A 72,089-nucleotide genomic window follows, 5' to 3' on the forward strand; every position below is an offset into this window, starting at 1 on the left:
ACAACTTTGTTATGCTTTTGCAATGGTGAGTGACCAATCTTATTCGAGAAAAAATTAGCTTAATTTTCAGTCAAATGATATCATCAAATTTCACTTCCAATTTAACTTGCAATAAACACAAAGAAATATAACGTTAGGGTGCAATTTTCTCAGTTACAATCCAGCTCGTGACTACCACTAATTACGAAGCAATCAAATGGCCGAGACCATTTTTTTCTCAATTGCATCTCACAGGTAGCATGAATCAGGACGCAATCCAATGGTTCGTAAGTTTAGTAGGAAAGTCTACATTGAATTAGCAAAACCGTTTGTAGTATATTCCTTATTTATTTCTAATCTTGATTGACGATGGTTGTTGCTCTCGTATGTCTCGTTTGAGTGCTTGTAATCTCCGCTTTTGTTACTTTTACATTTCATTTTACTTTTGTTGAGAATCATGAATAGATTGCTGGACTTTTCGCAAAAAATACCCTAACAAATTATTAGAGAGTATATAATCGAGTCTTTGTCAAACGTGCACACACATAATCTTACATTGCAAGGGACAGATCAATCGATCACGGATATGGATCGACCATCTCATTTATTACCTTGTGCTTACACATTTGCACGTCACACAACAACTATACATCATATAAAAACAATATACAAGCAAAGATACTCAATCACACGCACTCTTGAGCAGGCATTGGGAACACACATACGACCCGGCCCCTATTGTTTCTGCAGCGCGCAAAAACTATAGATGCAGACAGACGCACCATACGCATGTAGTGAACTAGTGATAGGAGCGCATGATATGTCGGTACGAAACCAGGATTAATGCAAACAAAACGTATCTAGGCTACGTCGACGACGGGGACGAAGGGCGTGGCGAGGAGCATCAGCGGCGTGCTGCGGCGCACGCCCAGGCCGGGCGCCTCCTCCATGTCCACCTCAACAACGCCCTCGGGAAGCGACCAGTTGAAGTGGTAGAGCAAGGCAACGAGGGCGAGCTCCATGCTGGCCAGCCCGTAGTTGAACCCGGGGCACATCCTGCGGCCGGCGCCAAACGGAAGAAACTCGTAGCTGCTGCCCGTGAAGTCCATGGCGCCGTCCTCAAACCGCTCTGGCCGGAACTCCTCGGCGGCGTCCCAGTACCTGTGGTCCCGCCCGATGGCCCATGCGTTGATCACCACGCGCGACTTGGCCGGGATCGTGAACCCTTCAAGCTCGCACACATCGATGCTCTCCCTAGGCACCAGCAGAGGTGCTGGCGGGTGCAGCCGGAGCGCCTCCTTGATCACCAGCTTAAGATACCGGAGGTCGCTAGCTTGCAGGTCGGCCTCGGTCACCATGGACTTACCCTTGAACGCCTCGCGGATCTGCCCCTGCAGTTTCGCCATTACCGCCGGGTTCCGCATCAGCTCAGACATACCCCACTCCATTGCCGACGCCGACGTCCCCGTCCCACCGGCGAACATGTCCAAGATGATGGCCTTGATCTTGCTATTGTCTAGGTGGAACCCGAAGCCGCCTTTCCCCTGCAGGCCGATGAGCACATCCGTGAGGTTCTCGTCGACATTCTCGGTGGCGCCGGCCTTGATTTTATTGGCACGGGCGATGTTCCTCTCATCGATGATCTCCTCCAGGATGGCGTCCACCGTCTTGTGGATGCCCTGGAGGCTGCGTCTCATGCCAGTGACGGCGGCTAGCACTGTTGTCCATGTCGGGAAGAGGTCGGGGATGTTAAAGCCGCTCGCTAGGCTCACACCGGACTTGATGGCTGACATGAACTCCCCCGCGTTCTTCCTCTTCTTCCCGAATGCCGCCCGCGCAACGATGTTGTTGGTAGTGCTATGGAACATCACGCTCAGGTTCACCGGCATCGATAGCCCCGTCGCGTGGATCTGCTCCACCAGCATCCCCACCTGCATGCATGCACGATCCATTGTCAGAGATTAAAACATGCCTTACTACATATTTCATGTACATCTGCATTCTTGTCAACTGTTGCCAGATACGGACATGACTATGCCTTAGTTAGTTCACGTACGTGACCGTTATATGGTAAATTACTTGTCTTTTCACTCCCGTTACAATCGGGTAACCATGTAGTACTTGTAGTACTGTAAGTTCAGTAATTAATCTGGCATCTTTAGCTGCCACCTTCAACGAATAATTAGATAATACCAGGTTGGATGTTCGTATATATACCTCGTCCTCCCTGATGTGGCGGAAGGAGAGCACGCGCTTGGGGCTGAGGATCTCGGCTGCGCAGAGCTGGCGGAGCTTGCGCCAGTAGTCTCCGGAGGGGGAGAAGAGGATGTCAGCCCACTCGTAGCCGACGATCTCGCCAGCGAGGAGCTTGGGACGCGTGGCGAAGTTGGTGTCGTGGGTCTTAAGCACCAGCCGCGCCGTCTCCTTGGACGACGCCACCACCAGCGGCGTCTGCCCCAGCTGCAACATCATGAGTGGGCCGTACGCATCGGCGAGGTCTTTCAGTGCCCGGTGCGGCAGCACGTTCACCAGGTGGTGCATGCTGCCGATCACCGGCAGCTTCCATGGCCCCGGCGGCGCCCTCTCGCTGATTGGGTTCAGCGCCACCTTCAGTACCTGCAACAGCGCCACCGCTCCGGCGGCCAGCAGCACCGAGAGGAGAAACAGCTCGTCCATGGCTGTAACAAGCCAAGTCAGCTAGCTAGCAATAGTGAGTAGTGACTAGGAGCTTGTGAGACAAGTGTGAGTTGATCTGCTTGTGGTGGCGGGGTATATATAGCTCAGGGTGGAGGAGGGACGCAACACCTAACCAATTGTTTAGTTCAGAGCGACCTGTGAACTCGTGAATATTGCGTGTGGTGTGGTTACTGGTTAGCACATGTCCTTTCTCTAAGCTCGATCAGCAATAATTAAGATCGAATACATGCATGGGTGGACGACCTTTCCTGCTGTGTTAGTCCAGCCAAAAATATCCATATATGGCCATATATGCACACATCAAATCAGGCGATTTTTTTAAATAATATTATCCTCCATCCCAAATTAGTTGTCTCAAGTTTGTTAAAATATGGATGCATCAAGATACTAAAACATGTCTAGATACATCCATATTTAAAAAAAATTGGGACAACTAATTTGGGACGGAGGGAGTACATTTTTTGTTATTTTCAGAAATAATACTCGGTTTCAATCCTTGTCACGAATAATACACTATTGGGGACACGTACCCCGATTAGAAGGAATCGGGAACAGCAAATCCGATTAGAGGTAGTCGGGATAGGCTACCCCAAATTCTTCTAATTCTCTGCGCCGCGTGAGGCTGCCCTCAGCTTTTTGCACTAATTCGGGTAGAGGAACCCGATTTCTTCCAATTGGGAAAGAGAAACCCGATTTCTTCCAATTGAGATAGAGGAACCCGATTTCTTCCCACTACTCGGGGTAGAGAAACCCGATTACTTTCAATTGGGCTAGAGGAACCCAACTATTTTCAATTGGGCTAGAGGAACCCAACTATTTCCAATTAGGGTAGAGGAACCCAATTATTTTTAATTGGGGTGGGCTCCACGCAGTTTCCCTACTACTCGGGTGTGTTACCACGATACATTTTAATCAGGGTACTAGTCCCCGACGGTGTATTATTTGTGGAAAATTTTGAAATCGAGTATTATTTCTGGACATAAAGAAAAAAACGTATTATTTTTAAAAAAATGGCCATCAAATCACATACTTATTGGTGAAAAATAATTTGTTGAGAACATTTACGTATAATATCATATTTTGAAACTTACCGATAGCTCGTATGTATTCTCAGGCAGTTAATTGTAGATAATCATATACTGAAGTATTTGGGTCAATATATTAATATTATAGTATATCAAATAATATATACAAGCTAGGAACCAAGTAACCATATATCTTAGCTATCGTACTAAGGAGGTGATGCCCAGAAGCAGTTGAATTATACATACAACATGTGCACGCACGTACCGCGGCGCCTGTTCAATCGTGATCCACATTGTGTGTTTGATCCGGTGATTGGGTTGGGATTGGGAGAAGATTTTTTTGTCTGGTTAGAGATATTGTGCTTTCTTATCGTCTGTTAGACGAGGACGATACTGATCGCATGCATTAGTTTAAATAAACAGAGATAAGTGTACTACTGCAATTAACATGTGTTGAAGTTTCTCGGAAAATACACAAACACTACCACTACAGGAATGCACCTCTATGCCGACGGCCGGCTGCCCTCGGCGTAGCCACGCCTGGCCCTCGGCGTAGGCTACGCCGACGGCAGCCCTCGGCATACCTCGTTGGCGTCCAGGTCCCTCGGCGTAGCTCGGCTGGCCCTCGGCGTAGCAGTAGCCGTCGGCGTCCTCGCTCTATGCCGACGGTGAAGAATACCCTCGGCGTTGATGCCGTCGGCGTAGCGTGGCGGCGCGCCGTCGACGTTAACGGAGCGGCTGGAGACGCCGACGGCCCATCCCCTCGGCGTAGAGAGACGGGAGAGGCGACGTGGCGCACGGAGGTGCACCGTAGCCATAGGCTATGCCGAGGGCAACCCCCTCGGCGTATGGATGATCATGCATGGACACGGAGGCGACGTGGCGCACGGAGGCGATCCGCAGCGACAGGCTATGCCGAGGGCAACCCCCTCGGCGTATGCATGATCATGCATGGACACGTGCCGCCACCACGGAGCATCGGTCTACGCCGAGGGCAACCCCCTCGGCATAGACCTGACCATATGGTCTATGCCAGGGTCTATGCCGACGGCATTGCCCTCGGCGTAGGCCTGCCATATTTTTTTTTCCTGTTTCAGCCAATTCAATTGCAATGCAGTTCCAATTCAATTGCAATGCAGTTCAGCAGGTCCAATTCATCCAAATTCATCCAAAATCGACCAAATTCGCCATAATTCACCAAAATAGCATATAATTCACATAGTAGCATACATGGTGCACATAGTAGCATACAAGAGGAGAGCGGAGAGTGCCATGTCATCCAAATACATAGTAGTAGCAAGCAAACCCTAGTTCTAAGCTGACTAGCGGAGGAAGGACCCGGGCGGGGTGTGTCCGCCCACATCGTTGGCGAAACGAGCAGCCCGGGGTTGCGCTCCGGTAGAAGCTGCAGAAGAACCACCTGGAGAAGGACCGGTGCTACGCCCAGGAGAAGTCGACGGAGAGGCACCGGGAGTAGTCCCAGGAGTAGTCGACGGAGAGGCACCAGCAGAACGCCCAGGAGACCGACCACCTTCATGAACCGGTGTGACCTCGCGCCCACCCGGCGATGCCTGGTTCCCGGACCATCCCGTTCCCTACGTGTTCCCTACATGTTAGCAACTTGCGAGGCAAAGGAAAGTGGTAACTACCGGTTTGGCAAAGAACTTAACTCCGGTGTGGATCCGTAGTAAGTCGCAGCGAAAGCTGCCTTCGATGGCATGATAGGCATGTCCCCCGCCACGGTAACTCGAGCCGGTGGCGGTGTACCAGTAGACATAGAGATCATCATTTCCTGCAAGATAGGTTACAACTTAGGCTTTTTGCAGAAATAAAGCATCAAACTGAGACTTGTCATCTACTTGCGAGAAGAAAGATTCAGACTTACTCCTATGTACGCCATGTAGGCCGTATTCTGCCTATTCCACTGCGCAGCGGCCTGCTGATACGCTTCATTGCAGGCTTCGAAGGCCGCCTCGAACTCAGGCTACAATTTCAGAAACAATGAATCTCGTAAACACTTAGCCATGTAGGAAGGAAAACCGGAAAGAGGATGAAAATGAGGAAAACTTACATCGTAGGCGGGTGGACGAGCAGGCCGTGGACGAGGCTGGGGGCTGTCGGCGGTGAGGGTATGCTTGAGACGCGTGTAGCTCGTGGCTGGGGTAGGCTTGACCGCCTTATTCAGAAAGGGGTAACGGCCATGCGGACGCCCGCGCCCCGACAGGACCAACGACTCCTCGTCGACCGGAATGCTCAAGGGGTCATCCACCTCGGGGTGACGAGACTTGACCATGTCGCAGTAGTCCTCCTTGGCGGCCTTGGCATTGCCGTAGTACTGTGGCTGAGGCAATGCGGGATTGGGCTTCTTCTTCGTCCGCATCATGTCATATATCTGGGCATCATGAAGCACCACCCCAGGTGCTGCCTCGGCCACCTGCATCGCGAAAAGAAAAGTTATGCGTACCACAAATGTAACATGACGGGAAATGAAAGAAGGTCGTTCCATGTATATACATACCATTTTCCCCTTGTAGCGGGTGTAGTCGCGGTTTCCCGCGTAGTGTGTGCCACCGGTGCCTCGGTTCTCCATGTTCCGCCTCGACACGGCTGCAAACTCCTCATCCTCCCTGAGCCACCTCGCCCTAATCAGCTCCTCCCATGCCTCCCTATGCTGCTCGGCCCACTCGGGACAAACCTGAAAACGCAATACTCAACTCAAGATAATCCAATGAAAACTTAGCAGCAATGTAGAATCTCATTGACATTTTACTCACCGACATGTACTCCTCAATGGTCATTGCCCATTCATCTGTAGGCTGGTTACCAACATAGTACTCCTTCTTGACCCTCTTACCCTTGTTAGCCCAGAAGGCACTAAGTATTTGGTGAACTTGTGGTTGTACCACTGCTGCGGTGTCAACCTCTCGCAAGCGCCACGCAAAGTGAGACGCGCCTGCGTGTCATGCTCCGGGTCCACACGGTAGAAGCACTTCAATCATGCATAAATGAGTTGTGAAAGTCATGAGTTAGCACATTAGGGTCATTAACTATGAACGGTGCTCGAGAAATATATGCCTTACCCAGAACTTGGTGGTCACAGCCTCGGCGGTGTCGCGAAGCCTACGGCAGGGGGCATCCTCATAGTCCGCCCAAGTAGTGGCTAGCTTCGTCGCGCCACCGGGGACCGTGCTAAGGGGAGTGTATCTGCGGGCCGAACTTCTTAATCGAGCCCCAAGCAAGCTGTTAGGCATGCGGGGGGCTTGGCATCCCATGTCCGATTCTTTGCAAATAAATCACACATTAGTACACATGCCAAATTGTTTATTATGCCCAAGATGAAAATACATGTTCGAAATTTCTGAAGTAGTACACTTACTCATCGCTCGAAGGAATGATAAGGGCCTTGTCATCATGGGTCTTCGGCTCCTTCCTCGCATCGGGGACTCTAGCTTCTCCACGAAGCTTCAAGGGCTTCGGCGCACCCCCATCCTCCATCACCTCCAACTCAGCCCTAGAGTCCGACTCGTGTGTAGACTCTGCCTCCATCTCCACCTCCCCACTAGACGGACCCTCTAGGAACAACTCAGGAGCCACGTCGCCGAGAGCGGAGGGTGGCTCGTCAAAGTCCATGTGTACCCCGGCGCCACCTCGTCCTCCACCTCGTCCTCCTCGTCCTCCTCGTCCTCCACCTCGTCCTCCTCGTCCTCCTCGTCCTCGTCCTCCATCGGTACCATCGTCGTAACGCGGATTGCGCACCGGGGCTCGATCACTCCGTCTAGTGGGTGGTCTAGGAATATTCCTCTTCACTGCGAGAGCGTCTTAAGCAAGCTCTCGGAGTGCCTTGCCGCTGCTCATATTGTTCAGTCACCTGCATTGAGAAGAATAAAACAGTTAAGCACAAAGACATATTATATGAAGATACTAAGAATAAAAGGCACAATGCAATTAAGAAGCAGGTTGACATAATAAAATGTAGATACTAAGAATAAAAGGCACAATGCAATTAAGAAGCATGTTGACAAATAAATACTAAGAATAAAATGCACAATGCAATTAAGAAGCATGTTGACAAATAAATACTAAAAATAAAAGACCCTCACCAGCCATCATCGCTCTCACGCTCACTCTCATACTCCGTCTCTTTCTCTTTCTCTTTCTCTGGATCACTATCACTATCACTATCTTGTGAGTACAAAGTTGAAGGGTCGACGGGTGGAGGCTCATCATAATTGTCATTCGCCTCAAGTAACTTCTCCAGCATAGATATGTCCTTTAGATCCACCACTGACTCACCACGAGTTTCTGCATCGTTCCCGAGGTCCTCTTGAACAAACGGTTCTAAAATATATTCCCCGAAGTCCTGTTCCTCTTGATAGAAAATCCCCTCGTATGTCACGGGGTCAATGTTGTTGTAATCATCCTCAGAGGGAATCGGTAGGTTACCATGTGGCGATACCTGGAAGACGACTTCCCAACCCTTGAGTTCCGCTTTCTGGCATGGGTAGGGCAAATAATAAACTTGCTTGGCTTGGTGAGCCACAACAAAGACATCGGCTCCGCTATAGGTGGTTGAAGGCTTAACTTCAACTAACCCAATGGACTTATCACTTCTCTGTCCACCTATTGGGTCGAACCAATGACACTTGAACACGACGATATTGAGTTGCACGTTCGTACGATTGAATGTCAACTCGTATACACTTTGTAACCTTCCGTAGTAATCAAAGTTGTTGGCTCCTTTGGTGAAGACCCCAGTATTTATCGTTTTGGGATTCGCCGGCCCTTCTGGTGCGTCTCTGTGTGGAAGCGAAACCCATTCACATCGTACTTCTCATACTTGGTCACCTCACGGCTACAACCTTGGGAAACACATTTCAACTCATCTATCATATCAACGTTTCTCTCACGGCCCTACAAGAACATTTCAAATTTGTTGTGTGCATTAGTTACGTGTAATAAGAGGGACAAGTCACATGTTGCAATGTAAGAGGAAAGGTTAGAAATTACTTTTTCCATGAACCATGTCACAAAGTTTTTATTAATTCCGGGAGCACCCTCTTTCAGTAGAGTGTCCATCTCCGAGGGGTCGGGCAATTCATCATACGGCCACATTTCATCCGTGAATTTGCTGAAAGGAGTAAATAAGCATTAGACCGAGACGAGGTTACTAGCTGCAAAGTAATTTGTTCACCTGAAAGGAGTAAATAAGCATTAGGTCGAGCAATAACCATCCGGGAACATCACGACGTATTTGAGCCACCTGAATGCCTCCTTCTTTTGGATGGAATCAAGGCAGAAGTTGGCATGCAGCTTGAACCAATTCTTTTGACGGCCAATAGGACGCTTCATGTGTAATTTTTCCCTATCACAGAGGATCTCAATATCGACTCTAGCCTTGACATTATCCTTTGACTTCCCGGGAATGTTCAGGCATGTGTGAAAGACGGACTCCGCGACATTCTTTACAGTGTGCATCACATCGATGTTATGGGGAAGTTCGAGGTGCTTGTAATACTCGAGCTTCGTTAAAGCCGCCTCGTGAGTCCAGTTGTGCGTTACACCATATCCCTCAAATTGATGGCCAGTTGGCGTCGCTGCCGGCACGAGAGCACGTAGCTCGGCTTCAACAAGTGTACCATCAAACTTCGGCACATCTTTTTTTTCATGCACAACTTTGCCCTTCTTGAAGTTCTTTTTGTCTTCTCTAAACGGATGCCTCCTTTTGAGGAACTGTCGATTCGTGTCAAACGCAACATACTTGCGACCCTTCTGTAGCCAAAGGAACTCAAGCCGATGCTCGCACACTTGGGCATGGCCACTTACCAGCTGTACACCATCCACATGTTAGGGCGTACCCGGGCATGTCATGCATGGTATACTGCAACCAAACTCTCATGCAGAAGTTTGTCTTCGATGCTCGGTCGTACGTCAATGTCCCGTGGTGCCAAGAGTGGTTCAAATCTTCCACAATCGGCTGCATGTAGACACTCAAATTCTTCCCCGGGTAATGAGGGCCTGGAATGATCAGCGAAAGAAACATGGTCTTCCTCGTCATTAGGACTCCGGGAGGGAGATTGAGCGGAATAACAAACACGGGCCAGCAAGCTGTAATTGGCGGTCGACATACCATATGGATTGAAACCATCCGTTGCTATCGCAATTCGACATTCCGAGCCTCGGCTGCCTTAAGCGGGTGTTTTGTATCGAAGTTCTTCCATGCCGTACCATCGGATGGATGTCCCATCTTCAACTTCTTGTTTTCGTCCACGAATCTCTTCCCATACTTGTGCCACGTCATACATTTGGCTGTCTCCTCGTGCATGTAAAGCCGCTGGATTCTTTTTATGAATGGGAGATATCGAAGAATCGACTTTGCGGTGCTTGACGCCTCACGACCATCCTTTCCCGTTACCTCTTCATACCTAGATCGCTTACAGATGGGACGGTACTTGTCCTCCGCATCTTGTCTCCAAAATAGAACGCAGCCTTTGGGACAACGAGTCTATCCTTTGATAATCCATGTTGAGGTCCTTCATCATTCTCCTCGTCGCGTGCGAGCTTTGAGGCGAGACAATGATCTTTGGGCAACATGTTACCAGTTGTTTTCAGACTTGCTTCAAAGCCCTCACGGGTGGTGTTGTACCGGGTCTTGTCGGCTAGACATTGGGAGATGGCATCGAGCCGAGAAATCGCGAGCGCCCTCGTACAGAGGCCTCTTAGCCGCGGCAATCATATCATAGAAGGCCTTCGCGGTTGGCTCACGGTTCCTCCGGGTTCTGGCGGCGCCTCCGGTTCTGGCGGCGCCTCCGGTTCTGGAGGTGGCGAATCCGGGACATCGGCATGGACGAGATCATCTAGAAAGTCTCTAATTCCATCGTACTCATTGCCATTGAGCCGCTGCCGCATCACCTCACCTCTGTCACGTTCGCGCTCATCAAAGTCGATTTCCGTGACGTACCCATGCATATACCCATATTGCAGAAGGTGTCTATACATTTCATCCTTCCCACGACGTTGACGCTTCACGCAGCGAACACAGGGGCAAAGTGCCCGAGCCAGCCCCTTTGTACCACGCGCTAACTCATTCACTAGAAAATGGGTCTTCCTTGTCCACTCATCTGTTTTCTCAGTCGCACTAACACGCTCATTGTACATCCATCCATTATCAGCCATCCTCTGCTTTATTGGGAGCCAAACCACAGACATAGCATTTATATCAAATAGGAAATTAAATGCATCATATTTTTATTTATTTTACCGGGCGAAACGCATGCATCAACCTACATCTCTACTAGGTGGGCTCCTAGCAGCTGCCGGATCCGTAGTTGGCTACGTTCTCCATGCTCTACCCTGGTCCAAGTCAGAATTTCGGCAGCACCTCCCCGCTGCTCTCCCGATACACGTCTCGGCAAAAAGCCGAGAGGATGTGCATCCGGAGAACAACGGGGAGGCGCCGCCGAAATCCTGACTCGGACCGGAGTAGAACATGGAAAACGTAGACAACTACGCATCCGCCGACTGTCCCGTAAATGCCGCAAGCGTTACGGTTCAAAATATGCGGACCACTAATGCATATTTATCCGCGTAACGCTCGCGGACGGGAAGTGACACCTAGGTTACGCAACTGGACTTGGAAAATGAATCTAGTGACATAAGAAAATGCGGAGAAGGGGAGGCGACGTTTTAGCTCACCCTAGGTGGTAGAGGCCGTAGTCGACGAGGCGGTCACGACGGTGTGGACACGACGGTCATGACGGCGTGGACTTGACGACACGGCGGTCACGACGGCGAACACGATGACGCGGACACGATAGGGCAGTCACGATGTCGGCGGTCACGACGGCGCCTATTTCCATTGAATAAAACATCAAATTATTAAACCATTTCACATTTCCATGTTTATTTACATTTTCAATTTCATTCCTATGAACAAATTCTAATATTTATATTTGTATTTCTACATACTCTACATTAATAGAAATAAAAGTTCAAAAACATGGAAATTACCGGAGAGGCAGGGCGGCGCAGATGGGGGAGGCTGCTGCAGGGGCCAACCGGCGAGCGGCGGGTCGGGGGAGGCTGCTGCGGGGGGCGGAGGAGGCTGCTGCGGGGGGCGGCTGCTGCGGGGAGGCAGGGGCGGCGCGGTGGGGGGAGGAGGCTCGGGCGCGGGTGGGGGGAGGAGGCGCAGCAGGGAGGCCGGCGGCGCGTGGCGAGAGGCCGGCGGCGCGCAGCGAGGCCGGGGCGGCGCGCGCAGGGAGGTGGCGGCGCGCAGCAGAGGAGGCCGGGGCGGCGCGAGCAAGGACGGCGGCGCGTGGGCTGGGGGAGGGCGCGTGGGCTGGGGGAAGGCAGGCGGGAGGCGGCGGCGGGCAGACGGCGGCGGGCGGCGAGGACGGCGCGTGGGGCGAGGGGAGGCGCGTGGGTGGGCGCGTGGTTAGGGTTTGGTGCCGGTGCGGCTCGACCAAAGACAAAATAACCCGGCCGACCGTGCCGCCCCTATGCCGAGGGCCAGGCATACGCCGAGGGCAGCCCTCGGCATAGCCCGTTTTTTCATTTTTTTTATTTAAATTTTATTAATGTCAATTATATTTTTTAAATTATATATTTATTTTCTGTTTTAATCTTCTACATTCTTAAGCCCTCGGCATAGCCCCGTTTTTTCAAATTTTTTTGTATTTAAATTTTATTAATGTCAATTATATTTTTTAAATTATATATGTCCATGCAAATTATATATTTATTTTCTGTTTTAATCTTCTACATTCTTAAGCCCTCGGCATAGCCCCGTTTTTTCAATTTTTTTTGTATTTAAATTTTATTAATGTCAATTATATTTTTTAAATTATATATGTCCATGCAAATTATATATTTATTTTCTGTTTTAATCTTCTACATTCTTAAGCCCTAGGCATAGCCCCTTTTTTCAAATTTTTTTGTATTTAAATTTTATTAATGTCAATTATATTTATTAAATTATATATGTCCATGCAAATTATATATTTATTTTCTGTTTTAATCTTCTACATTCTTAAGCTATGCGCATAAATAATTTTACCATATCTTAACTTAATATTCCTCCCTGTGAGATCTAAACCCTAATCCAGGAGCCCATGCAGATCTACCCCTTTGACCGGCCTCCGATAACAGTTGAACTATGGACTCTTCTCTTACTTTGTGTTGTGTTAGGTCATCGGAACATGTAGTACCAATAATTACCCTATCTTACATCACTATTCCCTCCGGTAGACGAAACCCTAATCCGGTAGCCCCGCAGATCTACCCCTTTGACCAACCTCCGATGACAGCTGACCCATGGACTTTTCTCTTCCTTTGTATTGTGTTAGGTCATCGGAACATGTAGTATAAATAATTACCCTATCTTACATCAATATTCCCTCCAGTAGAAAAAACCCTAGTTCTGTTGACCGCGCGGTCTACCCCTTTGACTGCATCCCATCGGGGGTCCCCCGGTGGGCATATGCCTCCATTTGAGCTTGGTTAGGTCATAGGTACATGTGAAAACAAAAATCATCCCATATGATATCAAGTTTCTCTCCGGTTCACGTACGAGGGAGTTCCCCCCTATACATGCAGAATCTGCCCAAGTGTAGGAACCCCCTGTCCGCGGAAGCGGACACACAGGGGGTAGCCTTGGATATAAAACCATCTCAAATCACTTTTGTGCATGCCATGTGGACACACACAAGTTTTGGGGCCATTCCCTTGATCCGATGCTCGATTTCCGATGAAACCCTAGTTCTGTTGACCGCGCGGTCTACCCCTTTGACTGCATCCCATCGGGGGTCCCCCGGTGGGCATATGCCTCCATTTGAGCTTGGTTAGGTCATAGGTACATGTGCAAACAAAAATCATCCCATATGATATCAAGTTTCTCTCCGGTTCACGTACGAGGGAGTTCCCCCCTATACATGCAGAATCTGCCCAAGTGTAGGAACCCCCTGTCCGAGAAGCCGGACACACCTGGGGGGTAGCCTTGGATATAAAACCATCTCAAATCACTTTTGTGCATTCCATGTGGACACACACAAGTTTTGGGGCCATTCCCTTGATCCAATGCTCGATTTCCGATGAAACCCTAGTTCTGTTGACCGCGCGGTCTACCCCTTTGACTGCATCCCATCGGGGGTCCCCCGGTGGGCATATGCCTCCATTTGAGCTTGGTTAGGTCATAGGTACATGTGGAAACAAAAATCATCCCATATGATATCAAGTTTCTCTCTGGTTCACGTACGAGGGAGTTCCCCCCTATACATGCAGAATCTGCCCAAGTGTAGTAACCCCCTGTCCGAGAAGCCGGACACACCTGGGGGGGTAGCCTTGGATATAGAACCATCTCAAATCACTTTTGTGCATTCCATGTGGACACACACAAGTTTTGGGGCCATTCCCTAGATCTGATGCTCGATTTCCGATGAAACCCTAGTTCTGTTGACCGCGCGGTCTACCCCTTTGACTGCATCCCATCGGGTCCCCGGTGGGCATATGCCTCCATTTGAGCTTGGTTAGGTCATAGGTACATGTGAAAACAAAAATCATCCCATATGATATCAAGTTTCTCTCGGTTCACGTACGAGGGAGTTCCCCCTATACATGCGAGACCGCCCAAGTGTAGGAACCCCCTGTCCGAGAAGCCGGACACAAGCTGGGGTATCCTTGGATATAGAACCATCTCAAATCACTTTTGTGCATGCCATGTGGACACACACAAGTTTTGGGGCCATTCCCTAGATCCAGACGCTCGATTTCTAACGAAACCCTAGTTACGTTGACCGCGCGGTCTACCCTTTGATCGCATCCCATCGGGGTCCCCGGTGGGCATATGCCTCCATTTGAGCTTGGTTAGGTCATAGGTACATGTGGAAACAAAAATCATCCCATATGATATCAAGTTTCTCTCAGGTTCACGTACGAGGGAGTTCCCCCTATACATGCATAATACGCCCAAGTGTAGGAACCCCTGTCCGAGAAGCCAGACACACCTGGGGGTAGCCTTGGATATAGAACCATCTCAAATCACTTTTGTGCATGCCATGTGGACACACACAAGTTTTGGGGCCATTCCCTAGATCCGACGCTCGATTTCTGACGAAACCCTAGTTCTGTTGACCGCGCGGTCTACCCCTTTGACTGCATCCCATCGGGGGTCCCCCGGTGGGCATATGCCTCCATTTGAGCTTGGTTAGGTCATAGGTACATGTGAAAACAAAAATCATCCCATATGATATCAAGTTTCTCTCCGGTTCACGTACGAGGGAGTTCCCCCCTATACATGCAGACCGCCCAAGTGTAGGAACCCCCGTCCCGAGAAGCCGGACACACCTGGGGGGTAGCCTTGGATATAAAACCATCTCAAATCACTTTTGTGCATGCCATGTGGACACACACAAGTTTTGGGGCCATTCCCTTGATCCGATGCTCGATTTCCGATGAAACCCTAGTTCTGTTGACCGCGCGGTCTACCCCTTTGACTGCATCCCATCGGGGGTCCCCCGGTGGGCATATGCCTCCATTTGAGCTTGGTTAGGTCATAGGTACATGTGCAAACAAAAATCATCCCATATGATATCAAGTTTCTCTCCGGTTCACGTACGCGGGAGTTCCCCCTATACATGCAGAATCGCCCAAGTGTAGGAACCCCCGTCCGAGAAGCCGACACACTGGGGGTAGCCTTGGATATAAAACCATCTCAAATCACTTTTGTGCATTCCATGTGGACACACACAAGTTTTGGGGCCATTCCCTTGATCCAATGCTCGATTTCCGATGAAACCCTAGTTCTGTTGACCGCGCGGTCTACCCCTTTGACTGCATCCCATCGGGGGTCCTCCGGTGGGCATATGCCTCCATTTGAGCTTGGTTAGGTCATAGGTACATGTGGAAACAAAAATCATCCCATATGATATCAAGTTTCTCTACGGTTCACGTACGAGGGAGTTCCCCCTATACATGCGAGAATCTGCCCAAGTGTAGTAACCCCTCTGTCCGAGAAGCGGGACACACAGGGGGTAGCCTTGGATATAGAACCATCTCCAATCACTTTTGTGCATTCCATGTGGACACACACAAGTTTTGGGGCCATTCCCTAGATACGATGCTCGATTTCCGATGAAACCCTAGTTCTGTTGACCGCGCGGTCTACCCCTTTGACTGCATCCCATCGGGGGTCCCCCGGTGGGCATATGCCTCCATTTGAGCTTGGTTAGGTCATAGGTACATGTGGAAACAAAAATCATCCCATATGATATCAAGTTTCTCTCCGGTTCACGTACGAGGGAGTTCCCCCCTATACATGCAGAATCTGCCCAAGTGTAGGAACCCCCTGTCCGAGAAGCCGGACACAACTGGGGGTAGCCTTGGATATAGAACCATCTCAAATCACTTTTGTGCATGCCATGTGGACACACACAAGTTTTGGGGCCATTCCCTAGATCCGACGCTCGATTTCTAACGAAACCCTAGTTCTGTTGACCGCGCGGTCTACCCCTTTGATCGCATCCCATCGGGGTCCCCGGTGGGCATATGCCTCCATTTGAGCTTGGTTAGGTCATAGGTACATGTGGAAACAAAAATCATCCCATATGATATCAAGTTTCTCTCCGGTTCACGTACGAGGAGTTCCCCCCTATACATGCAGAATCTGCCCAAGTGTAGGAACCCCCTGTCCGAGAAGCCGGACACACCTGGGGGGTAGCCTTGGATATAGAACCATCTCAAATCACTTTTGTGCATGCCATGTGGACACACACAAGTTTTGGGGCCATTCCCTAGATCCGACGCTCGATTTCTGACGAAACCCTAGTTCTATTGACCGCGCGGTCTACCCCTTTGACTGCATCCCATCGGGGGTCCCCCGGTGGGCATATGCCTCCATTTGAGCTTGGTTAGGTCATAGGTACATGTGAAAACAAAAATCATCCCATATGATATCAAGTTTCTCTCCGGTTCACGTACGAGGGAGTTCCCTATACATGCGGGAATACCGCCCAAGTGTAGGAACCCCCTGTCCCAGAAGCCGGACACACCTGGGGGGTAGCCTTGGATATAAAACCATCTCAAATCACTTTTGTGCATGCCATGTGGACACACACAAGTTTTGGGGCCATTCCCTTGATCCGATGCTCGATTTCCGATGAAACCCTAGTTCTGTTGACCGCGCGGTCTACCCCTTTGACTGCATCCCATCGGGGGTCCCCCGGTGGGCATATGCCTCCATTTGAGCTTGGTTAGGTCATAGGTACATGTGCAAACAAAAATCATCCCATATGATATCAAGTTTCTCTCCGGTTCACGTACGAGGGAGTTCCCCCCTATACATGCAGAATCTGCCCAAGTGTAGGAACCCCTGTCCGAGAAGCCGGACACACCTGGGGGGGTAGCCTTGGATATAAAACCATCTCAAATCACTTTTGTGCATTCCATGTGGACACACACAAGTTTTGGGGCCATTCCCTTGATCCAATGCTCGATTTCCGATGAAACCCTAGTTCTGTTGACCGCGCGGTCTACCCCTTTGACTGCATCCCATCGGGGTCCCCCAGTGGGCATATGCCTCCATTTGAGCTTGGTTAGGTCATAGGTACATGTGGAAACAAAAATCATCCCATATGATATCAAGTTTCTCTCCGGTTCACGTACGAGGAGTTCCCCTATACATGCAGAATGCGCCCAAGTGTAGAAACCCCTGTCCGAGAAGCCGGACACACAGGGGGTATCCTTTGATATAGAACCATCTCAAATCACTTTTGTGCATTCCATGTGGACACACACAAGTTTTGGGGCCATTCCCTAGATCCGATGCTCGATTTTCGATGAAACCCTAGTTCTGTTGACCGCGCGGTCTACCCCTTTGACTGCATCCCATCGGGGGTCCCCCGGTGGGCATATGCCTCCATTTGAGCTTGGTTAGGTCATAGGTACATGTGGAAACAAAAATCATCCCATATGATATCAAGTTTCTCTCCGGTTCACGTACGAGGGAGTTCCCCCTATACATGCGAGACCCGCCCAAGTGTAGGAACCCCTGTCCGAGAAGCCGACACACCTGGGGGTAGCCTTGGATATAGAACCATCTCAAATCACTTTTGTGCATGCCATGTGGACACACACAAGTTTTGGGGCCATTCCCTAGATCCGACGCTCGATTTCGACGAAACCCTAGTTACGTTGACCGCGCGGTCTACCCCTTTGATCGCATCCCATCGGGGTCCCCGGTGGGCATATGCCTCCATTTGAGCTTGGTTAGGTCATAGGTACATGTGGAAACAAAAATCATCCCATATGATATCAAGTTTCTCTCGGTTCACGTACGAGGGAGTTCCCACTATACATGCGAGACCGCCCAAGTGTAGGAACCCCCTGTCCGAGAAGCCGGACACACCTGGGGGGGGGTAGCCTTGGATATAAAACCATCTCAAATCAATTTTGTGCATATCATGTGGACACACACAAGTTTTGGGGCCATTCCCTAGATCCGACGCTCGATTTCCGAAGAAACCCTAGTTCTGTTGACCGCGCGGTCTACCCCTTTGATCGCATCCCATCGGGGTCCCCGGTGGGCATATGCCTCCATTTGAGCTTGGTTAGGTCATAGGTACATGTGGAAACAAAAATCATCCCATATGATATCAAGTTTCTCTCGGTTCACGTACGAGGGAGTTCCCCCTATACATGCGAGAATACGCCCAAGTGTAGGAACCCCCTGTCCCGGAAGCGGACACACTGGGGGTAGCCTTGGATATAAAACCATCTCAAATCACTTTTGTGCATGCCATGTGGACACACACAAGTTTTGGGGCCATTCCCTAGATCCAGACGCTCGATTTACGACGAAACCCTAGTTCTGTTGACCGCGCGGTCTACCCCTTTGACTGCATCCCATCGGGGGTCCCCCGGTGGGCATATGCCTCCATTTGAGCTTGGTTAGGTCATAGGTACATGTGAAAACAAAAATCATCCCATATGATATCAAGTTTCTCTCCGGTTCACGTACGAGGGAGTTCCCCCCTATACATGCAGAATCTGCCCAAGTGTAGGAACCCCTGTCCCGAGAAGCGGACACACCTGGGGGTAGCCTTGGATATAAAACCATCTCAAATCACTTTTGTGCATGACATGTGGACACACACAAGTTTTGGGGCCATTCCCTTGATCCGATGCTCGATTTCCGATGAAACCCTAGTTCTGTTGACCGCGCGGTCTACCCCTTTGACTGCATCCCATCGGGGGTCCCCCGGTGGGCATATGCCTCCATTTGAGCTTGGTTAGGTCATAGGTACATGTGCAAACAAAAAACATCCCATATGATATCAAGTTTCTCTCCGGTTCACGTACGAGGGAGTTCCCCCTATACATGCGGAGATACGCCCAAGTTTAGGAACCCCTGTCCGAGAAGCCGGACACACCTGGGGGGGTAGCCTTGGATATAAAACCATCTCAAATCACTTTTGTGCATTCCATGTGGACACACACAAGTTTTGGGGCCATTCCCTTGATCCAATGCTCGATTTCCGATGAAACCCTAGTTCTGTTGACCGCGCGGTCTACCCCTTTGATCGCATCCCATCGGGGTCCCCGGTGGGCATATGCCTCCATTTGAGCTTGGTTAGCTCATAGGTACATGTGGAAACAAAAATCATCCCATATGATATCAAGTTTCTCTACGGTTCACGTACGAGGGAGTTCCCCCTATACATGCGAGAATCCGCCCAAGTGTAGTAACCCCCTGTCCGAGAAGCCGGACACACTGGGGTAGCCTTGGATATAGAACCATCTCAAATCACTTTTGTGCATTCCATGTGGACACACACAAGTTTTGGGGCCATTCCCTAGATACGATGCTCGATTTGGATGAAACCCTAGTTCTGTTGACCGCGCGGTCTACCCCTTTGACTGCATCCCATCGGGGGTCCCCCGGTGGGCATATGCCTCCATTTGAGCTTGGTTAGGTCATAGGTACATGTGGAAACAAAAATCATCCCATATGATATCAAGTTTCTCTCCGGTTCACGTACGAGGGAGTTCCCCCTATACATGCGAGACCGCCCAAGTGTAGGAACCCCCGTCCGAGAAGCCAGGACACACTGGGGGAAGCCTTGGATATAGAACCATCTCAAATCACTTTTGTGCATGCCATGTGGACACACACAAGTTTTGGGGCCATTCCCTAGATCCGACGCTCGATTTCTCTGACGAAACCCTAGTTACGTTGACCGCGCGGTCTACCCCTTTGATTGCATCCCATCGGGGTCCCCGGTGGGCATATGCCTCCATTTGAGCTTGGTTAGGTCATAGGTACATGTGGAAACAAAAATCATCCCATATGATATCAAGTTTCTCTCCGGTTCACGTACGAGGGAGTTCCCTATACATGCGAGAATCCGCCCAAGTGTAGGAACCCCACTGTCCGAGAAGCCAGGACACACGGGGGGTAGCCTTGGATATAGAACCATCTCAAATCACTTTTGTGCATTCCATGTGGACACACACAAGTTTTGGGGCCATTCCCTAGATCCAGACGCTCGATTTCCGAAGAAACCCTAGTTACGGTGACCGCGCGGTCTACCCCTTTGATCGCATCCCATCGGGGTCCCCGGTGGGCATATGCCTCCATTTGAGCTTGGTTAGGTCATAGGTACATGTGGAAACAAAAATCATCCCATATGATATCAAGTTTCTCTCCGGTTCACGTACGAGGGAGTTCCCCCTATACATGCAGACCGCCCAAGTGTAGGAACCCCCTGTCCCGTGCTTCGGACACACACAGGGGGTAGCCTTGGATATAAAACCATCTCAAATCACTTTTGTGCATGCCATGTGGACACACACAAGTTTTGGGGCCATTCCCTAGATCCGACGCTCGATTTACGACGAAACCCTAGTTCTCATTGACCGCGCGGTCTACCCTTTTGATCGCATCCCATCTGGGGTCCCCGGTGGGCATATGCCTCCATTTGAGCTTGGTTAGGTCATAGGTACATGTGAAAACAAAAATCATCCCATATGATATCAAGTTTCTCTCCGGTTCACGTACGAGGGAGTTCCCCCTATACATGCGAATACGCCCAAGTGTAGGAACCCCCTGTCCCGAAGCCGGACACACACGGGGGTAGCCTTGGATATAAAACCATCTCAAATCACTTTTGTGCATGCCATGTGGACACACACAAGTTTTGGGGCCATTCCCTTGATCCGATGCTCGATTTCCGATGAAACCCTAGTTACGTTGACCGCGCGGTCTACCCCTTTGATCGCATCCCATCGGGGTCCCCGGTGGGCATATGCCTCCATTTGAGCTTGGTTAGGTCATAGGTACATGTGCAAACAAAAATCATCCCATATGATATCAAGTTTCTCTCCGGTTCACGTACGAGGGAGTTCCCCCTATACATGCGTAATCCGCCCAAGTGTAGGAACCCCTGTCCGAGAAGCCAGGACACACTGGGGGTAGCCTTGGATATAAAACCATCTCAAATCACTTTTGTGCATGCCATGTGGACACACACAAGTTTTGGGGCCATTCCCTTGATCCAATGCTCGATTTCCGATGAAACCCTAGTTGTTGACCGCGCGGTCTACCCTTTGATCGCATCCCATCGGGGGTCCCCCGGTGGGCATATGCCTCCATTTGAGCTTGGTTAGCTCATAGGTACATGTGGAAACAAAAATCATACCATATGATATCAAGTTTCTCTCTTGTTCACGTACGAGGGAGTTCACCCCTATACATGCGAGAATGCGCCCAAGTGTAGTAACCCCCTGTCAGAGAAGCGGACACACACAGGGGAGTAGCCTTGGATATAGAACCATCTCAAATCACTTTTGTGCATTCCATGTGGACACACACAAGTTTTGGGGCCATTCCCTAGATACGATGCTCGATTTCCGATGAAACGCTAGTTCTGTTGACTGCGCGGGCTACCCCTTTGACTGCATCCCATCGGGGTCCCCCATGGGCATATGCCTCCATTTGAGCGTGGTTAGGTCATAGGTACATGTGGAAACAAAAATCATCCCATATGATATCAAGTTTCTCTCGGTTCACGTACGAGGGAGTTCCCCCTATACATGCGAGAATGCCCAAGTGTAGGAACCCCCTGTCCGAGAAGCCGACACACTGGGGGAAGCCTTGGATATAGAACCATCTCAAATCACTTTTGTGCATGCCATGTGGACACACACAAGTTTTGGGGCCATTCCCTAGATCCGACGCTCGATTTACGACGAAACCCTAGTTCGTTGACCGCGCGGTCTACCCTTTGATCGCATCCCATCGGGGTCCCCGGTGGGCATATGCCTCCATTTGAGCTTGGTTAGGTCATAGGTACATGTGGAAACAAAAATCATCCCATATGATATCAAGTTTCTCTCCGGTTCCACGTACGAGGGAGTTCCTCCCTATACATGCAGAATACGCCCAAGTGTAGGAACCCCACTGTCAGGAAGCCGACACACTGGGGGTAGCCTTGGATATAGAACCATCTCAAATCACTTTTGTGCATTCCATGTGGACACACACAAGTTTTGGGGCCATTCCCTAGATCCGACGCTCGAGTTCCGAAGAAACCCTAGTTACATTGACCGCGCGGTCTACCCCTTTGATCGCATCCCATCGGGGTCCCCGGTGGGCATATGCCTCCATTTGAGCTTGGTTAGGTCATAGGTACATGTGGAAACAAAAATCATCCCATATGATATCAAGTTTCTCTCCGGTTCACGTACGAGGGAGTTCCCCCTATACATGCGAGAATCCGCCCAAGTGTAGGAACCCCTGTCCCAGAAGCCGGACACACAGGGGGTAGCCTTGGATATAAAACCATCTCAAATCACTTTTGTGCATGCCATGTGGACACACACAAGTTTTGGGGCCATTCCCTAGATCCGACGCTCGATTTGACGAAACCCTAGATTACGTTGACCGCGCGGTCTACCCTTTGATCGCATCCCATCTGGGGTCCCCGGTGGGCATATGCCTCCATTTGAGCTTGGTTAGGTCATAGGTACATGTGGAAACAAAAATCATCCCATCTGATATCAAGTTTCTCTCCGGTTCACGTACGAGGAGTTCCCCCTATACATGCGAAGATGCCCCAAGTGTAGTAACCCCCTGTCCGAGAAGCCGACACACACTGGGGGTAGCCTTGGATATAGAACCATCTCAAATCACTTTTGTGCATTCCATGTGGACACACACAAGTTTTGGGGCCATTCCCTAGATCTGATGCTCGATTTCCGATGAAACCCTAGTTCTGTTGACCGCGCGGTCTACCCCTTTGACTGCATCCCATCGGGGGTCCCCCGGTGGGCATATGCCTCCATTTGAGCTTGGTTAGGTCATAGGTACATGTGGAAACAAAAATCATCACATGTGATATCAAGTTTCTCTCCGGTTCACGTACGAGGGAGTTCCCCCCTATACATGCAGAATCTGCCCAAGTGTAGGAACCCCCTGTCCGAGAAGCCAGACACACCTGGGGGTAGCCATGCATATAGAACCATCACAAATCACTTTTGTGCATGCCATGTGGACACACACAAGTTTTGGGGCCATTCCCTAGATCCGACGCTCGATTTCGACGAAACCCTAGTTACGTTGACCGCGCGGTCTACCCTTTGATCGCATCCCATCGGGGGTCCTCCCGGTGGGCATATGCCTCCATTTGAGCTTGGTTAGGTCATAGGTACATGTGGAAACAAAAATCATCCCATATGATATCAAGTTTCTCTCCGGTTCACGTACGAGGGAGTTCCCCCTATACATGCAGAATCTGCCCAAGTGTAGTAACCCCCTGTCCGAGAAGCCGGACACACCTGGGGGGTAGCCTTGGATATAGAACCATCTCAAATCACTTTTGTGCATTCCATGTGGACACACACAAGTTCTGGGGCCATTCCCTAGATCCGATGCTCGATTTCCGACGAAACCCTAGTTACGTTGACCGCGCGGTCTACCCCTTTGATCGCATCCCATCGGGGGTCCCCGGTGGGCATATGCCTCCATTTGAGCTTGGTTATGTCATAGGTACATGTGGAAACAAAAATCATCCCATATGATATCAAGTTTCTCTCAGGTTCACGTACGAGGGAGTTCCCCTATACATGCGAGAATCCGCCCAAGTGTAGGAACCCCCTGTCCGAGAAGCCGGACACACCTGGGGGGTAGCCTTGGATATAGAACCATCTCAAATCACTTTTGTGCATTCCATGTGGACACACACAAGTTTTGGGGCCATTCCCTAGATCCGACGCTCGATTTCCGAAGAAACCCTAGTTCTGTTGACCGCGCGGTCTACCCCTTTGACTGCATCCCATCGGGGGTCCCCCGGTGGGCATATGCCTCCATTTGAGCTTGGTTAGGTCATAGGTACATGTGGAAACAAAAATCATCCCATATGATATCAAGTTTCTCTCCGGTTCACGTACGAGGGAGTTCCCTATACATGCGAGTAACCGCCCAAGTGTAGGAACCCCCTGTCCCAGAAGCCGGACACACCTGGGGGGTAGCCTTGGATATAAAACCATCTCAAATCACTTTTGTGCATGCCATGTGGACACACACAAGTTTTGGGGCCATTCCCTTGATCCGATGCTCGATTTCCGATGAAACCCTAGTTCTGTTGACCGCGCGGTCTACCCCTTTGACTGCATCCCATCGGGGGTCCCCCGGTGGGCATATGCCTCCATTTGAGCTTGGTTAGGTCATAGGTACATGTGCAAACAAAAATCATCCCATATGATATCAAGTTTCTCTCCGGTTCACGTACGAGGGAGTTCCCCCCTATACATGCAGAATCTGCCCAAGTGTAGGAACCCCCTGTCCGAGAAGCCGGACACACCTGGGGGGTAGCCTTGGATATAAAACCATCTCAAATCACTTTTGTGCATTCCATGTGGACACACACAAGTTTTGGGGCCATTCCCTTGATCCAATGCTCGATTTCCGATGAAACCCTAGTTCTATTGACCGCGCGGTCTACCCCTTTGACTGCATCCCATCGGGGGTCCCCCGGTGGGCATATGCCTCCATTTGATCTTGGTTAGGTCATAGGTACATGGTAAAACAAGGATCATCACATGTGATCTCAAGTTTCTCTCCGGTTCAACTCCGAGGGAGTTCCCCCCTATACATGCAGAATCTGCCTAAGTGTAGGAACCCCCTGTCCGAGAAGCCGGACACACCTGGGGGGGTAGCCTTGGATATAGAACCATCTCAAATCACTTTTGTGCATTCCATGTGGACACACACAAGTTTTGGGGCCATTCCCTTGATCCGAAGCTCGATTTCCGATGAAACCCTAGTTCTGTTGTCCGCGCGGTCTACCCCTTTGACTGCATCCCATCGGGGGTCCCCCGGTGGGCATATGCCTCCATTTGAGCTTGGTTAGGTCATAGGTACATGTGGAAACATTTAGGATCATCACATATGATCCCAAGTTTCTCTCCGGTTCAACTCCGAGGGAGTTCCCCCTATACACGCAGAATCTGCCTAAGTGTAGGAACCCCCTGTCCGAGAAGCCGGACACACCTGGGGGGGTAGCCTTGAATATAGAACCATCTCAAATCACTTTTGTGCATTCCATGTGGACACACACAAGTTTTCCAGCGATTCCGACGCTCCGGTGGTCTGTATCTTGGAAAACCCTAGGGCGGGGACCCCGCAGATCTACCCCTATAGCTTTCTCCGTGCGAGGGTTTACCAATGGACTTTTTTACTTGTTTTGCTTTGTTTAGGACATATGTACATGGAAACCATAGGTTGGGCATACTTTACCATAAAATAGGCTCCGTTTGAGCCGTGCCGGGAGTTTGCACATACAGATCCTGGATTTTACCAAGTGCTAGCCCATGTATGTGGAAATCGTCAACGCCGGGCACATGCAAGGTTAGCCAAACCCTAGGGAGGGGACCCCGCAGATCTACCCCCTAGGGTTAGGGTTAGGGATAGGATCCGGGTGAGGTTTAGGGTTACCAAAATGTTCGCAAAATAGAAAGTTGGCTCGCAGAAGCGGGAAACCCTAGGGCGGGAATGGCCTCGGTTAAGGTTAGGGTTGGAGTTAGGGTTAGCAATGGAATTTTTCATAAATGTTTAAGGACATATGTACATCGATAGCAGAAGTTGGGCCTAGTGGCTCCGGTTGACCCGTATGCGAAGAGCGTCACCCGTGGGACCTACATATATACCATCTACGAATTCTTAAAAAATAGAACCTTTTTTTACATAATTCATACTAGTAAATAAATAATAGAAACATAATATAAAGTAATATGAGAGAGAGAAAAAAGAAAAAAAAATAAAAAAAATCTATATGCCGAGGGTGGCCGTCGGCATAGGGGGACCATGCCCTATGCCGAGGGTAGCCCTCGGCGTCTGTGTGACGCCGTGAGCGGGAAGTGACGGCGCGGGCGCGAGGGCAGGCGACGCCGGTGCTACGCCGAGGGCCTGGTTGACGCCGACGGCTGCCCTCGGCTTAGCCACCTCTACGCCGACGGCAAGTACACGCCGACGGTCTTCTTCCGGCGGTGCCCTGGCGAGGAGGTACGCCGACGGCCCCGATAAAAAACCGTCGGCGTAGTGTCTGGCCGTCGGCGTCTACCTCCATTCCTGTAGTGTACCTGCGTTGCGAGTCAAAATCTTTTTTAGAAATATGGTGTCCTAATTGAAATAGTGCACCTCCCTGTTTTTTTCTTTTAAGCTGATGCTTGCGATCATTAACATGCCTCCCTCTAACCAACGGAAAAAGAGAGTAAATGACAAAAAAAAACTACCACAATTATGCCACACATGTCACGGAACTACCAAATGTGCTCGTTTTGTCACATGACTACCACTATTGGGGCATATCTGCGACGCGGAGCACTGATTTTCCAATTTGCGAGTACTAACCCAATTTCTGGCAGCTGGGACCTACTGTCAGGTCTGACGTGGCACAAAACTGACGGACGCCACAACAGTTAGGGCGCCTGCAAAAGTTGCAGGGTCTTTTTGCAAAACTCCATTTGTCTGATGGGATTCGTAGCATAGAAAACAAAAAATTTCCTACCGCAAGAACGAAAACCAAGCCAAGATCTAATCTAGTAGACGGTAGCAACGAGGAGATGATGAGACTAACCCTCGAAGATTCGCAAAGCTTAACGAGATTAGATCTCGGGGTGGATGTAGACGATCACTTGCCGCTTGCAAAAGCGCGTAGAAGATCTTGATCTCGACGGTGCCACAATCGGGCAGCACCTCCGTACTCGGTCACACGTTCGGTGTTGATGAAGACGACGTCCTTCTCCCCGTTCCAGCAGGCAGCGGAAGTAGTAGATCCTCCTCGGAATCCCGGCAACACGACGGCGTGGTGGCGGTGGTGGTGGAGAACTCCGGCAGGGCTTCGCCTAAGCGTATGCGGAGTTACGGTGGAGGAGGAGGCGGCTAGGGTTTGGGGAGAGGGTCTAGGGCGCCGGCCACTTGGGGGCTTTGGCCTAGATGGCTTGGGTGTGGCCGGCCCCCTCCCCTTGGCCCTCATTATATAGGTGGAAGCCCCAAAGAGTTGGATCCCAAGTCTTCGAATAAGACCCCAAAAGCAAACCTACCTTTGGTGGGAAACCTACCCAAGGAGGGAGTCCCACTTGAGGTGGGGGGTGGCCGGCCACCATAGGTGGAGCCCACCTGGGACTCCCCCTCTAGGGTTTGGCCGGCCATGGATGTGGAGTCCCTCCGGGACTCCACCTTCCATAGTGCCTTTCTTCCGGACTTTTCTAGAACCTTCCATAAATGCACCGGATCATTTCCAAACTTGGAATATGACTTCCTATATATGAATCTTATTCTCCGGACCATTCCGGAACTCCTCGTGATGTCCTGGATCCCATCCGAGACTCCGAACAAAACTTCGAACTCCATTTCTAAATTCCATATCTACTCAAACGACATCAAACCTTAAGTGTGTCACCCTACGATTCGCGAACTATGCAGACATGGTTGAGACTTCTCTCCGACCAATAACCAATAGCGGGATCTGGAGATCCATAATGGCTCCCACATATTCAACGATGACTTAGTGATCGAATGAACCATTTACATACGATACCGATTCCCTTTGTCTCGCGATATATTACTTGTCCGAGGTTTGATCATCGGTATCACGATACCTTGTTCAACCTCGTCTCTTGACAAATACTCTTTACTCGTACCGTGGTATGTGGTCTCTTATGAACCATTCATATGCTTGCAAACTAATTAGACGACATTCCACCGAGAGGGCCCAGAGTATATCTATCCGTCATCGGGATGGACAAGTCCCACTGTTGATCCATATGCCTCAAGCTCATACTTTCCGGATACATAATCCCACCTTTATAACCACCCATTTACGCAGTGGGGTTTGATGTAATCAAAGTACCCTTCTGGCATAAGTGATTTATATGATCTCATGGTCGAAAGGACTTGGTAACTATGTATCGAAAGCTTATAGCAAATGAACTTAATGACGTGATCTTATGCTACGCTTAATTGGGTGTGTCCATTACATCATTCACATAATGATATAACCTTGTCATTAATAACATCCAATGTTCATGATCACGAAACGATGATCATCTATTAATCAACAAGCTAGTTATACAAGAGGCTTACTAGGGACTTCTTGTTGTTTACATAACACACATGTATCAATGTTTCGGTTAATACAATTATAGCATGGTATATAAACATTTATCATAAACACAAAGATATATAATAACCAATTTATTATTGCCTCTTGGGCATATCTCCAACATTGTCTTCTTCCGCTTCTTCTTCCCCGTCAGATTGAAGCAGCTCGGTGGCTGCCCCGACGCTGTTCGCCGACGTTGCGCTCCAAGCTGTGCTCCGCTGCCTACTGCTAGCTATAAGAGCCCCTCCGCCACCGCGAGGAGCCCTAGCGCACCGCGTCTTCCTCTCCCTGGCTATGTGCTCACGCGCGCCGAAACCCTAGGCCTGGCCGCCGAAGCTCCATGCCTCTCTGAGCCTCCCGAGCCCAGATGAGCGTCGACGAAGCTCTGCCTCGCCGCTATGTGTGTTCTCTCCGACGCGCGCAAGCCAGGAGGCCGGGAATCAACCGCCCCGACCCCTTCTTCTCCGCAGTGACCGAAGCTTTTCGTCGTCGATTCCGTCGATGCGCACCCCCCTTCGAGCTCGCCGTCGCCTCAATCCGCTACAGGGTGAGCAGACGGTCCTCCCGGACCCCTCCATCCCCTCGCTCTCGCCCTGCAGCGCGCCCGCGTCGTGCACCACCGAGCGCCACCGCGGTTGCACGTCGCCGGTCACGCTCCAACATGGATGGCCACGGACTCGACGCACGTGGGAGTCCTCCTGGTGCACCGCGCGGTAGCCTCTTGGCGCATCAGCGGCAGCCTAGTGCGTTTGGGCGGCGCACCGGCGGCCTAGCTCCGATTGTATGGGGCGTGCAGAGGAAGGAGAAGACCCTCTCCGTTTGTTTTAATGGGATTTCTATTTTTTATTTTTGTGTGGGGAAATTGGATCCGTGTGTGACACCAAAATATATTACCAGGTTATATTTGCAAAATAAAACTAGCGGTTAGGTTTTCAACTGCCACGTGGTCCTGACAGGTGGGCCGAATAGTCAGAAAACTGTTTAAGAGGTCTAAATAACGAAATAAGTGCTCCGCGTCGCAGACATGCCCCAATAGTGGTAGTCATGTGACAAAACGAGCACATTTGGTAGTTCTGTGACATGTGTGGCACAATTGTGATAGTTTTTTTTGTCATTTACTCGGAAAAAGAAGCACATGCTCTAACTTTACGAAAAAGGTTACATAGCTCATTGGTCATAGGACCAAACACAATAGGTATCAAGAGCAGCCAGACATGGATCGCTGGTACGTGTGTCATTCGGGGCAATTTTTGTCTCGTTTGGACATGTCCGAGAGGAGCGCTCAAATCAGCCATATCTATTGGGCCAGGCCGCTTTGGAGTAGCTTCCGCTCACTCTTCCTTAAACTACTCCAGGCATCCTCTTTCCTAATGAATATAACCATACTCTGAATCAAAATAAGTTGTATATGAAAAAGATGTGTGTCGATGACTCGATGCTATGAATCAACTCTGGCAATTGATTTCGAGTTTCGTCGGTCGTAAATCATAAATTTCGTGTATGCAATTTTAAGCGAATTTTGCCAAATTTATCGCACACGCTCAATCGTTTGAAATTTTCTTTGAGGAGTAGGTTCACCTCAACATATCACATGACTCTCATGGTGTAAGGGTTTGTTTCGGTGGATATACATGGATAAATAAATGACCCGCTAGTATACTGTAATTCACACGTATGTATGTGTATATTTTGGAGTACTCTTGCTCAACTTCTTACGAGTTTTGCCAAATTTATCGCACACGCTCAACCGTTTGAAATTTTCTTTGAGGAGTAGGTTCACCTCACCATTTCGCATGACTCTCGTGTTGTAAGGGTTTGTTTTGGTGGGCATACATGGATAGATAAATGACCCTCTAGTATACTGTAATTCAGTACTCTTGCTCAACTTCTCACTTGCCATCTTCATGAACGGCAATGTGGTGATGATAGGTGAGAACTGAGAGGTGATAATCCATGGTGGTGGTCATCCTGGTCGTTGGTGGCGGCTGGTGTTATTTCCGCGCACCGTCCTGATATACCGGCGTGACCGCATTGGCAAGGTGTTGCCCGGCTAACGTAAATGACGACATGAACGGCGGCGTCGTGGATGGTGACGCGTCACTGTGTTTTTTTTTCACGCCGTCGTGACATGCCGGCGTGGACGACATCGGCATGGTGGCGTCATGCTTTGTGAAGGGCGACATGGCGTAAGGCTTTGTGCTCGGCGACGTGGTGCTTTTACCAGCGTAACATTGGTGTCAAGGTGATGTTCCTTTCGTGATCGGCGACGTTGTGATGCTTGTGACCGGTGGTGTCATGGTGGTCGCCAGCAACATGGTGATGCTTGTGACCGGCATGAGCGGCGCGTAGTGTCATGGTGGTGTACAGTGACATCGTGATGCTTAATTGTGAACGGCGGTTCCATGATGGTGTTTGGCTTCGTGATCGCCGACGTGGCGATGCTTTGATGGGTGAGGTAAGTACACCATATTGTCATACATGTGAGGCTAAGAACAACATGTGACCAACCAAACAAAGCGGCACTAGTGTACCACTATATGCAAACCAGGCTACCAAACAAAGTTCTTTTTTTTTCCAGAGCTCGCGTGGAACGCGCAGTGCTTTCCATCTCCCAGTCGCAGTCATCCACAAACCGGACCCCTGCAACCAAAATCGCCCAAAGTTTCCATGCATCACATATTTGATAAGCTTTGGCTTCAACGCAAAGATTTATATTAATTTTGGAAGACAAGAAAGCAAAATATTAATATGCAAAAGAAAATCACTAGTAGGGAAACGCTATTGAAAGGACATGGATGCCGCCTAGAGAGGGTGAATAGGTGGTTTAAAACTTTTAAGAATATGGCTTAACAAATGCGGAATAAAACTAGCATTTAATTTGTCAAGAACAAAACCTATATAACTAGAGTTCACCTATCCACCAACAATTTATGCTAAGCAATACAAGCAACTATTTGATAGCAAGATATATAACTTGAAGCACGAATACTATCACAAAGTAAAATGCATAAATAAATAGCTCGGGTATAGGAATAACCAAGGTGAGGCGGAGATGACGATATATCCCGAAGTTCACACTCTTGTGAGTGATAGTCTCCGTTGGAGCGGTGTGGAGGACAAACCACTCCAAACACCATGAAGGCCTCACCGTATTCTCCTCGAGAATTCCCACCAAAGGGGAAGACCTCGATCCACTATGGAACCTTAAGGGTGGTCACCGAACCCCCACAAAGGTTTGCGTTATCTCCACAACTTAATTGGAGGCTCCCAATAAATTGCGGCAATGGTCTTGCCCTTGAAGAATCTCCACAACTTAATTGAAATCTCCAAGAACACCACAAGGACCACTAAGCCATTTAGGGTCCAAAGAACAAGAGAAACGAGCTACGGGAACAAGCTCCTGAAGTAATATACTCATGAACTTCCACCTCCCCGTATCATGCGGATAAGTCAAACCGATGCACCAAACAATGGCAAGAACACCACAAAGATGCTCAAGTCCTTCACTCTCAAATTCCAACAAAGCTACAAAAGCTATTGGGAGAATAAGAGAGGAAGAACAAAGAGGAGAACACCAAATTCTACAAGATCTAGATCCCAAAAAATTCCTCACGAAGAGGTGATTTGGTTTGGTCAAAGTGTGGATCTAGATCTCCTCAACCTTTCTTTAAAAAAAATGGAAGAATCATTGGATGGGGAGAGAAATCTCAAGCTCAAAAATCAGTAACAATGGTGGAGGAGCTTGAGAGAGAGAAAGAAGAAAATGCAGGAAAGAGAGACAGAGAGAGAGAGAGAGGAGACATAAATAGGGGGCACACAAATTTTCTGACCGTTGGGCCAAATTCGGCCTAGACCGGAACTGCTGGTGGCAGCTTGCGGTACTGTCGCGTGAGCGAGCACGTGTGCTCGTGCCAAGTAGGCGACACACATGTACAGCCAGCGAGCGGGCTAGGTGGCCTGGTGTGGGGTGGCGGGATGCGGCCTGGGCGTGCAAGGGCCGGCTCGACAGTGCTGGGGTTTCGCCTGGGGCAGTTCCGTGGGTGGGCAGCGGAAGTGCCGGTGGGCCTGGCGGCAGTGCTGGCCCATCGAGCGTTGCTCCCGGCCAGCCCCCTCCCTTTTTCTTTTTTTTCCTTTTCAACTCAAATAAAGGCAGACTTATAAACGCAATAGCTCGAGCTAGGAAATTCCAAATAGGGTGAAACCACTTTGATAGCGGACATTACGAGCATCAAATAGGAATCCCCCATTTTTAAGAAGGGGGAAAGCGGTAACAAATTCAGAGCAACCACGAAGGCCTATTTAAATTATGCAACATGACTAGATAGCTTTATTTGATTATCCTTCTGTTTTGTTCTTTTTTGGTACAATTTTCTTATGCTTCATGATGGGGAGTGACCAATTCTCATTTGACTAAGAATTACTTTAATCTCCACTCAAATAATATCATCGAATTTCACTTGCAATTTAACTAGCATGAAACACAAAGAAATCTAACGGTGCGGTGCAATTTACTCAGTTACAATCTATACCATTTTTTTCTCAAGTACATCTCATAGGCAGTAGGATTAGGACGCGATCCGACGGTTCAGAAGTTAACTAGGAAAGTCTACACTGAATTAGCAAACCCGTTTGTAGTATATTTCTTGTCTATTTATATTTTTCATGTGTCTCATTCGAGTGCTTGTAATCTCTGTTTTTTGTTACTTTTATATTTTATTTTACTCTTGTTGAGAATCATGAATAGATTTCTGGACTTTTCGCAAAAAATACCCTAATAAATTATTGGAGAGTATATAATCGAGTCTTTGTCAATCATGCACACACATAAATGTCAGGGACCCTCATGCAAGGGTTATGGAACGACCAACTCATTTATTACCTTGCGCTTACACATTTGCACGTCACACATCATATTACAACAATATAATACAAGAAAAGATATTCAATCATACGCACGCTTGAGGTGGCACGGGAAACACGTTTACGAGCCGACCCCTAGTGTTTCTACGGCGCGCAAGAACTATAGATGTAGACGGACACACATGCATACACATGTACTGATAGGAGCGCATGATAGGTCGGGATGAAGCCAGCATGCAAGCAAACAAAACGTAGCTAGGCTACGCGACGACGGGGACGAAGGGCGTGGCGAGGAGCATCAGCGGCGTGCGGCGGCGCACGCCTAGGCCGGGCGCCTCCTCCATGTCTACCTCAACGACACCCTCTGGCAGCGACCAGTCGAAAAGATAGAGCAAGGCAACGAGGGCGAGCTCCATACTGGCCAGCCCGTAGTTGAACCCGGGGCACATCTGCGGCCGGCACCAAACGGGAGAAACTCGTAGCTGCTGCCTGTGAAATCCACGGCGCCGTCCTCAAACCGCTCCGGCTGGAACTCCTCTGCGCCGTCCCAGTACCTGGGGTCCCGCCCGATGGCCCACGCGTTGATCACCACGCGCGACTTGGCCGGGATCATGAACCCTTACAGCTCACACAGGTCGATGCTCTCCCTGGGCACCAGCAGTGGCGCTGGCGGGTGCAGCCGAAGAGCCTCCTTGATCACCAACTTCAGATACCGGAGGTCGCTAGCTTGCAGGTCGGCCTCGGTCACCATGGTCTTACCTTTGAACGCCTCACGGATCTGCCCCTGCAGCTTCGCCATCACCTCTCCAGGTTGCGCATCAGCTCCGACATACCCCACTCCATCGCTGACGCCGACGTCCCTGTCCCGCCGGCGAACATGTCCAAGATGATGGCCTTGATCTTGCTGTTGTCTAGGTGGAACCCAAAGCCGCCTTTCCCCTGCAGGCCGATGAGCACATCAGTGAGGTTCTCGTCGACGTTCTCAGTGGCGCCGACCTTTATTTTATCGGCACGGGCGATGTTCCTCTCGTTGATGATCTCCTCCAGGATGGCATCCACCGTCTTGTGGATGCCCTGGAGGCTGCGTTTCATGCTAGTGACGGCGGCTAGCACGGTTGTCCATGTCGGGAAGAGGTCGGGGATGTTAAAGCCGCTCGCTAGGCCCACGCCGGACTTGATAGCTGCCATGAACTCTGCCGCGTTCTTCCTCTTCTTCCCGAATGCGCCCGCGCAACGATGCTGTTGGTAGTGCTATGGAACATCACGCTCAGGTTCACCGGCATCGATAGCCCGGTGGCGCGGATCTGCTCCACCAGCATCCCCACCTGCATGCATGCGTGATCCATTGTCAGAGACTAAAACATGCCTTACTACATAGTTCATGTACATCGGCATTCTTCTCAACTGTTGCCAGATACGGACATGACTATGCCTTAGTTAGTTCACGTGACCGTTTTATGGTAAATTACGTACTTGTCTTTTCACTCCCGTTACAATCGGGTAACCATGTACTAGTACTTGTAGTACTGTAAGTTCGGTAATTAATCTGGCATCTTTAGTTGCCACCTTCAACGAATAATTAGATAATAGCAGGTTGGATGTTCGTATATATACCTCGTCCTCCCTGATGTGGCGGAAGGAGAGCACGCGCTTGGGGCTGAGGATCTCGGCTGCGCAGAGCTGGCGGAGCTTGCGCCAGTAGTCTCCGGAGGGGGAGAAGAGGATGTCAGCCCACTCGTAGCCGACGATCTCGCCAGCGAGGAGCTTGGGACGCGTGGCGAAGTTGGTGTCGTGGGTCTTAAGCACCAGCCGCGCCGTCTCCTTGGACGACGCCACCACCAGCGGCGTCTGCCCCAGCTGCAACATCATGAGTGGGCCGTACGCGTCGGCGAGGTTTTTCAGTGCCCGGTGCGGCAGCACGTTCACCAGGTGGTGCATGCTGCCGATCACCGGCAGCTTCCATGGCCCCGGCGGCGCCCTCTCGCTGATTGGGTTCAGCGCCACCTTCAGCACCTGCAACAGCGCGACCGCTCCGACCGCCAGCAGCAGCGAGAGGAGAAACAGCTCGTCCATGGCTGTAATAAGCTAAGTGAGCTAGCTAGCTGTGTAGTAGTGAGCAGTGACTGGCGAGCTGGTGAGACTGGTGTGAGTTGATCCGCTGGTGGTGGCGCGCGGGGTATATATAGCGCAAGCGGGGAAGGAGGGACGCAACTCATAACCAATTGTTTAGTTTATGGTGACCTGTAAACTCGTGAACAATGTGTGGTACTTACTGGTTAGTACATCTCCTTTCTCTAAGCTCGATCAGCAATAATTAAAGATTGAATGGATGGGTGGACGACCTTAGCTGCTGTGGTAGTTCAGCTCAAAATATCCATATATGGCCATATACACACGCAAATAATATATTTATCGGAAAAAACGTATTATGAAGTGGGCTAGCCGTATTATACGAATTTTGTGCACGCACGTACCGGCGCCTGCATGCCCACTCGTGAAGCACATTGTGTGTTTGATACTTTGATCCGGCCATTGTGGAAAGACGATTCCTTCTTTTTTGTCTGCTGGTTAGCGATACTGTGGATTATTTTCGTCTGGTTAGAGGTGGCCGGGACGATACTGATCGCAAGCATTAGTTTATATAAACAGAGATAAGTGTACTACTGCAGTTAACATGTATTGAAGTTTCTCGAAAAGTAGTTGAACACGTGAACGGTGACCAAATTAGCTTGTGTTGCGGTGGAATACTCCCTCCAGTTTAAATAATTATCTAAAAATAGATGTATCTAGACAAAGTTAGCATAATGAATATGACAAGTAAATAGAAAGGTAAACCTTACAAGTCTAGTAGAATGTGACGTCTTTCAGACATGTTTTCGTGTATAAATACATCTATTGTTAAATTATTTTAAACTAGAGAGTAGTATAATTCTTCGTATTTTCCATTGAAACAATGCTTGTGATCACAAGGGTACCTCCCTCTAACCAACTGAAAAGAAGCACATGGTCAAACAAGGCGAAAAACTTATCGTACTTCTCTCCTCAATTATGGGATCAAACAAAATGTGCATCACGAACAGGCAGACGTGGATCGCCGAGACGTGTGTACACATAAGTATAGTAGGACTGCTTTCATGCATCACATATTTGATAAAAAAATTCTTCAACACCAAGATTTTTTTAGAGTGGTTTTGACAAAACATAAAATATTATCATGCAAAGGAGTAAAACAACTATAATCACATTAAACCAAGATAAAGGGGGTTATTAAGAGACAATACCCACTGAAATAATATAATCCATCACGGATTTCTACCAAAAAGTTTTCGGGCATCCTGATAATTCCAGCGTGCGCATGGATGCCACAGGAATTAACCGTGGACAAACTAAAAGAGGCTCTGTTCGGAATGGCAACAAACAAAGTTTTTCGTCTTGATGGGTTTAACATTGAATTTTATCAGAAAGAATGGAAATTGGTTAAAATGATTATTCTAGCCTACCACAAGATTACTGTAATGAGAACCTGGAAATCTCCATGCTCATTTACGAAGCGATCACTCTCGTGACAAAAGGAAAAGATGCTGACACGGTACAAATAGCAGGCCTCACTGTCTTCTAGCCGAAGCATCATCAGCAAAATTGGCCAGATAGGAAAATTGATGATAGGAATGAGCCGATGAATGCGGTTCGTCACACAGCCAGTTGATGGGCATGTTGAAAAATATGCGAGAGTGCTCGAGCTCACCCTGGAGTGTTGGTCACTCTCCAGCCACCCTCAATGTGCGCTCATCCTTTCCATTCAAGCATCTCTAGCATATTGCGACAACACCGCGGCTTGTTTGTCCAGCATCGCAGTCACTACAGTGGACCCGCGTCATGGATAAATAGGGCATTGGGTTGAGGAGAGGAGGTTATATAGAAAAGACCGCACTCGTTGGATTGAAAGTGTGCCCATCGAATGTGGGAGAGGCATCAAATAAAGTGTTGTGATCGGGCAAGCGATTGAAAGTGTTTCCCATTTCTCTTACTACAATATCCACATCCATTGATAGCAACATTAATTATGCCATTGTTTGACCTATTCGTGTTAATTTTTTGATGGTACGTAAAAGTCCAATATGGATATGACATCTAGCTTAATGATATGCTATCACCAAGCCCCATAAAGTTCAACAAAAAATATCACTGTAATGATCATGTCTATAATGTGGTGAGACATTCCATCCCACATGACCATGCCAAGGAAGGGGAAGTGTCAAATATCTACCAGGACCATCATATGAGATACAATAATAAATTACGGACTATATAACCAAATTAGGCATTCTATGTTCTATTCTATGTTCTAACGATCACGCAGGGCGGAGGCAGGCCCTGGGCAACAAGGACCATGGCCTGGGGCGTGGCATATTTTCCGTCCTACACCTATATAGCTTCCTGACTTTGCTCGGGGTACTCACTTGTCCCATCTTTTATGGCCCATGCATGATGCCCAGTGCGAACTAGCGACATATATTGAACTTCACATCGACTGCTTGAAGCCTCGAACACTGGCTCCCTCGGCCGCTGGGGCAGGACTCGCGCTATCACACGCCCATGCAACTCTATCATTGCCTCCTCACTTCCCGCCTCTATCTTGCACCCCTCATGCTCCCCGGAGGGGTTCCAACCATCCGTAGTCTAGGCATTTTTGGGCCACGCCGTCCTTCTCCACCGTTGTGCCCGTCAGTTAATCTAGTGTGTCAGTAATAAGTGTCTGTTTAGTTTTCGTCAGTAAGTTCAGTTTGGTCAGGTAGCTAAGTTAGTTGTTCCGTCAGCTATTTGCTAGGAACAGATAGGTTAGGATTTGGTCTTTGTTTTCTGATCCGATCCTTGCGTGGTGAGCTCGTGTGCTCGGTCGTGGGATGGCACGATCAATGTGGGCAACGTGTGAGCATGCACGATCGCTGCTTTGCTGAATAAAAGGAAGAGAGCAACAGAAAAGCTGTAGGCATTACACAGCAACAAATCTCTGTCATTGTCTCCTCTCTGTTCGTGCGTCAGTTCGTGAGTGTGATCGTGAGAGAAGAAAGGCTACAAGTGGTATCAGAGCCTGCCGATCATGGTAGGATCCAAGCCGCCGCCGCCAAAGAGGGATGCGTCGGCGGGGAAGAAGAAGCCCACGAACACGGCGTCCGGGTCAGGCTCAACGTCTCCAAGGCGCACCTCTCTCTCAACGGTTCGCCGTGGTCGCGGGCAGCACCATGGGCGCGAGCTGGCGCCGAGGGAGAGGGTGGTGCGCGACGTCACCGGCGGCTCGCAGTGGCCAACGATGACACGCACCAATTACGCGGATTGCGCCGTGCTCATGCGCGTCCAGCTGCAAGTTCACGGGCTGTGGGAAGCCGTGAACGAGGGCGACTGCGACGAGCACGACGATCGCGCCGCTCTGTCGGCTCTACTGCGAGCCGTGCCGCCAGAGCTGGTGCACGTCCTCGCCGCCAAGGACAACGCCAAGGCGGCGTGGGACACGATCAAGACACTACGCGTCGGAGCGGAGCGCGTGCGCGACGCCAAGGCTCAGACGCGCCGCCGCGACTACGATCGCCTCGCGTTCAAGGACGACGAGACGGTGGAGACCTTCGCGCTGCCCCTCTCCACGATCCTGAGTGATCTGGAGATGCTCGGCGACCCGGAGGACGAGCCGAAGGCCGCGAGGAAGTTCCTGCGCGTCCTCCCACGTAAGTACCGTCAGATGGCGTCGTCCATTGAGTCTTTGCTAGATATCAAGATGATGTCAATCGAGGAGTTGAGCGGGCGGCTCCTTGTGGTGGAGGAGAACGAAGCCGTGGACGGAGAGGATGACTCCGGCAAGCTGCTCCTCACGGAGGAGGAGTGGCACGCACGCTTTGCGCGCGGTGCCCACGGCGGGAACAGCAGCGGCTCGGGCGGCGATCACCATCAGGGCAAGAACCGCGGCAAGGACCGCGACGACAAGCGATCCACCGGGGAAGGCTCCAAAGCCTCCGGCGGGTCCAAGAAGGACGACACCTGCCGCTACTACGACAAGAAGGGACACTGGGCGCGTGAGTGCCGCAAGAAGAAGAGGGAGGAGGCGCACCTGGCCAAGATCGACGACGACGCCAATCCCTCGATGCTGCTCGCCGAGGTCGAGCTCGACACCGCATCACCAACTGCCGCGCCTGACTCCATCTTGACAGCGCCGCCAGCGCCGCCCGTACCGGTGCCCGCGCCGGAGCGGGCGCTCATCTTCCTCAATGAGGAGAACGCCAAGGTCGTCCCAGGCCCAGTCGCCGGCCAGCTCGACTCCACCTGGTACCTCGACACAGGGGCGTCAAACCACATGACAGGAGATCGAGCGGCGTTCGCGGAGCTCGACGAGGCGGTGCGCGGCAACGTGCGCTTCGGCGACGGCTCCGTGGTACAGATCATGGGGCGCGGCACCATCGGCTTCAGCATCGATGGAGGACCATAGCGCGCCTTCAGGGACGTGTACTACATCCCCAAGCTCCGGAGCAGCGTGGTCAGCCTGGGGCAGCTTGACGAACACGCATGCGACATCAGGATCAGGCACGGAGTGCTAACGATCCATGACAGGCGCGGCCAGCTCGTCGTCAAGGTAAAACGCGCGCCAAATCGTCTGTACAAGTTGACCATCCGTCCTGTGCAGCGGGTGTGCCTTGCCGTGCGGCACGACACGACGCCATGGCGTTGGCATGGACGCTTGGGTCACCTCCATTTCGAGGCGCTACAGAGAATGGCGCGGGAGGGCCTGGTGCGCGGCCTGCCCAGCATCGAGCACGCCAACGAACTCTGTGAGGCGTGCCTGGCCGGGAAGCAGCGTCGAGCGCCTTTCCCACAGCAGGCCAAGTTCAGAGCGGAGGAGCCGCTTGAGCTTGTGCACGCTGACCTGTGCGGCGCGATCACGCCGCCAACTCCAAGAGGTCGCCGCTACTTCCTCTTGCTCGTCGACGACTACATCCGCTACATGTGGCTCGTGTTGCTGTCGACGAAGGACGAGGCCGCCACGGCGCTCAAACGCTTCCAAGCTGAGGCACAGACGGAGGCACGCCGCCCGCTGCGCACGCTGCGCACGGACCTAGGCGGTGAGTTCACCTCCAGCGCGCTCGCCGCGCACTTCGCCGACACCGGCATCAGGCGCCACCTGACGACGCCGTACTCGCCACAGCAGAACGGCGTCGTGGAGCGACGCAACCAGACCGTGGTTGGCATGGCAAGGAGTATGATGAAGGCGAAGAAGCTTCCAAGCTTTCTGTGGGGAGAAGCGGTGACTGATGTCTACGTTCCCCCTCCTTTCCTGTAGACAGTGTTGGGCCTCCAAGTGCAGAGGTTTGTAGAACAGCAGCAAGTTTCCCTTAAGTGGATCACCCAAGGTTTATCGAACTCAGGGAGGAAGAGGTCAAAGATATCCCTCTCATGCAACCCTGCAACCACAAAGCAAGAAGTCTCTTGTGTCCCCAACACACCAAATAGGTGCACTAGTTCGGCGAAGAGATAGTGAAATACAGGTGGTATGAATATGTATGAGCAGTAGCAACTGTGCCAGAAAATAGCTTGCTGGCGTGTAGTTGATGGTGGTAGTATTGCAGCAGTAGTAACACAGTAAAACAGTAAACAAGCAGTAGTAACTCAGCAGTATTTGGGAACAAGACCTAGGGATTACACTTTCACTAGTGGACACTCTCAACATTGATCACATAACAGAATAGATAAATGCATACTCTACACTTTTGTTGGATGATGAACACATTGCGTAGGATTACACGAACCCTCAATGCCGGAGTTAACAAGCTCCACAATAATGCTCATATTTTAGTAACCTTTAGTGTAAGATAGATCAAAAGACTAAACCAAGTACTAGCATAGCATGCACACTGTCACCTTCATGCATATGTAGGAGGAATAGATCACATCAATATTATCATAGCAATAGTTAACTTCGCAATCTACAAGAGATCATGATCATAGCATAAACCAAGTACTAACACGGTGCACGCACTGTCACCTTTGCACACATGCAGGAGGAATAAAACTACTTTAATAACTTTGCTAGAGTAGCACATAGATAAATTGTGATACGATGCACATTGCAATCATAAAGAGATATAAATAAGCACTTCACTACGCTCTTCAACAGTGAATAAGTACTTCGTGAAATATAGCCTAAGAGACCCACACGGTGCACACACTGTCACCTTTACACACGTGGGACAAGGAGTCTCCGGAGATCACATAGGTAAAACCCACTTGACTAGCATAATGACATCTAGATTACAAGCATCATCATATGAATCTCAATCATGTAAGGCAGCTCATGAGATCATTGTATTGAAGTACATAGGAGAGAGATGAACCACATAGCTACCGGTACAGCCCCGAGCCTCGATGGAGAACTACTCCCTCCTCATGGGAGCAGCAGCGGTGATGAAGATGGCGGTGGAGATGGCAGCGGTGTCGATGGAGAAGCCTTCCGGGGGCACTTCCCCGCTCCGGCAGGGTGCCGGAACAGAGACTCTGTCCCCGGATCTTGGCTTCGCGATGGCGGCGGCTCGGGAACTTTTCTCGTATCGTGGCTTCCTCCGTAAGGGTTTTCGGGCGTGTGTGGGCTTTATATAGGCGAAGAGGCGGCGCAGGAGGGTCAACGAGGCGACGAGACCATAGGGTGGCGCGGCCAGGGCCTGGGCCGCGCCACCATGTCATCTGGGCCCACCAGGCCCCCCCTCTGGCGGCTCTCGGGTGTTCTGGATGCTTCCGGGCAAAATAGGAACCTGGGAGGTGATTTCGTCCAATTCCGAGAATATTTCGTTACTAGGATTTCTGAAACCAAAAACAGCAGAAAACAGGAACTGGCACTTCGGCATCTTGTTAATAGGTTAGTTCCAGAAAACGCATAAATACGACATATAATGTGCATAAAACATGTAGGTATCATCAATAAAGTGGCATGGAACATAAGAAATTATCGATACGTTGGAGACGTATCAGCATCCCCAAGCTTAGTTCTGCTCGTCCCGAGCAGGTAAAACGATAACAAAGATAATTTCTTAAGTGACATGCCATCATAATCTTGATCATATTGTAAACATATGTAATGAATGCAGCGATCATAAACAATGGTAATGACATGAGTAAACAAATGAATCATAAAGCAAAGACTTTTCATGAATAGTACTTTCAAGACAAGCATCAATAAGTCTTGCATAAGAGTTAACTCATAAAGCAATAATTCAAAGTAGAGGTATTGAAGCAACACAAAAGAAGATTAAGTTTCAGCGGTTGCTTTCAACTTATAACATGTATATCTCATGGATATTGTCAACATAGAGTAATATAACAAATGCAATAAGCAAGTATGTAGGAATCAATGCACAGTTCACACAAGTGTTTGCTTCTTGAGGTGGAGAGAGATAGGTAAACTGACTCAACATAAAAAGTAAAAGAATGGTCCTTCAATGAGGAAAGCATCGATTGCTGTATTTGTGCTAGAGCTTTTATTTTGAAAACATAAAGAGAGCATAAAAGTAAAATTTTGAGAAGTGTTTGTTGTTGTCAACGAATGGTAGTGGGCACTCTAACCCCCTTGCCAGGCAAACCTTCAAAGAGCGGCTCCCATTTTATTTTGTTTTTGGGTGGCACTCCTTCCAACCTTTCTTTCACAAACCATGGCTAACCGAATCCTCGGGTGCCTGCCAACAATCTCATACCATGAAGGAGTGCCTTTTTATTTTAGTTTTATTATGATGACACTCCTCCCCACCTTTTGCTTACACAAGCCATGGCTAACCGAATCCTTCGGGTGCCGTCCAACAATCACAAACCATGGAGGAGTGTCTATTTAAGTTAATTAATTTGGGACTGGGAATCCAATTGCCAGCTCTTTTTGCAAAATTATTGGATAAGCGGATGAAGCCACTAGTCCATTGGTGAAAGTTGCCCAACAAGATTGAAAGATAAACACCACATACTTCCTCATGAGCTATAAAACATTGACACAAATCAGAGGTGATAAATTTTGAATGGTTTAAAGGTAGCACTCAAGCAATTTACTTTGGAATGGCGGAGAAATACCATGTAGTAGGTAGGTATGGTGGACACAAATGGCATAGTGGTTGGCTCAAGGATTTTGGATGCATGAGAAGTATTCCCTCTCGATACAAGGTTTAGGCTAGCAAGGTTATTTGAAACAAACACAAGGATGAACCGGTGCAGCAAAACTCACATAAAAGACATATTGTAAACATTATAAGACTCTACACCGTCTTCCTTGTTGTTCAAAACTCAATACTAGAAATTATCTAGACTTTAGAGAGACCAATTATGCAAACCAAATTTTAGCAAGCTCTATGTATTTCTTCATTAATGGGTGCAAAGTATATGATGCAAGAGCTTAATCATGAGCACAAAAATTGCCAAGTATCACATTATCCAAGATATTTTACCAATTACTACATGTAGCATTTTTCAATTCCAACCATATAACAATATAACGAAGAGGAAACTTCGCCATGAATATTATGAGCTAAGAACACATGTGTTCATACGAACCAGCGGAGCGTGTCTCTCTCCCACACAAGGATGAACTTATTCAGAGAACTAAGATAACAAAACAAAAACAAAAATAAAAGCACACAGACGCTCCAAGTAAAGTACATACGATGTGACCGAATAAAAATATAGTTTCACTAGAAGAAACCTGATAAGTTGTCGATGAAGAAGGGGATGCCTTGGGCATCCCCAAGCTTAGATGCTTGAGTCTTCTTGAAATATTCAGGGATGAACCACCGGGGCATCCCCAAGCTTAGACCTTTCACTCTTCTCGATCACATTATATCACCCTCTTCTATTGACCCTTGAAAACTTCCTTCACACCAAACTTCAAGCAAACTCATTAGAGGGTTAGTGCACAATCAAAATTCACATGTTCAGAGGTGACACAATCATTCTCAATACTTCTGGACATTGCACAAAACTTCTGAAAGTTAATGGAACAAAGAAACTCATTTAACTTAACAAAAGCGGCAATGCGAAATAAAAGGCAGAATCTGTCAAAAACAGAACAGTCCGTAAAGACGAATTTAAAGCTGGCACCAGACTTGCTCAAATGGAAAAACTCAAAACTAATGAAAGTTGCGTACATATCTGAGGATCACGCTCGTAAATTGGCAGATTTTTTCGAATTTTCTACAGAGGCCTGTGCCCAGATTCGTGACAGACAGCAATGCTGTTTCTGCGCAGCAATCCCAAATATAACATCAACTTTGACATAGAAACTTTACTTGGCACAACAAAACACAAAACTAAGATAAGGAGAGGTTGCTACAGTAGTAAACAACTTCCAAGACACAAATATAAAACAAATTACTGTAGCAAAATAACACATGGGTTATCTCCCAAGAAGTTCTTTTCTTTATAGCCATTAAGATGGGCTCAGCAGTTTTAATGATGATGCTCTCATAAGAAATAGTATTTGAAGCAAAAGAGAGCATCAAGAGGCAAATTCAAAACACATTTAAGTCTAACATGCTTCCTATGCATAGGAATCTTGTAAATAAACAAGTTCATGAAGAGCAAAGTAACAAGCATAGGAAGATAAAACAAGTGTAGCTTCAAAAATTTCAGCACATAGAGAGGTGTTTTAGTAACATGAAAATTTTTACAACCATATTTTCCTCTCTCATAATAACTTTCAGTAGCATCATGAGCAAACTCAACAATATAACTATCACTTAAAGCATTCTTATCATGAGTCTCATGCATAAAATAATTACTACTCCCAACATAAGCATAGTCATTCTTATTAATTGTAGTGGGAGCAAATTCAACAAAGTAGCTATCAAATATAGGAGGTATATTGTAATCATAATCAAATTTATCCTCCATAACAGGTGGTAACAAAAGACTACTATCATTATAATCATCATAAATGGGAGGCAAAGTATCATCAAAGTAAATTTTCTCCTCAATGCTTGGGGGATTAAAAATATCATGCTCATCAAAGCCAGCTTCCCCAAGCTTAGAATTTTCCATAGCATTATCAACAATGGTGTTCAAAGCATTCATAGTAATAACATTCCCATTAGCATGCATATAAAGTTCCATGGGTTTCTTAATTCTTTCTTCAAACACATCATGTCCTAATTCAAGATAAAGTTCATAAAGATCTCTCATATTTTTGTTGTTTTCCATTATGCCTAACTAGTGTAAACAAGAAACCAAATGTCGCAATTGCAGAGTCTAAAGGAAATAGCTTCGAGTACTTACAATGGCGCCGGAAAATAGCTTAGTAGCCGAGGTCCGGAGTGTGAGTACCTTTTACCTTTCCTCCCCGGCAACGGCGCCTTTAAAAGTGCTTGATGTCTACGTTCCCCCTCCTTTCCCGTAGACGTTGTTGGGCCTCCAAGTGCGAGAGGTTTGTAGAACAGCAGCAAGTTTCCCTTAAGTGGATCACCCAAGGTTTATCGAACTCAGGGAGGAAGAGGTCAAAGATATCCCTCTCATGCAACCCTGCAACCACAAAGCAAGAAGTCTCTTGTGTCCCCAACACACCAAATAGGTGCACTAGTTCGGCGAAGAGATAGTGAAATACAGGTGGTATGAATATGTATGAGCAGTAGCAACTGTGCCAGAAAATAGCTTGTTTGGCGTGTAGTTGATGGTGGTAGTATTGCAGCGATGTAGTAACACAAGAAACAAAGAAACAAGCGGTAGTAACTCAAAGAAAGATTTGGGAACAAGGCCTAGGGATTACACTTTCACTAGTGGACACTCTCAACATTGATCACATAACAGAATAGATAAATGCATACTCTACACTTTTGTTGGATGATGAACACATTGCGTAGGATTACACGAACCCTCAATGCCGGAGTTAACAAGCTCCACAATAATGCTCATATTTTAGTAACCTTTAGTGTAAGATAGATCAAAAGACTAAACCAAGTACTAGCATAGCATGCACACTGTCACCTTCATGCATATGTAGGAGGAATAGATCACATCAATATTATCATAGCAATAGTTAACTTCGCAATCTACAAGAGATCATGATCATAGCATAAACCAAGTACTAACACGGTGCACGCACTGTCACCTTTGCACACATGCAGGAGGAATAAAACTACTTTAATAACTTTGCTAGAGTAGCACATAGATAAATTGTGATACGATGCACATTGCAATCATAAAGAGATATAAATAAGCACTTCACTACGCTCTTCAACAGTGAATAAGTACTTCGTGAAATATAGCCTAAGAGACCCACACGGTGCACACACTGTCACCTTTACACACGTGGGACAAGGAGTCTCCGGAGATCACATAGGTAAAACCCACTTGACTAGCATAATGACATCTAGATTACAAGCATCATCATATGAATCTCAATCATGTAAGGCAGCTCATGAGATCATTGTATTGAAGTACATAGGAGAGAGATGAACCACATAGCTACCGGTACAGCCCCGAGCCTCGATGGAGAACTACTCCCTCCTCATGGGAGCAGCAGCGGTGATGAAGATGGCGGTGGAGATGGCAGCGGTGTCGATGGAGAAGCCTTCCGGGGGCACTTCCCCGCTCCGGCAGGGTGCCGGAACAGAGACTCCTGTCCCCCAGATCTTGGCTTCGCGATGGCGGCGGCTCTGGAACTTTTCTCGTATCGTGGCTTCCTCCGTAAGGGTTTTCGATGCAGGGGCTTTATATAGGCGAAGAGGCGGCGCAGGAGGGTCAACGAGGCGACGAGACCATAGGGTGGCGCGGCCAGGGCCTGGGCCGCGCCACCATGTCATCTGGGCCCACCAGGCCCCCCCTCTGGCGGCTCTCGGGTGTTCTGGATGCTTCCGGGCAAAATAGGAACCTGGGAGGTGATTTCGTCCAATTCCGAGAATATTTCGTTACTAGGATTTCTGAAACCAAAAATAGCAGAAAACAGGAACTGGAACTTCGGCATCTTGTTAATAGGTTAGTTCCAGAAAACGCATAAATACGACATATAATGTGCATAAAACATGTAGGTATCATCAATAAAGTGGCATGGAACATAAGAAATTATCGATACGTTGGAGACGTATCAGTGACCACGGCAGTTTACCTGCTGAACCGTTCCTTCACCCGCAGCGTCGACGGCAAGACGCCGTTTGAGGCATGGCACGGGCGGAAGCCCTCCGTCGAGCATTTCCGCGTCTTCGGCTGCATCGCGAACGTCAAGTCTGCGCGCCCCTTCCTCCGCAAGCTCGACGACCGCAGCACTCCGATGGTGTTCATCGGGTATGAGCACGGGACAAAGGGGTACAGGGTCTACGACCCAACCACCCGCCGCGTCCATGTATCTCGCGACATCGTCTTCGACGAATCGGCGAGCTGGCCTTGGGAGGAGGACGAGGAAGCAGCTACGGTTGATGGGGGCGAATTCGTGGTCGAATTCATCACCACACCTGCGCCACCCACCAAGCCTCTGGTGGAGCCAGAGGTAGTGGAAGCAGACGTGGCAAGCCCTGCCGTCGCGCAGGGAGCTGCCACGCCGATCCAGCCCGAAACCGCGGCGCCGCCCGTGGAGTTCGCCACGACTCCATCAGCTCTAGATCCGGAGCTGTTCGATGAACTCGACGAGGGCGAGGAGCACCGCTACCGGCGGATCTCCAACATCCTGGGCGCCGACGCAGCGCTGCCAGAACAAGCGGAGTGAGTGTTGCTCCCACGGCGGAGGAGCCAGGGAGCGTGGCCGAAGCGCTCCGCGACGCAAGCTGGAGCAGAGCAATGGAGGAGGAGATGGCCTCCATCGTGGAGAACTCCACTTGGTCTCTGGTGGATCTCCCACCGGGCCAGAAGCCCATTGGGCTGAAGTGGGTTTACAAAGTGAAGAGGGACGAGAAAGGGAGCATCGTCAGGCACAAGGCCCGCCTCGTCGCCAAGGGCTATGTGCAGCGAGAGGGAGTTGACTTCGAGGAAGTCTTTGCCCCCGTCGCTCGGCTCGATTCCATCCGGCTCCTCCTCGCCGTCGCCGCGCAGGAGGCCTGAGCGGTGCACCATCTCGATGTCAAGTCCGCCTTCCTCAACGGCGAGCTCGAGGAGGAGGTGTACGTGGCGCAGCCCCCTGGATTCGTCAAGGCCGGATCGTAGGGGAAGGTGCTGCGCCTCCACAAGGCGCTATACGGGCTCCGCCAGGCTCCAAGGGCATGGAATTCGAAGCTGGACAGCAGCCTCATCGCGCTCGGCTTCACCAAGTGCCCCTCCGAGCACGCGATGTACGCGCGCGGCAAGGGCACGGAGCGGCTCTTGCTCGGAGTCTACGTGGACGATCTGATCGTCACCGACGCCTCTGCCATGGCGATTGGGGAGTTCAAGAAGGAGATGATGGGGCTCTTTCGGATGAGCGACATGGGGCTGTTGTCCTACTACCTCGGCATCGAGGTCGTACAGCAGCCTGGGCGCATCAAGCTGGGGCAGTCTGCCTATGCAGACAAGCCGCTCGACAAAATGGGCATGGCTAGCTGCAACGCCACCGCCACGCCCATGGAGCATCGGCTGAAGCTGAGCAAGAAGGGAAGCGGAGCGCCGGTGGACTCATCCCTCTACCGCAGCATCGTCGGTGGGCTCCGCTACCTCGTCCACACACGCCTCGACATCTGCTACGCCGTCGGCTACCTCAGCAGATACATGGAGGCACCCACGAGCGAGCACTGGAGCGCAGTAAAACACTTGATGCGCTACATCGCTGGGACGAAGGACCATGGGTGCACGTATGCACGCCAGGACGCGAAGGCCAGGCTCGTCGGCTACATCGACGCTGACTGGGCCGGCGACGTCGACGATCGGAAGAGCACGAGCGGAGTCTTGTACTTCCTCGGCAGCTGTCCCATCTCCTGGCAGTCAGCGAAGCGGAAGATTGTCGCACTCTCCTCATGCGAGGCGGAGTACGTTGCTGCGACTGCTGCCGCTTGCCAGGGGATCTGGCTCAGGCGGCTCCACGATGAACTGCTTGGTCGCAAGCATGGCGCGGTGGAGCTCCACGTCGACAACAAGTCAGCCATAGCGCTGATGAAGAATCCGGTCTTCCACGACCGAAGCAAGCACATCGAAATCAGGTATCACTTTATCCGCCAGTGTGTCGACAACAAGGACATCGACGTCCAGTTCGTACATACTGCGGATCAGCTGTCTGACATCATGACGAAGGCACTTGGTCGTGTGCCATCGAATTGGCATCGTTAAGGTGAAGGGCACATAGATTAGGAGGAGATTCTCAGTGTGTCAGTAATAAGTGTCTGTTTAGTTTTCGTCAGTAAGTTCAGTTTGGTCAGGTAGCTAAGTTAGTTGTTCCGTCAGCTATTTGCTAGGAACAGATAGGTTAGGATTTGGTCTTTGTTTTCTGATCCGATCCTTGCGTGGTGAGCTCGTGTGCTCGGTCGTGGGATGGCACGATCAATGTGGGCAACGTGTGAGCATGCACGATCGCTGCTTTGCTGAATAAAAGGAAGAGAGCAACAGAAAAGCTGTAGGCATTACACAGCAACAAATCTCTGTCATTGTCTCCTCTCTGTTCGTGCGTCAGTTCGTGAGTGTGATCGTGAGAGAAGAAAGGCTACAGTGCCACACCGTCGCAGCTGCTGGCCTCCTATGACGCGGAGTGTTTATGCTAGCGTGCCCTTCCGGGGAAGTGCTCTCATGCTACGGCTCTGCCTCTTCCATTCTAGGTAATACATGCGGAAATGCGGTTTGGTACCCGGGTCTACATGCTCATGGACAAAGCAATCCTCACCAGATGGAAGTCTAGGTGGCGCATGCAAATCTTCTTGTCTCCATCATCAACACAATTGCCACGCTGATAGTGCTGGCTGTCCTAATCACCCTGCTGTTGGGATCTGACACAAAATGAAGTATGTAGCTACCCAGGCATATGTTGTAGGCCGGACTAGTTTCAGTAAACCTTTTAGCTTACTGTATGTCTGTCGCCAGTCTACGCACAAGCTTATATAAAATATGCTTGTACTTTCTCCGTTCTTTTTTAATTGACTCAAATTTAATATAAAGTTGTACTAAATCTGAGTCAATTAAAAGAGAACGGAGGGAGTATATGCTTATGGCTGATCTGTGTTTAGGTGCCCTAGCGTGTAAGTGAATTGTACTGTATCACCAATCATCATGTAATACCCTGTTCTGCACAACATGTGTTAATGGAAGATCACGTTTTCATGTACCATGGTCTGGGTATCCCACACCTACATGTTCTCAGGTCCATGTCGGTCAGTACCGAACGCTGGTCAATCTCAGGCAAGCTCGCCGTCACCTGCTCCTTACTGTGCCGTGGGACACGGCTACGTGTCGACCAAACCTATTCCTGTTTTTTGCTGCTGACTGTATAGTGGTCTAGATAACAGGAGCAAATAGATCGGGAGCCAAAACTGCATGCCCATGAGTGTGTCTCAAGAATGCGCGGTTGAATTATCCCTTCTAATATTGCTTTGCCAATTAGTTAATTCACTTATTTAACAACTTTTTATTGTCAATTTTAGGAACAGAACATGTGAAGATATTTTATTCTTATATAACCTCAATATCCAACCAATCCGCAAATCACTAAACCGAAAAGTTCCTCCAACCAAAGCATCTACCTAAACTATATGTATATTTTGTTGGGTCGGTGACAATAGTTGAAAATATATATATTTACCTTTGCAACAGAGTTTGGTTCTCGAGCTCTAGTACTCTTGCTATTTTTAAAAAATAAAAAACAATTTTAATAGTTATTAAAAAATCTGTAAATAATTCTGGAGATTGTTAGTGATATATCTCAAAATAATCCTGCAAAATTTCAACCCGAATTTTTTCATATTTTGTACTAGATAAAAATGACAAAATCTGATTTTTACAAAATATAAAAAATATGCAGATTTTGTCATTTTTGCATATATGCAGATTTTTTTCAGAATTTTTTGAAACACAAAAATATAATTTTTGACTCTTTTTTTTAAACGAGATCACTCGTGCTATACACCAAATCTCCGTCCATTGCAATCATACTAATTTTGTGTGTGTTAGACATAAGTTTTTTGTAGCAGTATTTTTGCGATTAGATTTTGGCCCGTGGCTTGCTCCAATCATGGCTATACAGTACATTATAGACACACTGAGCATATATCGATCACGTATACGGATCGATGTCCTCAACTATTACATTGTGCTTATACATTTGTACATCACACAACCATTACTTCCTCTATTCACTAATATAAAACATTTTGGCAATCCAATATTTTAGTTTGCCAAAATATAAGAAGTACACACTTTATATTATCAATGCAAACAACGTGTTTTATCATACATACACGCGAGCAGGCACGCGGGGAACACACTTAGGAGACATGCCTTACCGTTACTGCAGCGCACAAATACTAAAGGTAGAGACAGACACGTCACAAGTAGGTGTGCCATCAAAACATATGTTGCCTACGCGACGACGGGGACGAAGGGCGTGGCCAGGAGAACCAGAGGCATGAGGCGGCGCACGCCGAGGCCGGGGGCCTCCTCCATGTCCACCTCAGCGACACCCTCCGGCAGCGACCACTCGAAGTGGTAGAGCAGGCTGACGAGGGCGAGCTCCATGCTGGCCAGCCCGTAATTGAACCCGGGGCACATCCTGCGGCCAGCGCCAAACGGGAGAAACTCATAGCTGTTGCCTGTGAAATCCACGGTGCCGTCCTCGAACCGCTCCGGCTGGAACTCCTCAGCGGCATCCCAGTACCTCGGGTCCCGTCCAATGGCCCATGCGTTGATGACGACGCGTGACTTGGCCGGGATCGTGTACCCTTCCAGCTCGCACACGTCGATGCTCTCCCGGGGCACTAGCAGCGGCGCTGGCGGGTGCAACCGAAGCGCCTCCTTGATCACCATTTTCAGGTACCGGAGGTCGCTCGCCTGCAGTTCGGCCTCCGTCACCACGGGCTTACCCTTGAACGCCTCACGGATATGCCCTTGAAGCTTCGCCATCACCGTTGGGTTCCGCATTAGCTCTGACATCCCCCACTCCATCGCTGACGCCGACGTCCCCGTTCCGCCCGCGAACATGTCTAGGATGATGGCCTTGATCTTGCTATTGTCCAGGTGGAAACCAAAGCCGCCTTTCCCTTGCAACCCGATGAGCACGTCGGTGAGGTTCTCGTCCACGTTCTCGGTGGCGCCGGCTTTGATCTTGTCGGCGCGGGCGACGTTCCTCTCGTCGATGATCTCCTCCAGGATGGCATCCACTGTCTTGTGGATGCCCTGCAGGCTGTGCTTCATGCCGGTGATGGTGGCAAGTACGGTGGTCCATGTGGGGAATAGGTCGGGGATGTTGAAGCCACTCGCGAGGCCCACGCCGGATTTGATGGCTGACATGAACTCCGCCGCGTTCTTTCTCTTCTTCCCGAATGCCGCCCGCGCAACGATGTTGTTGGTAGTGCTATGGAACATGACGCTCAGGTTCACCGGCGTCGATGGCCCCGCCGCGGGGATCTGCTCCACCAGCATCCCCACCTGCATGCATGCGCGATCCGTTGTCTGAATTAACTAGTGTTCATATATAAAATGGTCCGCAGAGATTAAAACATGCCTAACTACATAGTAGATCAGCATTCTTGTCAACTGTTGCCACATGCAGACATGACTATACGCTTTAGTTAGTATTGTAAGTTCAATTTAATCTGCCATCATCTTTTGTTGCCACGTTCAATGAATAATTAGTTAATATCAGGTTGGATGTTCGTATATACCTCGTCCTCCCTGATGTGGCGGAAGGAGAGCACGCGCTTGGGGCTGAGGATCTCGGCGGCGCAGAGCTGGCGGAGCTTGCGCCAGTAGTCGCCGGAGGGGGAGAAGAGGATGTCGGCCCACTCGTAGCCGACGATTCCGCCGGCCAGGAGCTTCGGCCGTGTGGCGAAGTTGGTGTCGTGGGTCTTGAGCACCAGCCGTGCAGTCTCCTTGGACGACGCCACAACCAGCGGCGTTTGCCCCAGCTGCAGCATCATCAGCGGGCCGTGCGCGTCGGCGAGGTTCTTCAGTGCCTGGTGTGGCAGCACGTTCACCAGGTGGTGCATGCTGCCGATCACCGGAAGCTTCCACGGCCCAGGCGGCGCCCTCTCGCTGATCGGGTTCAGGGTAACCTTCAGCACCTGCAGCAGCGCCACCGCTCCGGCCGCCAGAAGAACCGAAAGGAGAAACAGCTCGTCCATGGCAGCAGCTCACGTTGCAGCAGCTAATTAAGCAAACTAGTAGTGACTAAGCGAGCTTGTGTGACTGGTGTGAGTTGCGATAGCCGGGTATATATAGGGCAGAGGCGGGACCACGGAAGGGGTTGGCCCACGTCACGATGGTGACGCCATCCAATAACGCAATCGGGCTGGTGATGCGTGGCCAATTGGGTTAATTTATAGCGACCTGTTAAGTTCGGAATACTGTGTGGTGATTAATACAGTGTCATTCTCTACTAAGCTCGATCAGAGGTACTAGTGTTACATACTCCTGTGTGTGACCCAGCCCAAAAAATCCATTGTACACGCATTCAAAATATACTGCTCTCTTTATTCATAGAAGGATGTTGAATATTTATTTAGATTCAGACTTGCCTATACATAAAGAGTGTTCAGATACATCTAAACTTAGATAAATTTACACATCATGTTATGAACAGAGGTAGTACTTATCAGAAAAATGCTATTAGGAACATTTACTTATGAAATCTTCTTTTGATACGCATCAATAAACTAGTTGGATAAAAGGCAGTTGTATATGGGCATATATAACTAAAGTGTTTGGGACAAAAGTATCCACATACAAGGGAACTAACTAATTAACTATAACAGACAACGTTATACTTCAGAAATGGTGTTATAAGTTAGTAGATGTAATTATAAAAAAATGAATTGTAATGCGCCGCTCCGCTGCCTAAACCTTAATGTACTCTCTACACGGTAGCATCTTCTACCATGTCACAAATGAAAGTACCTTTCCACATTTTTGATGGATGATGTTTTATGATTAAAAAATGCGGATGAAAAGAGGCAGGAATTTTGCTGAATTTCTGTGGCTATACCCTTTTATTTAAGTAAAACATAAACTTATGGGCTTTTTGCGTGTTTTACGCCTCCAAAAGCCCTTGATTATTTAACGAGAAGAAAACATATAAAGATATAGAAAAGGAGGGTATCCCAGACTGTATTGCATGATACACAAAACCATGTTTTATTGCGAAGTATTCTAAAAAACACAGGAGCAAAAGCCCCACAAATAAAAAGATGTAAGGGTATAAAATGTTTGTGGAACTTGTAGCTGTACATACATATATAGCTCCTTATCAACACTCTTATAGGTTTTACCTCTTTTTGAATGCTAGCTTTTTTTTTATATCCATGATAACCTTATTAGATTTTCAAAATGCAAAAAAATATACCTGTTTGGTCCTTTTTACCAACATATTTACGTTCTTAGTACAAAAATACAGGCATATGATCAAGTTTATATATCAAATAAATGGACAACAAAAACATAATTTATGGTTCATATTGTGATATTGATTTGATAGTGTTGATGTGATATGTTTCTATAGGTTCTGACTTAGTTATTTTGTAATAAGCTTAGTCAAACTTAAGTAACTATGTTTCTTATGACGCTAATTAAAGAAAATGTTATAATGGAAACAATATCCCGTCGACATGAGAATGGTTTTGTTGGCCTCACGAGCATGTGCTCCCGGATGAATAGTAAATTTGTAAAAATACTTATGGAAACATTAAATTTTTTTAGATTATACATATTTATTTTACATGTTTTTTAAGTTTCATGAAGAGAAGACGCATGTCGTGTCCTATAAAAATAACATAATATGGTTGTAAAATGCAATTTGTAGCAGCAAAATTATCACATATCATAAAAAACCCGTTGCTTTTAAAAAATATGTATAAAAGCAATGTGCATCACAACTGGGCAGGCACCGATGCCTTCACACGTATGATACTGCCTGAGTTTGGAGAGACCAGATTCAGGCCTGCGCCATGATTTGATTCTGATACATGAACACGGGCATGTGCTAAACTTAACTGCCTCCAAGCTAGTAGGTACGTGCTGCATAATTTGCACAGATACATACACGGGAAGGCATCGGTGCCTTCCCAGTCGTGATGCACATTGCGTTTGATCCGGTTACAGGGTAGACGATGCCTTTTTTTTGTCTTGTTACAGGAGAGACGATGCGTTCTTTCCGTCTTGTTAGCAGAGAGACGATGCTAATCAATTTTTCAATTAGTTTACATTAACTGCAGGTTTTGGGTATCGATTTGAAAAAAATCTCAGAGGGGGCTGAGATTTCCGGTACCGCAGTTACTAGAGATAACCGGTCAAATACCGAACGGAATTCTCAAACAAAATTTGAATTTCAAACTGAAAATTATCTAAATATTTTTTTATTAAGGTTTTGAGGAGAAGAAAGTGAAAGATTCGGATAATGAGTTGGAGCATGGGGCTATAGTGGAGAGGAAACACGTACGATTCAGGTTGGCTAACCAATCAGCCTAAATTCATACCAAATTTGAATAGACCGAGATTTTTCGGCCGATAAATACATTTACCAGAGGGAGCTGAGAATTCCGGTTACCGGCCGGTAACCGTGGTATTCGAGCCGGTAACTAAATTCCGGGGGACAAGTGTCCGCATTATGATGAAGTAAACCTCGCGTAGAATAAAGCAAACGACCGAAGTAACCCCCGACAGTCTTTCCCATCTTCTGCGAGTCACGATCTTTATTTTTCTGGAACATATATACGGCGCTCGGCAAGCTAGAGACTACCCGCCGATTGTCAGGTTAAACTATCCAGCACAGCTAAGAGCATCTCCAGTCGCGTTCCCCAAACCGTCCCCAAAACCGCGCCGGATCAAGCGTTTGGGGGACGTGTTTTGTTCGTGCCGCGTTTGGGGGACGTCGCTCACCAGCCGCGTCCCCCAAACGCCACCCCCAAACATTTAAAATACTTTTTTTGACCTTTTTATTTCAATTTCCACAAACTAATACATAATTGGGAACGTGGTTTCCAAAAACTAATACATAGTTGGAACCGTGGTGAACGCCGGCACGCAGAGCTAGGCGCGACAGGACGCGTCGCTGCGCCCTCTGTGGGAACTGCACCGTTGCTGCGCGCCAATAACTTCCGTCGCGAGGTAGGCGACGGTTAGGTTTAAATTAATTGTGCCGCTGACGGGTCGGCCCCGCCACTCCCCGCCTCGCTTTTCGGTGTGTCCGGCGTCCCCGGAGCGTCCCCTGTGGGACGGGGACGGGCTCGGGGCGCCGGACACCGTATCGGGGCGCGCCGGACAAAAATGGGCTTTGGGGGACGCGGCTGGAACGCATTTTTTGTCCGGCGCGCCCCAAATCCCTTTGGGGGACGCTTTGGGGGACGCGACTGGAGATGCTCTCAGCTACCCTGTCATCACACGAAGATGGCGACGACAGTACATGCATACAGCGCGACTGCGTGTACATTTACAGAAGTAAGCCAAGTCGCCCAACTGGTCAGTATTGTATAATGAGGGAAGCCGAATGGAAACAACATGGTTAAAATGGTTTGAAATAGGGACCGACTGACCAGCCGAATGAATGTATGAAACAAGTGGCACAAGAACAATTCATAAGTTAGTAGACTTCAACGAATTCGGACGCTAGATCTTCTCTACTTTTGTTGTTTCTGGCATAGCTGTCGATATAGAGGCAGCACAAGCAGCTATTCGGATGAGACCCAGGTACATTGCATAACCTTGAGATTCCTGTTTATTATCGCAAGTTGTGCAATAAAAACTGGTAAGTGGGTTGAGGAATGGTTATAAAATAAGCTGAGTACAGTTTGAAGGGAGAACAACTGTCCTATGAGACTATATAAGCAGGTGGCTCGTCATTATCAACATTGTGGTAACTAGCTAGCCTGCGGGTTTTCTTGCCATATTATTTTCCAAGTGTCTAATTGGGTACGAAAGTTGAACAATCTAGTGCAGCTAACCTGCCTATCGTTGCACAACACACGGATGGCGACGATAGTGCAAACAGCGCGATTACTGAGCATACATTTCAGAGGCAAACCAGCGGGCTAGTATATATATTGAGTGAAGGAAAGCTGAGTGGAAACAACAGTGCAATATATGGCCTGACAGATAAAATGGACGAACAAGTGGTACAAACACAAATTCATAGATTAACGTCAACTATTTTGGACGCTCGTATCTTCTGTTTCAGCAATGCTGCCGACACATAGGATCAGTATAAGCATCTCTTCAGTTGCGACACAGGCAAACCAATTTTCCATTTCGGTACCATAAAATTCCAATAATTATCGCAAGTTGTGCAAATAAAGATTGAAAGTGGGTCAAGGATCAGTTGAAAATATGCTTGGTAGTTGGAAGGGAAAACTGCTGTCCCATGGGGGCCTGGGGCGGCTCATCCTCATGAAGCGTTGTGCTAATTAGCCAGCCAATATCCATGCTCTCTTCAAACTGTCCAAGGACTACAACTGAGTATGGATTTTTTATGATCAGAGCTAGTGGTCGTAAAATTAAGAACAAAACATTTAGATTATGTCAAGAGTAAGTATCTTAGAGGGGACTAGAATTTGCTTAATTATACTGCTGATTTCTATTTTTTTTTGGCCCAGTTGATTTATCTGGAGGAGGCAGATAGAAAATTCATGGTAAAACCTCTTTCGTTGGAAGAAATTAAAACAACAATCTTTTCGATGAAACATAATACGGCTCCCGGCCCTGATGGGTTTTCATAGAATTTTTTCAGAAGTTTTGGAATTTAATTAAAGATAATATTTTTGCTTTGTTCAATGATTTTTACAATGGTAAACTAGATATACAATGTTTAACTATGGCATTATTATTCTGTTAGCTAAAATTCAGGGTGCTGATAAGTTGAGATGTATAAACCAATATGTTTACTAACGTTATTTTCAATATTTTCACTAAAGTAACGGGGCCATTTGTATGGCCGACAAAGTAATTTCTAGTATTTAGTCTGTTGTTCTCAAGGGGAGGTTTATCCTTGACAATGTAACTATCTTGCATGAGACTGTTACCTGCCAAAACCCACCGGCGGGCAATGGTTAAGCAACACGAAGAGCCGGGAGGCTCCCAAGGCCGCTTAGTGGACCCTGGCACCTCGCGTTGTCCCGAAAGTCTTCCAGCCACGTCCTGGCGGTTGCTAGGGCGTGCCACCTGACCTAGACCCGATCAGGAAGGTGTTAGATTGCTTCGATTGTTCCTGCATGGTAGACACGTAAACATTAAATACGAGCCCTATCGGCTCTCAGGTTGCCCTGTGGATCGGCTCAAAGAGCCTATCGCCTCATGGTTCATGTTGGATTTGCAATGACATGGGGATCCTGCTTGATCAAAACAAAGCTAAACCGATCTACGACGGTTTAGGGTTTTCACCGCATAACCGGAACGTCCTACGCGTAGTCGGGCCTAGCAGATACGGAAGATGATGCAAACTACCCCTACAAGAGGCCTAAAAACCAACATTACGTCAATTCCCGGAACATCCCTTGTAGGAACGGTAAACAACACCTAACGCACTACCGGATCGTCCGACCCCAGCATAAGGCCTAACTATGCAGATATTAAACTAATCCTTGCGGAACAAGGAGCAACTATAACAGATCGGATCTACTAAGTAACGAACAAGCAAGATGCTGCCCTTACACCCAGATAGGTGTAAGGGCAGCTAGGTGTCGAGGGACGGCATTGCCACGCAGATATGCACGAGAAAGCATCAATGCAAGCCCCTAAACACCTAATGATAAGTAGTGCTGCTCGCCATCAACAACGCTTCAGCACGAGCAGCACAAGGTAGACGAATAAACGTATACTGCCTAGATCGCGAGATGCGATCTACGCAGCATGATGCTTACCCGGAAGAAACCCTCGAAGGAAGGGGTGGCGATGCGCCTGATTTGTGTTTGTTGTGAACGTGATTGTCCTCCTTTCTCGATAACCCTAGATACATATTTATAGTCCAAGGGACTTTCTAATTGAGGCGTGCACCTAACCGTGCACAGGCCAGACTCTATCTGTTAATTCTAAACACGATGCGATCTACTATATTACAGATACACGGGCAATCTAGCCCAAACTCTTAGCGCAAGGCCGCTTCAAAGATGCTCCACGTGTAATCTTCAAAGCCCATCTTCACTTACGGCCCATCTCCTGATTTGGCCAAAATCGGGTGATAACACATGCCCCCCTGGTTTTGGTAATGATAATTTGAAAACCATCTGTCTTTCCTTCGAAGGGTCATGTCGTGGCAGAGCAGAACCGTCGCAGTATTCTTCATCATGACGTCTTTCCCTCTCAACTTCTCTGCACGATTTGACGGTTTTGGCACCACGTCCTCGGAAACTGCTTAAGCATTAAATCGCTATATCCCCTTTTATTTAGCCACTTCTTGCAGTTCCCTTCTTCATCCTCTTTGCACTAGCACTCCCAAAAGCCCCCTTCTGCCACCATGTCTTCTTCTTCTTCCTCCTCATCGGGTCTTTCCACCCAATCCTCCCCCTTCCGCGAGCCGACACCGGAGTGGGACCCGCAGGAGGCCCACGCGGCCAACATCCGCCGCGCCATAGCCGACGGGGACGAGTCGAGCCACGACTCCTCCGTCTGGTCCGAAGATGACCAGTCCTTAACGGACGGGGAGAGCGACCTCCGCTTCCTCGCCATTGGGGAATCGGAGGAGGAGAGCGACGACGATCGCTTCTCCTGGGACGGTTTCTCCTCCGCCGAGGAGATGAAGGAGGAAGAAGAGGAGGAGGACGACACCTCCTCTGACGAGCCGCCGGCCAAGCGTCTCTGTCCTTGGCCGGGCAACATTAGTGACTTCGACAGCGACGATGACGACGATGACGACGATGACGAAGAAGACGAGGACAATGAAGGTCCCGCCGGTGGTCGCTACAGCAGCGACGACGAGCCGGCCGGGAGCAGCGCCGACAGTGGCGATGGCGACGATGAGGGCAGCATCGGCCCCTAGATAGGATAGAGCTAGAAGTAGTAGATGGGGCAATGTATCCCCTAGCAGTTCCTTTTGAGAGCAACTAGCTCTTTGTGTAAGAAATCTGGCTATCAATGAAGAGTCCCCTTTAACTTGATTTTGCCGATTCCTTCTACGCTAATTTAGCCGATTTCTCCTCATTCTGACTTTGCCGATTGTCAGCCTGATCAACGCTCGACGAGCCGATGACAACGCATCGGTCTCTTATGATAAATTTCGAGATAGATCAGTCCAGATCCTCAAATTCCAGTCGAACAGGACCAAATCGTGATCGTGCAAACCTTAGATCTTGGAAATCCAAATCCCCTGAGCTTAATGTTAGCTTTAACCGGCAAGACTCCAGAATCGATGCCTCCAGGAGAACTCTAGGACCATTGCTGAAAATCTTGATCGCCTACAACTTTCCTTGCGATGCTCTGTTTCTTTGCAGCAACAAACTGGCCCAAAGCCTATCAATCATGATGGCTCCCTCTTCAAATTGGTGGCTCTAGCTCCCCAGAACAAAGAACCTTGAGGGCGAGCTGCCTCCCGAGCCTCAGCCAAGGCGAGGATAAAAGTGTACCAGCCGAATGGGCCATCATCGGTGATACGTCCAAAACGTATCTACTTTCCCGAACACTTTTGCTGTTGTTTTGCCTCTAATTTGTGTATTTTGGATACAACTAACACGGACTAACGCTGTTTTCAGCAGAATTACTCTGGTGTCTCGTTTTTGTGCAGAAATCCAACTTTCAGGAAAAACCTCGGAATTTATACAGAAGGCCCTATTTTCCCAGAATATTCACGGAGCCAGAAGGGCAAGCCAGGTGGGGGCACGAGGGCCCCACACACTAGGCCGGCGCGGCCCAGGAGGGGCCCGCGCGGCCCTAGTGTGTGGCGGCCTCGGCTGGCCCCCGACGCCCTCCTTCGGACTACTTATCGCCCTCGACCTAAAAACGCACGGAGAGAAGTCGAAGTCGCCAGAAACCCTCCAGAGAGCCGCCACATCGCGAAACTCCGTCTCGGGAGCCAGAAGTCTCCGTTCTGTCACTCCGCCGGGACGGGGAATTGGAGGAGATCTTCACCGCCATCACCACCAACGCCTCTCCATCGACCAGCCATGTTTCCCCCATCCATGTGTGAGTAATTCCCCCGCTGTAGGCTGAAGGGGATGGTAGGGATTGGATGAGATTGGTCATCTAATAGTCATAAGATTGTTAGGGCATAGTGCCTAGTATCCGCAGATGTCACTTTTATGATATTGTTGCAACTTGTTATGCTTAATGCTTGTCACTAGGGCCCGAGTGCCATGATCTCAGATCTGAACATGTGTTACCCTCCAAAACCCCCCGACGGGTTTCGGTTAAGCAACACGAAGAGCCGGGAAGCTCCCAGGGCCGCTTAGTGGATCCCTGGCACCTCGCGTCGTCCCGCAAATCTTCTGGCGCGCGTCCTGGCGGTTGCTAGGGCGTGCCACCTGACCTATACCTGTTCAGGAAGGTGTTAGTGCTTCGATTGTTCCTGCATGGTAGACACGTGCACATTAAATACGAGCCTTATCGGCTCTCAGGTTTCCCTGTGGATCGGCTCAAAGAGCCGATCGCCCCATGGTCCTTGATGGATTAGCAATGGCATGGGGATCCTGCTTGATCAGGACAAAGCTAAAGCGATCCACGACAGTTTAGGGTTTTCACCGCATAATCGGAACGTCCTACGTGCGATCGGGCCTAGCAGCTACGAGAGACGATGCAAACTACCCCTACGAGAGGCCTAAAAACCAACATGTGTTGATCCTCGGAACATCCCTCGCAGGGACGGTAAACAACGCCTAACGCACCACCGGATCGTCCGACCCCAGCATAAGGCCTAACTATGCAGATATTAAACTAATCCTTGCAGATGCAAGGAGCAACTATAACGGATCGGATCTACTAAGCATGATCAAGCAAGATGCTGCCCTTACGTCTAGATCGACGTAAGGGCAGCAAGGTGTCTAGGGACGGCATTGCCACGCAGATATGCACGTGAAAGCACCAATGCAAGCCCCTAAACACCTAAGGATAAATAGTACTGCTCGCCATCAACAAGGCTTCAGCACGAGCAGTACAAGGATAACGAATAAACTTACGCTGCCTAGATCGCAAGATGCGATCTAGGCAGCATGGTGCTTACCCGGGAGAAACCCTCGTATGAAAGGGGTGGCGATGCGCCGAGATTGGTTTGTGTTGGTTGAACGATGATTGTCCTCCTTTTCCGATAACCCTAGATACATATTTATAGTCCAAGGGACTTTCTACTTGGGGCGTGCACCTAACCGTGCACGGGCTAGACTCTATCTCTTTAATCTAAATTACAATGCGATCTAATATGTTACAGATACACGGGCAACTTAGCCCAAACTCTCAGCGCAAGGCCGCTTCAAAGATGCTTCATGTGTACGTCCTTCAAGCCCATCTTCACTTACGGCCCACCTCCTGATTTGGCCAAAATCGGGTGGTAACACATGCCCCCTGGTTTTGGTAATGATAATATCAAAACCATCTGTTTTTTCGAGGGGTCATGTCGTGGCAGAGCAGAACCGTCGCAGTTTTCTTCATGATGACGTCTTGCCTCCTCAGCTTCTCTGCACGATTCGACAGCCCCGGCAACTCCCGAATAATCGGCTCTTCTTCTTGTCCCTTTTCTTTTTAAGCTATCGGCTTCTAATTAACTTGGCCGACAACCAAAGTCAAACGACCTCCAAAAAAGAGCCGATGGTGTCGCATCGGCCTCTACCATAAAACGAGCAAGGGCAAACCTCATTGTCCCTCCAAACGGTAACTTGTAGCCTCCGTCTGAGAAAGCAAACTCAGATCCCCAAAATCCGCCGCCCGAGTAGCTCCACGAGCTCCAGATCTCAACAGCGCCGCCCAATCCTGCAGCGCATCAAATGGCGGAACCCTCCAACACCAACGCCATGATCTCCGACTAAAGGTAATACTTCACTGCTCCGTCGCCATTAGGATCAACCTCGAAATTGAACCAAGGAACACCTGAATTAATGTTCTATTCCGTTATTAATTTTAGGTCTCCGACATCCTGTTGCCGCATCCCTCTCTCCCAAATTCCATGTGTCTTGGCCCCCGTTCTCCGAGAGTCCTGCCCACTTAATCTCCTGTGAGGCCAACAGAATCCCCTTCTCGGATCAGAATTTAGATCTGACTTCCTGGGCCGACTGCCTGCGAGCCTGGCCTAATCCTCCTGAAGGTTGGGTGGCATGGTACAATAGAGTGTCTAAGACCCATTACACCACCTGGGAAACGATAGGGATAGCCGATGCATTGTCATTATCATTGTCTCCTCTTGAAAAGAATGAGAACATTCTGAAAACCATCGGCTACTTTTGGTCCGACGCACTGAACTGTTTTATGTTTGGCCATGGCCCCATGACGCCAACTCTGCTGGATGTAACCATGATCACAGGCCTTGATATTGCATCTCCCAACCCCTCTGCTTTCAAGTTGCCAAAAGTCCCGTTCACCCTCTCTTCGAAAACAGAGTGCACAAGCTGGGGAGCCTACCTGAAGCGTTACATGAAAACCAAAGGCCCTGTAACCGAGAAAGAACACACGGCCTTCTTAAACTTCTGGCTGGAGCACTTCATATTCTGCGGTCCTTCTCTCGCCCCAACTAAGAACTACCTTTCTCTGGCCTACGAACTTGCTAAAGGCACTCGTCTCGGCCTTGGCAAACTGTTCCTTGGGGAGGTCTATCGATCTCTTCAGCTGATGTCGGTCAAACTGTTCTCTCAAAAGACGGTAAAGACAGGGGGTCCCTGGTGGTTTATTCAACTATGGGCTCAGCTATACTTTCAAAACCAAATCCCAGACTTTCCACCTTTGACCACCTACACCTTCCCAGATACCGACGGGAGGGAGATCCGATGCACCAGTTATGGTCGAGCCCTGTATGGCCTTCCAGGCAGCAGGCTAATTCCTAAAGAAGCAGCAGGGTGGTTCCAGATCTTCTTCCAAGGTTTAAGCAACCCCCTGTTCTTTCCTTACGCTGAATCGGAAAACTTTGAGAATCCAGTCTCTTTCCGGTTGGACAGCTTTGCCGATGACGCTAGCACCCGGCACTTGTTTTCTATCATGATCCGCCCTTGCTTCCTCCCCGTCGGCATGAGTACCTCCAACCGGATTACCAAGCCCGGCTACGAGTCTTACCAACCGGCGATAGCAGCTCGGCAACTTGGTCTCGGGCAAGTGCCCCCACACCTCTTCCTTCATCACCTGACGGCAAGCCGAGCTGACCTGTCTGACATCCTTACTTGCCAAAGGTGCTACACCTTCTTTGACGCTCTGGCAATCCCAATCCCCAACAACCTCAGCTTCACCACTACTACTGACGGTTTTGAGACTTGGTGGACCATGTGGAAGACTCACGCCTTCAGAAGAGCCCTAGGACCGTCGCTGAAACAGCTTGATGCCGAATATGACACCACACATCAGGTACCATTGCATATAAATTTCTTGCGATTGTTCATAATGGTTATCTGAAACCCTGGCTCTATCTCTCAACAGGAACAAGATGGCCCGGAGCCCAAGCAAGCCGATGGCTCTCCCTTCACCTTCCTCCCACCGGCCCCGGTGGTACTCTTCTGCCGAAACTCGCCATCCCTGAAACAAGTCATAATGCAGGGCCAGCCGATTTCACCAAAATCGGCTTCCAAAAATAAAGCGTCCTCGGGGTCAGTTGCCCCCCGAGCCTCCACTCAAGCGAGGAAGGCAGTACGGAAAGTAGCTGCCAGGAAGACTTTGAAGCGCAAAGCTCCCATCCAAGACAACTTGCAAGTAAGCCGACCCGTGCCTTGCTCACATTTATCCATCCTTCTGGTCCTTCATAACATGCTTATGCCTCTTTTCACAGACTTCCACCGAGGAGAACTCCAGCGAGGATGAAAATTCTCACCGGAGGGACATGAACCCGGGCGACTCCGAAAGATCCACCACACAGAGCCAGACGGACTCGCCTTCGTCGACCAGACAAAGGCCTGTTCCCGAACCTGCTGCCACCCCTGCTCCGATCAAGACAGGGTCCCGCATGAAACATCGCTGTGCTAAACGGGTTCGCAGAGGTTCACAAGTCTCCTCGCCAAGCCAGGAAGTTTCAAACGTAATTACTTCACCAATCCAAGCCTCATGTCATTTCATTGCCGGTTCGTGTCGACTCACCATTTCTTTTTGCAGATCAATGAGACCTCTAGCGGGGACATTGAAGAAGTACCGAGGCCCTCTGCTACATTAGATTTGGCTGCCTCGACAAGTGTGGCTGGCCCAGTGGCTAACCTGGCCAAACCCGCAGCACAGCCGATTATCCCTAAACCGGCCGCTCCTCCTTCTTTGGGAGAGGTAACTCTGCTCCCTTGGCTTTACCCTTCCGTGTGTTGCATACTCACGTCGTTCTTGTCTGTCTGCCAGGGATGTGATCCTTCGAGCTTGCTAACGTTCGACCCGGCATCCATCGAGCCCGCTGTACCCAGAGCAAGTGAAGAGCCGAACTTTGACAGGGTTCGCGGTCCCCTTCAGCACCTCAAGGCTTTGCTCTCTTCCTCAGTTGAGATCTTGGTTGAGAATCCCGAGGCAATCAAGGGTATCCTTGATGAAATCCAGTCTTATCTCCCTACAACACTGAAGGTGAAGCTTTGGCCAGCTGCGACCCTGTCGGCCTTCAAGTCAGGGGTGCAATCGGCTCGCCAAAGAATTACCCTTCGTCGCGCTCAGCTCCCATTGAGAGCCGATATTGCAGAGAAATGTCAGCGGCTTAACGAGAAGAAGACTGCTCTGGACGCCAAGACTGATACTTCTGCCCACGATGCTGAACTCGAAACCCTGCGCAAGGAACTGGCGAGCTTTGAAGAGAAAGTGAGGATGACCAAACAGCTCATCCAAGAGAAGGAGATCTTCATTGCCCGTTCTCGAGAGGAAGCGCAAGGCCTCACAGCCGATCTGAAAACTGATCTGGCGGAGATTCGCGCTCTGGGCGGCCAGTTGGTGACAGGCAAAGACGAAGACGACGAAGCTGAGATTGCTGAAGTGGATCGCATCCGCACTGGCGCCCTTCACGCTGTTGATGAATTTCTTCAGAAGAATTTTTTGGTGTAAGAAATTTTTTTTTATTATTATTAGCCGATCGATCTCATGAATCGGCTCCTTTGGGTACAAATCCTTTGGGTACAAACTAAACTTCCTCTGTGTGTGTGCCCCCCAAGCCGAATCCTTCATTGGATTGAAGATGTCGGCTTTATAGCCACTTCAAGATTATCTCACACCTTACCATGATGAACAGCGCGATAGTGAATCCACATAGTGAGAATAATTTTAGCCGATCCCTGGAATCGGCTTCCCTTGTGGTTGTCGATCTGACTATTCATCCGGTAGAGTAGTGCCGTTGAGGTTCCGGACATCTACAGCGACGCGCCATTGGCCATCCTTTTTCTTTGTAAGTACAACATTGGGAACCAAGTCGGTGCACCTGTACGGCCTGAGGCACCCGGCATCCAGCATCTGCTTGACATCCTCCTCGACTTCCTCAACCTTTTTTAGCTTGTTAGCAGGCGTAAACCCATAACTCTGCTTTCCATCGCTGGCCAGATCAATGTTGCATACCGGCAAAGCGTATGTTGAGGACAGCGCTGGCCGATCGCTGAAATCGGCCTCTTCTTCCATTGTGACGCTTAATGAGGGTTCACAACTTCTCGGCCTCTTTTTGTGGTGATGTAGCTCGACGGAAGCACGCTCACCACGTCTTGGGTCATGAATCTCTGACGAGATCCTGAACACTGAGTTTGTACCAGCCGACGTCTCTGTATCGGCATCAGCCGATGCCTGTGCATCGGCTTTCGCCTGTTTGGGGCGCCATACTTTCTTTGGCGGGCGCGCCTTCGTCTCCATGGTTTGCTGGATATTCGCGGCCAGATCGGGCCGCGCTCTTCTCAACGTGTACAGGTACTGTGCCTCGGCTTCTTCCAAGTTCCGCAGCCGCTGCACCCGACGCTTCTGAGAATGGCTGAGTCCATCAGGGCACCACCTTAGTCGGTGATACCTATCTTCTTCATCATCTGACTCCTCGAAGTCTTCTTCTTGAGATGACTCAGCTCGTTTACTCTGATGTGGGAGAGGTCCTAGACGCTCGAACACTGAAACTTCGTTCGTCCTTCTCCTTTGTTATGTGCATTCTGGGCAGTTCTCGATTGTTGGCAATCGGCTCATTCCTGAGTCCCAGCAATGTTTGAAGAAGGGACAGTCCCAGTGCTTGTCCACGTTGTCTTGCTCCTTTGACCTCTCGCTGGCGCGACGTTCGTACCCGTCGTTGTTGCCGCTGTTCTGACGATACCTCCTGTTCTCTGCATCAGACCGACGATGTTTCTCATCGTCTTCGTCGTAGCGTCGACGTCGGTCGTACTGCTGCTCATATTTGTTGAGGAGATGCATCACCCCCTCCTCGGTCAGGTACCGTCTGTCATCACCTTGGGGCCGGTCGCGCGGAACGGCCTCTTCTTTATCTTTGCCACGAGAGTGGCTGCTCTCTGCTTTGTCCACGCCATGGCGAATCACGAACCCTGCCATATTGACATCGAAAGAGAACCCTGGTACTCTTATGGAGTGGCTGAGATCTACCGTATTGACGCCATGCGACAGACACGTGTTTCCTCTGAGCTTGATATTGTGAGGACGGGTTGTCTCAGAGGAGCCGATGAGTTCGGCTTCACAGATGGCCTTCAGCTCATCGTATTTCTCCTTGTGCTCCGCGGGGAGATCCTTGTATGTGATCTGCTCCTCTGCCATCTCGGATGTCGGTGTTGACGTGGATGGTTCAGAAGAGGTCCCACCGGGCGTGCCAGAATGTGCCGACGCGGATGTCGATGTAGATGTCCCACCGGGCGTGCCAGAATGTGTTACCCTCCAAAACCCCCCGACGGGTTTCGATTAAGCAACACGAAGAGCCGAGAAGCTCCCAGGGCCGCTTAGTGGATCCCTGGCACCTCGCGTCGTCCCGCAAATCTTCTGGCGCGCGTCCTGGCGGTTGCTAGGGCGTGCCACCTGACCTATACCTGGTCAGGAAGGTGTTAGTGCTTCGATTGTTCCTGCATGGTAGACACGTGCACATTAAATACGAGCCTTATCGGCTCTCAGGTTTCCCTGTGGATCGGCTCAAAGAGCCGATCGCCCCATGGTCCTTGATGGATTAGCAATGGCATGGGGATCTTGCTTGATCAGGACAAAGCTAAAGCGATCCACGACAGTTTAGGGTTTTCACCGCATAATTGGAACGTCCTACGTGCGATCGGGCCTAGCAGCTACGAGAGACGATGCAAACTACCCCTACGAGAGGCCTAAAAACCAACATGTGTTGATCCTCGGAACATCCCTCGCAGGGACGGTAAACAACGCCTAACGCACCACCGGATCGTCCGACCCCAGCATAAGGCCTAACTATGCAGATATTAAACTAATCCTTGCAGATGCAAGGAGCAACTATAACGGATCGGATCTACTAAGCATAATCAAGCAAGATGCTGCCCTTACGTCTAGATCGACGTAAGGGCAGCAAGGTGTCTAGGGACGGCATTGCCACGCAGATATGCACGTGAAAGCACCAATGCAAGCCCCTAAACACCTAAGGATAAATAGTACTGCTCGCCATCAACAAGGCTTCAGCACGAGCAGTACAAGGATAACGAATAAACTTACGCTGCCTAGATCGCAAGATGCGATCTAGGCAGCATGGTGCTTACCCGGGAGAAACCCTCGTATGAAAGGGGTGGCGATGCGCCGAGATTGGTTTGTGTTGGTTGAACGATGATTGTCCTCCTTTTCCGATAACCCTAGATACATATTTATAGTCCAAGGGACTTTCTACTTGGGGCGTGCACCTAACCGTGCACGGGCTAGACTCTATCTCTTTAATCTAAATTACAATGCGATCTAATATGTTACAGATACACGGGCAACTTAGCCCAAACTCTCAGCGCAAGGCCGCTTCAAAGATGCTTCATGTGTACGTCCTTCAAGCCCATCTTCACTTACGGCCCACCTCCTGATTTGGCCAAAATCGGGTGGTAACAACATGTTATTGATTCATGAAGATATTCGTTGTTTATGATCTTACCTGCAAGTTGTATACACACGTTGCTGTCCGGAACCAATGGCCCCGAAGTGACAGAAATCGGGACAACCGGAGGGAATGGTAGTGATGTGAGGATCACATGTGTTCACGGAGTGTTAATGCTTTGCTCTAGTATTCTATTAAAAGGAGTACCTTAATATCCAGTAGTTTCCCTAGAGGCCCGGCTGCCACCGGCTGGTAGGACAAAAGATGTTGTGCAAGTTTCTCATTGCGAGCACGTACGACTAAATATGGAACACATGCCTATTGATTGATTAGTACTTGGATACCGTTTTATTATTATCTGCAAATGCCCCTGCTTTGATTGTTATATGAGTTTCTCTCATCCATGCAACGCCCGTTAATCCGTCCCTGTGCCTACAGTATTTTAACCCTGCTGTTTACTATAATCATTACTGCTGTCTTTATTTCACCGCTGCTGTTATTTCACTATTCCTACTGCTATAAAACTGTTACTACTGATAAACTCTTGCAAGCAAGTCTGTTTCCAGGTGCAGCTGAATTGACAACTCCGCTGTTAAGGCTTACAAGTATTCTTTGTCTCCCCTTGTGTCGAATCAATAAATTGGGTAATACTTCCCTCGAAGACTGTTGCGATCCCCTATACTTGTGGGTCATCAAGACTATTTTCTGGCGCCGTTGCCGGGGAGCATAGCTTTATTTGGAAGTTCACTTGGATTGATATTGTTCGCTGCAATTCTCCATTATGGGTAAACCTCGCGATACTAAGATCGCCATATTACCATCCACTACAAGAAAAGGTACAACTCTTAGTACCTCTGCTGCTCTTGATTCACCATCTGTGATAAGTAAACTTGTTTCACCACCACAAGCTTCAAATGCTGGTACTTCTGCTGAATCTGAAAATTCCTCTTATAATTGTGATGATGCTTCTGCTGTGCTTGATAATGATGGTTCGTTAGGATCTTTTCTAGATGCTACAATTGCTAGGTCTAGGAAAATTGAAAATACTGAAACTCCTAATGAAAATGCTGCTACACCTGTTAATTCACCTGAGTCTGTTGAATATTCTAGTGATGATCTTGATGAAGATTATGTGGAACTTGATGATGATTTTATTGAAAAATGCAATGCTACTACTGATGCAAGAAAAATTAAAAAGTTGCTTGCAGAACATGCTGTTAGATATAAACTGTCTCCTGATCCTAAATTTGCCACATCTCCTATAAACATTAAGGATAAAGATTATGATTTTTCTCTTGATCTATCTCATATAGCTATTGTTGAGAAAACACCCTTTTTTGGTACTGAAAAAGAAAGTGCTGTTGAACACATGATTGAGTTATCTACTCTGAGTAGCTTGTTTTCTGATGATGTTAAGATGCGTACTTATTTTGTCGCTAAAATTTTTCCTTTCTCATTAAAGGATGATGCTAAAACTTGGTATGATAATTTGCCTCCTGGTTCTATTAAAAGTCCAAAAGAATTGCTTGATGTTTTCTTCCGGAAATACTTTCCTGCTAGTGCTCAACATATTGCTTTGCAGAGAATTTATAATTTTGACCAGGAAGATGGAGAGAAATTGCCTGAGGCTTGGGCGAGATTTTGTTCTCTTATGAGAGCCCGGCCTGACCATGATTTGGAAAAGCATGATTTACTTGATATATTTTATAGTGGACTAACCATTGAGTCTAGGGCATACCTGGATAGTTGTGATGGTTGTGTTTTCAGGAAAAGAACTCAGGGCCTTTGAAGAATTATTGGCTAAAATAGGCCGGAATCATGATGATTGGTCTACACCTAAACCAACCCCGACACCGATAGTGAAGAAGAGGGGTATGATTAAATTAAATGATGAAGATATGAGGGAAGCCAAGAAGTCTCTTAAAGAGAAAGGTATTAAACCTGAAGATGTGAAGAATTTACCTCCTATAGAAGATTTATGTGAGATAACTCCCCCTTCATCCATGATTGAGGTACACTCTCTTCAACGCTTTACTAGGGAAGATATTCCGTATTCAAAACCTCCTGCTCAATGCTTAGATGAGTTTGATAATTATATTGTTAAGCAAGAAAACTTTAATATGAGAGTAGAGAATCATTTAATGGAAAATTCTCGAGCTATTAGTAAATTGCATGATATTGTGGAGAGAACCTCCAATGATGTTAAGATACTTGTTAAACATTTTCATATGGTTCAAACTCAAATTGATCAACTCACTAAAGTGCAAAATGACTTGTTGGGAAATAATTCTAAAGAAAAACATGCTTATGAAGTAACAACTAGAGGTGGTGTTTCTACCCAGGATCCTCTATATCCTGAAGGGCATCCCAAAAGAGTTGAACAAGATTCTCAACTAACTAAAACTAGTGCTCCATCTAAGAAAAAGAAAAAGAAACATAAGAATGTTGTAGAATCCTCTGAACCTGTTAATGATCCTAATAGTATTTCTATTTCTGATGCTGAAACTGAAAGTGGTAATGAACATGATAAAGATAATGATAAGGATGATACTCCTGATAAAGAAGAGGTTGAAGAAGAACCTAATAAGCATGATAAAAATAAAAAGTACACTAAAGAAGATTTTATTGCTGAGAAACATGGTAATGAAAGAGAACCTTGGGTTCAAAAGCAAATGCCTTTTCCTGCAAAGAAACTAAAATCAAAGGAGGAGGAACATTATAATAAAT

At 48.8% G+C, this 72,089-nt stretch overlaps 4 protein-coding genes and 1 pseudogene across 4 annotated transcripts; 1 reads left to right on the top strand and 4 right to left on the bottom strand.

Moving 5' to 3' along the window:
* Positions 1-839: 839 nt before the first annotated feature.
* On the bottom strand, positions 840-2,655 carry LOC127292934 (premnaspirodiene oxygenase-like). The gene is made up of 2 exons (XM_051322482.2): positions 2,197-2,655; positions 840-1,910 (listed from the first exon to the last, which is right to left on the bottom strand). The coding sequence occupies exons 1-2, from the start codon at positions 2,653-2,655 to the stop codon at positions 840-842; spliced, it is 1,530 nt and encodes a 509-aa protein (XP_051178442.1).
* A 2,691-nt stretch (positions 2,656-5,346) lies between these two features.
* On the bottom strand, positions 5,347-6,291 carry LOC139838989 (uncharacterized). The gene is made up of 3 exons (XM_071829011.1): positions 5,773-6,291; positions 5,587-5,685; positions 5,347-5,493 (listed from the first exon to the last, which is right to left on the bottom strand). The coding sequence occupies exons 1-3, from the start codon at positions 6,289-6,291 to the stop codon at positions 5,347-5,349; spliced, it is 765 nt and encodes a 254-aa protein (XP_071685112.1).
* Positions 6,292-33,335: 27,044 nt separating this feature from the next.
* On the bottom strand, positions 33,336-35,339 carry LOC127292935 (premnaspirodiene oxygenase-like; annotated as a pseudogene).
* Positions 35,340-38,312: 2,973 nt separating this feature from the next.
* Positions 38,313-39,686, top strand: LOC139838990 (uncharacterized). The gene has a single exon (XM_071829012.1). It carries the CDS (start codon positions 38,313-38,315, stop codon positions 39,684-39,686), a length of 1,374 nt encoding a protein of 457 aa, XP_071685113.1.
* Positions 39,687-51,673: 11,987 nt separating this feature from the next.
* Positions 51,674-53,433, bottom strand: LOC127348434 (premnaspirodiene oxygenase-like). The gene is made up of 2 exons (XM_051374463.2): positions 52,975-53,433; positions 51,674-52,738 (listed from the first exon to the last, which is right to left on the bottom strand). Exons 1-2 carry the CDS (start codon positions 53,431-53,433, stop codon positions 51,674-51,676), a joined length of 1,524 nt encoding a protein of 507 aa, XP_051230423.1.
* Between the last annotated feature and the right edge of the window lie 18,656 nt (positions 53,434-72,089).

The sequence above is a fragment of the Lolium perenne genome, chromosome 4 (genome assembly GCF_019359855.2).
Source record: "Lolium perenne isolate Kyuss_39 chromosome 4, Kyuss_2.0, whole genome shotgun sequence".
Classification (NCBI taxonomy): Eukaryota; Viridiplantae; Streptophyta; class Magnoliopsida; order Poales; family Poaceae; genus Lolium; species Lolium perenne.

Excerpts from the sequence above, each read along its gene's own strand:
- LOC127292934 (XM_051322482.2), bottom strand. The coding sequence starts at position 2,655 with ATGGACGAGCTGTTTCTCCTCTCGGTGCTGCTGGCCGCCGGAGCGGTG. Across the intron at positions 1,911-2,196 it reads GCCACATCAGGGAGGACGAG|GTGGGGATGCTGGTGGAGCA; the intron begins GTATATATACGA and ends GCATGCATGCAG.
- LOC139838989 (XM_071829011.1), bottom strand. The coding sequence starts at position 6,291 with ATGGAGAACCGAGGCACCGGTGGCACACACTACGCGGGAAACCGCGAC. Across the intron at positions 5,686-5,772 it reads CTCGTCCACCCGCCTACGAT|CCTGAGTTCGAGGCGGCCTT; the intron begins GTAAGTTTTCCT and ends CTGAAATTGTAG. Across the intron at positions 5,494-5,586 it reads CCTACATGGCGTACATAGGA|GAAATGATGATCTCTATGTC; the intron begins GTAAGTCTGAAT and ends CCTATCTTGCAG.
- LOC139838990 (XM_071829012.1), top strand. The coding sequence starts at position 38,313 with ATGGTAGGATCCAAGCCGCCGCCGCCAAAGAGGGATGCGTCGGCGGGG.
- LOC127348434 (XM_051374463.2), bottom strand. The coding sequence starts at position 53,433 with ATGGACGAGCTGTTTCTCCTTTCGGTTCTTCTGGCGGCCGGAGCGGTG. Across the intron at positions 52,739-52,974 it reads GCCACATCAGGGAGGACGAG|GTGGGGATGCTGGTGGAGCA; the intron begins GTATATACGAAC and ends GCATGCATGCAG.